Source organism: Benincasa hispida, chromosome 2 (genome assembly GCF_009727055.1).
Source record: "Benincasa hispida cultivar B227 chromosome 2, ASM972705v1, whole genome shotgun sequence".
Taxonomy (NCBI): domain Eukaryota; kingdom Viridiplantae; phylum Streptophyta; class Magnoliopsida; order Cucurbitales; family Cucurbitaceae; genus Benincasa; species Benincasa hispida.
In genome coordinates, this window is record NC_052350.1 from 13,048,686 (window position 1) to 13,120,774 (window position 72,089).

General features: G+C 36.7%; 4 protein-coding genes, 1 non-coding gene and 1 pseudogene across 6 annotated transcripts; 2 read left to right on the plus strand and 4 right to left on the minus strand.

Annotated features, from left to right (window-relative positions):
* Positions 1 to 11,106: 11,106 nt before the first annotated feature.
* Positions 11,107 to 11,682, minus strand: LOC120071480. Its single transcript, XM_039023791.1, has one exon. It carries the CDS (start codon positions 11,489 to 11,491, stop codon positions 11,279 to 11,281), a length of 213 nt encoding a protein of 70 aa, XP_038879719.1. The 5' UTR covers positions 11,492 to 11,682; the 3' UTR covers positions 11,107 to 11,278.
* Positions 11,683 to 15,433: 3,751 nt separating this feature from the next.
* On the minus strand, positions 15,434 to 16,284 carry LOC120071975 (annotated as a pseudogene).
* An 8,501-nt stretch (positions 16,285 to 24,785) lies between these two features.
* LOC120071366 (CBS domain-containing protein CBSCBSPB5) lies at positions 24,786 to 30,564 on the plus strand. Of its 2 annotated transcripts, XM_039023609.1 has the most exons (16): positions 24,786 to 25,285; positions 25,471 to 25,636; positions 26,244 to 26,412; positions 26,515 to 26,647; positions 26,749 to 26,919; positions 26,996 to 27,074; positions 27,159 to 27,272; positions 27,355 to 27,421; positions 27,683 to 27,788; positions 27,892 to 27,950; positions 28,872 to 28,981; positions 29,062 to 29,195; positions 29,520 to 29,605; positions 29,702 to 29,791; positions 29,882 to 30,053; positions 30,308 to 30,564. In XM_039023609.1, the coding sequence occupies exons 2-16, from the start codon at positions 25,506 to 25,508 to the stop codon at positions 30,322 to 30,324; spliced, it is 1,638 nt and encodes a 545-aa protein (XP_038879537.1). In that variant the 5' UTR covers positions 24,786 to 25,285; positions 25,471 to 25,505; the 3' UTR covers positions 30,325 to 30,564. The 2 variants fall into 2 exon arrangements, with proteins under 2 accessions (XP_038879537.1, XP_038879538.1); XM_039023610.1 differs by lacking the exon at positions 30,308 to 30,564 and having other exon boundaries at positions 24,787 to 25,285; positions 29,882 to 30,282.
* A 1,421-nt stretch (positions 30,565 to 31,985) lies between these two features.
* On the plus strand, positions 31,986 to 34,387 carry LOC120071368 (non-specific phospholipase C6). Its single transcript, XM_039023611.1, has 3 exons — positions 31,986 to 33,430; positions 33,595 to 33,771; positions 33,847 to 34,387. The coding sequence occupies exons 1-3, from the start codon at positions 32,347 to 32,349 to the stop codon at positions 34,143 to 34,145; spliced, it is 1,560 nt and encodes a 519-aa protein (XP_038879539.1). The 5' UTR covers positions 31,986 to 32,346; the 3' UTR covers positions 34,146 to 34,387.
* A 116-nt stretch (positions 34,388 to 34,503) lies between these two features.
* LOC120071369 (mediator of RNA polymerase II transcription subunit 30) lies at positions 34,504 to 40,867 on the minus strand. The gene is made up of 3 exons (XM_039023612.1): positions 40,299 to 40,867; positions 39,851 to 39,940; positions 34,504 to 34,740 (listed from the first exon to the last, which is right to left on the minus strand). Exons 1-3 carry the CDS (start codon positions 40,701 to 40,703, stop codon positions 34,642 to 34,644), a joined length of 594 nt encoding a protein of 197 aa, XP_038879540.1. The 5' UTR covers positions 40,704 to 40,867; the 3' UTR covers positions 34,504 to 34,641.
* Positions 40,868 to 40,900: 33 nt separating this feature from the next.
* TRNAS-UGA lies at positions 40,901 to 40,982 on the minus strand. The gene has a single exon. It is a non-coding gene; the product is annotated as a tRNA-Ser (tRNA).
* Between the last annotated feature and the right edge of the window lie 31,107 nt (positions 40,983 to 72,089).

Here is a 72,089-nt window from a genome sequence, read left to right on the forward strand (position 1 = left end):
AACCAAGAATTAAGTGGTTGACCATTTATCAAGATGGGAAAACCTGCAGACACAGAGGAAAGAAAAAGACATAGAAGACTGTTTTCCCGATGAAAAATTGATGATTATGAGTGGAAAAGAACCTTGGTATGCAGATACTGTAAACTTTTTAGTTTGCGGCCAAACACCGGAGGACTATTCCCTGCAGTAAAAGAATAAGCTACACCATGAAGCCAAGTTTTACTCTTGGGATGACCCTTTTTTGTGTAAGCTGGGGCCAGATCATATTTTACGTCAATGCATTCCTGAACATGAAACTCAACACATCTTGGAACAATATCATGAGTCCCCATACGGAGGGCAAAGAACTGCAACTAAAGTCCTTCAATGTGGCTACTTCTGGCCAAATTTATTCAAGGAAGCCTGAGCCCATGCGGTGAATTGCGATCATTGCCAGAGAATAAGTAATATGGCCAGAAAGAACAAAATGCCGCTAACTTCCATCCTGGAAGTGGAGTTGTTTGATATATGAGGCATAGATTTTATAAGTCCTTTCCCAGCATCAGAGGGGCATCAATACATTCTAGTTTCAATTGATATGTCTCAAATTGGGTGGAAGCAATCTCTTGCGCCAAGAACGATGCGAACACGGTGGTAAAATTTTTAAAGAAAATATCTTTACGTAGTTTGACACGCCCCATGCGATAATCGGCGATGAAGGTACGCATTTTATTAATCGCATCATTGCTAATCTTTTAATGAAATTCGATGTTAGTCACAAGGTTGCAACAACTTACCATCCACAAATAAATGGTCAAGCAGAGGTTTCCAACAAGGAGATAAAATCCATCTTGGAGAAAGTTGCCAACATCTCCAGGAAGGACTAGGCACAACGACTTGACAAGGCTCTATGGGCATATCGCACCGCCTACAAAACTCCCATTGGAATGTCTTCATATGCATTAGTCTTTCGGAAGGCCTGTCATTTACCGTTAGAGCTGGAGCATAAAGCACAATGGGCACTCAAAAAGCTAAATCTGGACTTAACAAGCACGGAAGAAACCAGGAAACTTCAATTGAATGAGCTGGCTAAATAGTGCATCGCTACTTACGAAAATGCTAAGCTCTATAAGGAACAGACGAAGAAATGGCATGAGGACAAGATTTGTAAGAAGAACTTTGCCATTAGGCAACAAGTTTTATTATTTAATGCATGTCTTCGTCTGTTCCCAGGAAAATTAAAATCGCAATGGTCCAGGCCCTTCATCATCAAGAACATATCCTGCATGGAGCTGTCGAACTAACTAGTAAGGATGGAAGCAATGTTTTTAAGGTCAACGGTCAATGTATAAAGCCTTACTATGGAGGCTTATTGGATCGCAGCAAGGAGGCCATTGATTTAGCTGGGCAAGCTTGATAGCCTGCATGGATGCATCTTGTGGTATCATGTTTTATTCTTTCAAGGGCATCCATCCCTACCCTTTTACTACTTTCCTAGATTAATCTATGATCTTGTCTTTCATCTTTTATTTGAACTTGCTATTTTGAGAATTTGTTGCTTACTCTACGATTGAGTTAAATTTATATTGAATTGATTGTGTTATTTCCCGCGATAATGGTCGCTTAATGTGCCTGTAGTTTTGTCCTTCCCTAGCTCACGCGATAATTCATTAGGCGTCAGCACAGGAATGAGGATGTTTTATAGGTTACATTTTCAAGGCATCAAAAATGCGTCGTCAGACAAAGTGTCCTTTCGTCTATCAAGCATTTAATGATTGGTAGGCTTTTAGAATTCCCGAGCTTGCCAATTATTCATCATTGCGATGCTTGAAATTCCCGTTTGCCCAACCTATTTCAACCCATCTCATTCCAGTTTTCTCGCTTCTACCTACACTTTGAGCATTCTACTCTCTCTCAAACTTTAAGTCCTCAGTTTTCCAATTGTTTGAGTCCTTTTCGAAATTAATGGCCGACCAAGCCTCCCACCCCCTGTCACATCATCTTCGCCAGCCGGAACCCCTTCCTCTACCCGAGAGACCGTCATCCTAGCATCCAGCCATCGCATTTCAATGTAACCAAAACCACTGCCCCGACCTTCTGTTAAACCCAAAAAGTGAACCATACCTTCATCCACCATCGCCTTACCGTTCGTCAACCGAGAGGGGTTGTGGAAAAAGAGTGCTCTAGCCACCAGCTCTGAGGTGGTAGCATCCCTACTCTCATCTGAAAGTGCGCTAAAGAGGAATGATGATAAGGAAGTGTTCGGGAGCATTCTGAGTAATATGGAATGCGATGGGGGGTTGCCAGAAGCTAGTGTGGTGAATCAGTCTATGCCCCATGAGGATGCAGTAATTATTGTGCCGCAAGTTGAGGTCGTTGTGACAATGGATCCTAAGGAGAATGCGCCAACAGACTTAAATGAGGGACCCATAAGGGTTGTGTTGGAAGATGTAGAATCAAAGCGAAGGGTTGACAAGGAAAAGGTCACCACGAGCAGGAAGACTTTGAGGAATTGGAGCGAGCCCAACGAAGAAAAGAGAAAAAAGAGAAAAAGAAGGTTAAGAAGGAACATTGCAAAAAGGAAGAGAAGTGCATCAAGTGCGAGGAAAAATATCGGCAGCAGGCTGAGAGCCCGGTTGTTGAGGGAGAATCAACCACCGCAAGGGTGAAAGAACCTTTGACAATGAAGCATGCCGAGCCAAAAATGGAAGAACATCCCACAATCCCTCATGATCGTTTGGCCACATCTGAGGCTCAGTCGCACAGCCCTCAGGAAAATGATGATGCGTCCATTGCTCCACTCGTCCGTCGATCAAGGAAGCGGACTATAGAAATTAAAGATGTTGAAGTATTGAACGCAACCCAAGCGGGTGAACTGGTAATTGGTGGCAGGGTCTTTTGTGGACCCAAAGAATGCGCAAGTACTTGAGCATATTAAAAAAGACAAAGAAGAAATGGAGCGAGTGTTGAAGGAAAAAAAAAAAGCAAAAAGGGAGAAAGCGCGCCAATTCATCGCATCTGCAGATTTGGCAAGACACTTACATGATGAAGAAATGTGTTGTGTAAATACGCTAGCAAAAAATGAAGCTAAGAAAAATCTCGAAGATGAACGGCGTATAAAAATTGTCACTGAGCAATAACAAGACTTAAAAGAGGAAGAAGAGGCAGAGAGGAAGCAGAAGGAAGAGAAGGAGACGCATAGACGGGCGAAAGTCCAGCGTAATATTGAGCTAAAAAGAAAAGAAAATGAAGAGTGGAAAAAGGAGAAGCTAGACCATGAAAGGGAAAAAGAATGTGCAAAGCGGCAGAGGGCTCTGCTTGCCACTGTGCAAGTGAAGGGCAAGGAAAATGTGGAAGGGAGTAGGTCATCTCCTGCTCGGGGGCATTCAAGATCTGGCAGAAAAGAAAATGATGATCTGTTTATGGAGATGGGATTCTTCCCTGCATCATCCCCACTGCTAGATTTCATCATGGGTATTGTGGTTGAGCTTGGATGGGAAATGTTCTGCTAGTGTCTGTTCATCGTAATCCCAAGAGTGGTGCGAGCATTCTACCAATGCCGCATACATGAATCAACAGACGTGGTGGTCATTGACGATCGGGCTGTGCCATTCAGTGCCCAAGATATCAACCAATTATATAAGTTAAAAGACTTCACAGATGCGCTCGGTAATCGGTTGATAAAGAGCTCCGATGACGAGCATTTGGAAGATGCGCTGAGAGTGTTGGCACAACCAGAAACTCAATGGACCATCTTTTTTACCGAGATTCACAACTGGCTTCCAATCACCTTTTCCTCGAAGCGCGCTTATGGGTCTATTTGGTGAAGAAACGATTCATCCCGACAACACATGATAAGACTATCTCACGGGATCGAGTCATGGTACAGCATTGCTCGTGGAATTCCAATCGATGTTGACACTTGATCGTAAGGCAAATACGTGGATCGGTTGGCAGGCCTCCTGGCTAACTCTTCTTTCTTTGGATCGTCACAAACCTCTACCTATCGGTTGGATATAGAATCAAAGAGGAGCCAATGGCTAAGATCCACGGATTGATTAACACCAAAATCCTGCGAATTCTACAAAAAGATTCATCGCATTGCCCAGAACTCCCTAAGCGCCCAGTCATTGACCTTAATGCCCCACAACCACCCAGACCCAAAAGGCTGCACAAATCTACTAAAGGGAAAGAAGCTACTCCTGGAAGCTGAGAGTGCATTCCAATTGATGAGTGCATAAATTACCTTCTCCCTTTGACAATTATCCTTCCAAGTCCTTTTGCTCCTTTGTCGCCTCTTCTTGAAGCCTTCACCAACCTCCTCCCCCTGCCTGATTCCAATCATCAGTCTCTAGCAACTTCACCCCACCAATCAATCACTGCAACTCCATCCATCTCTGCCTCGCTCGCCCCATGTTGATGACCCACACGATTCGGATGTTGTCCCTCTCATCAGCCCTGAATTGAAGCTGATGAGACATCCAGGGCATCACCGCATCATTAACCTCCACTCTACACAATTGCTGCCATTGATGATCTTCGAGCTCTCCTTAGCCATGAACTTTCCTTCTTCCATCAATCGCTCACGGAGCTGCACTCTCACAATGCCACGCTGCAACAAGCTCTTGTGAATGTGCAATGCAACATATTCACCATCGGCCAGAATCAACACCAACAGGCTGAGCACATCCACGAGTACTTTTTTCTCAACTGCATACTTACATGACCCCATGGTTCCTCCTCATTTTTGCCAGCCTCTATTCTTCCACAAGCCGCCAGCCACTGCACCATAAGCTCCTCCCCACGATGCATCGCTAGTCCCTCCCAACAATGATCCTCCACCACCAATGTAATTTGAGGGTGTGTTTTAAAAGTTGTTCTCTAAATCTCACTATTTTCTTTTACTTGTAATTTATTTTGTGTTTGTTTTAAGTGTACCTTACGCTCTATCATTTTTACTTCTTAAATTCCAGTGGATATGCATTTTTTTTCCTTTCCTATATTTCTTTGCCTTATGTACTACTCGTTTATCCTTTTGAAATTCATTCCTTTCAATCATCTTTTTGCGTTGTTAGCTTAACAGCTATGATGATATATATGCAATTACTTAACACATCTCAGTACATCACATGCTTCTTTTTACCCAAGAACCTTCTTCAACTCTTATCCATCTTACCTTGTATTTGCGCAAGCATCTGCTCAAGCCTTTTTTTCAAAATTTTTGAACAAGTTTGTTTCCCTTTTTTTTTAACAAGTGCAATGAGGACCTTGCACCTATAAAATTTGGGGGTTGGGAAAGGTTTGAGCAGATGCGTTCACCCTTGAATTTTCTATCTTATATATATATATATATATATATAATAAACTCCACTATCAGTATAAAGGAAAATCCTAACCTGATAAGAGTTAAGTTGAGAAAGGAACTTTCCCTTAGTTGGATACTTCACATGACACCCGTGCAGGTAAGCCAAAACAAAAGTAGATTAATAGGATCAATGTAATTCAAATATAATGAAATAAAGACAACTCTACAATCTGGCACGAGTAAAAACTTAGCCAAGATAAGAGTTGAATTGAGCTTGGAACACAATCGTAGTTGGATGTTCGCATGACACCCGTGGGGGCAAGCCAAAATGAAGAGTGTGACCAAGTTCAACCTCTTGAGCGCAAAAAAATAATCGAGATGCAAATTGTACCCTGCAAGAAACACATGTTGTTTATTAAATATATATATTATATATATATATAATATATTATATATATATATAATATATATATATTATTATATATGCAAAAGTTGGTTTAAATCTAGAAGAAAAATACTTTTGAGCAGAAATTTGTTGAATCTAAGACTAAAAAAGATTTCCTAAAGAAGCGACCAAGAGTTAAAAGAAACAAATTATTTTGAAGAGATTGTGTAAAGTTGAAGCATTTTGAGCACCTAGTCTCCTCTTCTTCAGGTCATCCTCAAAATTTCACCAAGTGTTTAAAACACTTAATTGACGGTTGATGCCCTAAAGTCTCGTGTCCTGTAGTTTGTAAACAGTTTGTATGAACGCTTGTGTTGTATAATATATAATATTTACTTCACATCTTGTATTTTGCTCAGTTGCTTGTTTTATTTATTTTACCACAAACCAATAAACATAAAATCCCTGGTTATCTGTATGTGACTCAAGCATGTATGTGGTGACATACAAGTGGATCATGTCTTGAGTGATAACCAAAATGGTCTGTAGTATATGGATATAAGAGAGAAACTTTATCCTAGTATTGCTACGGACACGGCCCGCTTTGTGGAATGGTCACAAGTGTTGTGACTTGTCACAGATGGTCTGATCCTGATCATTCGTGTTGGGGACATGCGAGTGGGGGTGTCCTGTACAAAGAGTTTGTATAAGATCTAACCACAAAGTATTAACGTCTCGTTATATAACATCGTTCATGACAAAGACTTCACTTCACTAGGATGACCATAGGTAACATGACCTCAATCCTGAGTGAGTTGGGAACTCCTGCCATTGAGGGCGGTCATTTGATTTGTATAGGTGCGAGTGGCCAGGTCGCCGATTCAAACCTACCATTTTGGGGATTCATCTGATTTGGGAGCTGGGAACTCAGCTACACAAGATGGAATTCATTCTTTCCCCGAGGCAGGGGTAAGTAGATAGATAGCTCCCTTAAGGGCTGATTCCAGGGCTTGAACGATGTGGTGCCACACACCTTCTCTTGGCCCGAGAAGTGTTCACACATAGTTTGACTATGTTGTATTGTTCATTAGAGAAATCAGTGGTACTTAAGGAGTGAGATGTAACTACAAGGGCAAAACGGTAATTTGACCCAGCTGTACTTACGAGCATCTATGAAGGGTCATCGCACTCATGATTGGTTATATCCGATGGACACAGAAATATATCTGTGGTAAGAAGAGTTCAGCTGTTGGTCTTTAGTGAAATGCCTGACAGTTAACGGATGGTGGATCTCGTGTCTAAAGAGCTTAGTCAGCTATTTACGGACCGTTGGAGCTTCAAGCCACAAGTCCATTAGGTCCCCTAGGTAGCTTGGATAAAGTCGAGAACCAGTGTTTGGGTTAATTTGAAATGTTCAAATTGACAAGAGGAAGTTCGATTATATATGATATAATTGGACTGGATAATTATATATGATATAATTGGTTAAATGTATGAGATACATTATTTTGGAGGAAATTAGATATAAATATGATTTATATTAAGTAGAGGAGAAAATACTATAGTAGATATGTGATATCAAACTATAGGTTAAAAGTATAATATGATTATATTTATTATTATTTTAGTTGGTTAATTATATGATAATTAACCCAAAAAACACGTTTGAACGTGGGTTAGTGGGGCAACGTCGATTATTGTAACTGATGAAATAAAAATGAAATTGTTTCATTTTGAATGGTGCGCGAAGTCGTCGTCCAAAAAGATCAAGAGACCGCGCTGGTAGAATAGTAAACGATTGCTTAAGCATTTCAAGAGCCTATACGATAGTCACTCTCCGCCTAAACGATCGTCTACCTCCGCCTAAACGATTGCACATTATTTCCTATACGATCAGATAGCTTCTCTAAACGATCGTATAGCATGCCGATTTTGTTAAACGATCGTATACCGTTTCCTAAACGATCGTTCAGTAAATCCTACACGATCATGTAGTGCCTCCTAAACGATAAGCATCGTGCTATGCAATAGTGCCTTTTTCCCTTCCACTTGCTTATCGCCTATACGATCCGTGTTTCCTCCTTCCTCTACCAAATTCACCAAAGACCACACTTTGGGTTCTCACTCTGAGAATATCCGGGGCTCTTTTCTGGTGTTGTCGTCCCCGCGGCATTCATGTTCATGCGGTTGTTCGTGCTGTTGTAGTCGACGTTGCTGCTGGGCATTGGTTGATCAGGTGGAGGGTTCCGTTGCGTTGAGTTCCGAAGATTGAAGATTGTCTTCAACTAGTATGGAACTCTCTCCTTTGTTATATCTTGTTCATAGCACGCCATTAATTAAGATTTGTTTGCATAATTGTATGTTTAAATGTATATTGTTGTATTTTGGTCACAGTGAGATCGGAGCGATCCGAATGCGCTCATGGAACTCTTCAGTAAGAGTTCCTTCAACTTAACTACCCGAGAACTTCACTTCATGATTTAACTTAGAATTTCTCAAGCTTAACACTTAGAGAAAATCCCATTATTATTTCATTCCTTTACCAAGTTCCACACCTATATCATAAGGATTAAAATTTACTAAGTATCTTAAAGCATACAACACCAAAATTAACTTCAAAGTATAGATGCTTAGGAACTCAAGTTCTAGGGTTTAAAATTTACCTTGCCCTTAGAAGAACTTCGTCTTCAAAATTCAGTTGAACGTCCTCATAGGAAAAGATGTGGGTATATGCTTCTCATCTGAGCTTCTGTTTGCCAAATGGCCTCTTCCACTTCATGATTGTTCCACAAGATATTTACTAAAGTAATAGTCTTGTTTCTAACATTTGTTCTTTCTTGTCCATGATCTGAACTAGTTCCTCTTCATATGTCAAGTTCTTCTTCAGCTGAACTGACTGTGGTTAAAGAATATGAGATGGATCTGGAAAATATTTTCTCAACATTGATACATGGAATACATCATGTATTCTGGACAGCTCTATTGGCACTTCTAATCTGTAAGCTGATGGTTCAACATGTTCTATAATCTTATATGGTCCAATATACCTCGGACTTAGCTTCCCTTTTCTACCGAAGCGTAATACACCTTTCAATGGAGATAACTTAAGAAAGACCTAATCTTTGACATCGAACTCTAATTTTCTTCATCACTTGTCTGCATAGCTCTTCTGATGATCTCGAGCTACCTTTAGGCTTTCCCTGATCAACTTAATATTCTTTGAGATAGCTTGGACTAACTCTGGCCCTATCATCTTTCTTTTTCCTACTTCAGTCTAGCACATTGAAGTCCTACACTATCTCCCATACAATGCCTCATAAGTTGTCATTCCAATATTGGAGTGGTAGCTACAGTTTTAGGAAAATTTCATCAAAGGAAAGTGTGTACCCTAACTACCTTTGAATTGTAGCACACATGCTCGTAACATGTCCTCTAATGTCTGTATGGTCCTTTCTGGTTGACCATCTGTTTGAGGATGAAAAGCTATATTGAAATGAAGTTTAGTTTCAAGAGCTTCCTTCCAATCAAAGTAACATTTACTCTTGACAAGTTAGCTAAGCTTTATATGGGCAAGATTGTAAGTTATGGGCTTCCCAGCTCACTTTTTCAAAATGTTTTCCTTCCCTAGGTAGCGATTGGGTTCTCGATACCTAGCTTACAACTATCAGTCTACCATAAAACTATGAGAAGATTTAGATAGACCAAGAAGTCCTTAGGTCTATACTAAGTTTGAAGTATTTTGTATTCATGTACATAAGAGCAGAAAAAAGGTAGAGACCTAAGTCTATAAATATGTCAGTGAGTTTGCTGAGTATGAGCTTTGGTCTATCAATAATTATACGAAGTTTATCATGGACAACCTAGCTATGTTATTATCTGAAGTTCATGTTGCCTCTATGGCTTATGCTTGGGACATCTGGATATACATACATATATACATACATACTTACTTATTTGTTTATTAGATTATGCAAAAACGAGGAGACAGATTACAGGTACTAAATGAGCAGTAAATGTCATAAGAGGGTTGACATCTGTTGTCTTCACATCTCTTTCCAGATTAATAGGGTGTCTTGGGAGAGGGTGTGACAGGAAATCCTAAAAATTAGATAAATGGTAATAATCATTTAAACCACTCATTGTTACTGATAAACCCAAGTGATGCAACAATAATTGATGATGTATGAGGACAAATTTATCGATATGATTTTTTATTCCATTTAGTAGTAGACCAGAAACCCTAAAAATTGGGTAAATGGTAACAATCATTTATACCACTCACCATCACCGATAAACCCAAGCAGTGCGACGATAATTGATGACTTGTGAATTGCAAATTTTGGAAAATCAAACAAAATTATCAACAAAAAAAAATGTGCATCCCACTCAATATTCAAACACAATTCGATTGATCATCCTACACCTTTCATTCATATTACATTACTTCATTACGGATTTTCAATGGGAGACCACGTATTAGGAAAATTGTGGGACACCAGTAAACACAATCAAACGTAAAAGATGAAATAGATCCCACTTTTCAAATTACCGACCTTTACGATTGAGAAGTGATATTAGATATGAAAATGAGAGCAATTCATGATAAGCTTCTCCAATGAAGATAATTAACCATCAAATTCCCATACATGATAAAACTCCCCAAACGGCTCTCTCGTAGAATTCCCATACATCATAGAACTTTGCTACAACATCAAATTTCACTAAACTTTTTTTTCTCACTTTGTTTGGTTAATTAACCTCAAATTAAATAATCTTCTCACTACGCGCCATGGAGAAAATATAATATATAAATATGTTTTTAGAATTTTTAGCATGTAAATATGTTTCTTGAATTTATAGTAAAAATACTCCATAGATAAGATTAAATTTAAAATTATTAAAATGATCTGAACATAAAGTTGGACAATTGACTTAGTTGGAATAATTTTTAACCTAAATAAAACCACCACCTTGTTCAATATATATGGAACGAAAATAAAAATATTTTTAAATATAAGAAAAAAAAAAAATGGCTTCATCATCCATGATAGGTATTGATATGATTTATTTTCTTATAGATGAAAAGAGTATTATTTTTATTTATTTATTTATTTAGGCAGAAGATAAAGATATATATATAAATAAGAAAAAAAGAAAAATCGAGGCGCAAATGTGGGCCCGGCGTCTATTGGGTGCAAGCCACCGACCAGACGCGGTGGCCTACAGGGCATCTTCAACGTCGAGACCGAACGGACGAAAAAGGAAGAGGAAGAGGATGAAACAGTAAAAGCACGTGTTAATGGTTGTAAAACCCATGGGAATCGTATCTCGGAATCCTTTTGTTTCAAAATCATACTTCGACTTCGCATTTGAGTCGAATCGGAATCTTTTCCCCTTCTTCTCCTCTACCTTCGTACCAAATACCCAACAACAACCATTCAATTTAAGGATCTCGTTTCAAATTAAACCAATTTTACATTGAAACCCCAATGATACAGTATCAATCACAAGTCTCGTAACAACAACCGATAAATTAGGAAAAGAAAAAAAAAAAGCCAATAAAGAAACGTACAGATAACAGGGGCATAAATTAAAGAGAAGAACAGAGTTTAGCCAGTGTAGATATGAACGCCGATGGCGATGAGGAAGATAGTGATGAGGCCGAAGAAGATGACGGCGTGGACTAAAATGGAAGCCCCACTTGTTTGCATGTTCCCAAATTCAACGACTCGTCCTGATCTGGCTGGGATCTGAAAGAGGAGGCCAGGACTGAGCAGCACGAACAGCACCACCGCTATAACCACCGGCCCCCAATCTGCCATTTAGTCTCTAAAATTAAAACCACAAAGAAAGTGAGATTTGGCTTTGGCGATAGGGATGGGGTTTGGCTGGATAGAAGGTTTAAGAAGGGAAGCTGTGGAGTGGAGTGGTTTTGGAAACTTGAAAGCGGGACAGCGATTCGACAACTGCGTTGATCTTGATGCTTCACGTGGACGGATGAGCCTCCCCCATTTTTCCGTTTCCCCTTTATTTATTTTTTCTGTCATCCTCTCACAAACTTTATGACCTAAATATAATATTTTGCTCTCTGTTTTTTAATTTTGGTAAACAATTGTATCAATTCTATAAGTTTTTCGCATCACTTTTAAGAATCCAATTTATATTGTAAATTTGGGAACCGATTTTAATATTTATGGGCTCAATTTTATGTTATTACATATCACTATTTTATGGAGATTTTTACCATTTATCATTTTTTATTAAAAAAAACACCAATAAATTAAGGATATAAAGTAAAGACAAAAATCTAATCAATTTTAAAATATTAGTTAAAAAACACATGCATATACACGTGAAATCTTGTAGTCTTTATTAAAAAAATTAAAATAATGTAAATCATTTTTTGTTTGTAATTACCCAAAACTTTTAAGAATTAGAAAATGTAACAATTTTTATTTTCATATTTTCATATGATTATTTTTTTTCATAAATAAATTGTTCTACATTGTAGAGTACTAAACAAATTTTATTGTAAGTATTCCTGGAAAAGGGTGATAAAAGATAATTTTACGAAAAACTAAGAATTAAATAGTAAGATATTAGGTTCTATAGTTCCATAAAATTTTGTAGTTTTAATTTAAAGTAACTAAAAAATGTTTAGTTTTTATTTAAAGATCATTTTATCATAACTAAATAGTATTTGAAGTTTGTTTTAATCTTCATGAAATATATGGAAAAGTTTAAAGTAACTAAAAAATGTTTAGTTTTTATTTAAAGATCATTTTATCCTAACTAAATAGTATTTGAAGTTTGTTTTAATCTTCATGAAATATATGGAAAAGTTGATTACAATATAGTTTAAAAAATCAAGATAAAATTTTAATTTTAAAATAATTAGTACAATACATGTGAAATTTTAATTTGAAGTTTAATAATTTCTTTTGGAATTCAACGATCTCAATTTTCTTAACTATTTTAGGATTTATATTCTAATTTTTAAGTAAAAATTCAATATTCTTAAAAAAATTGTGCATGTGTATATAGTTTAAGTCTCCCAACTTTTATGTATCAATTTATTTTATTTACTTTCATACTTGTCTCTTTAAAAGATCCTGTATTTTTTTCCCCTCAATTTCAACTATATAAACATGATTTTGTCCTAACTAAATAGTATTTGAAATTTGTTTTAATCTCCATAAAATTATGAAAGAATTTAATGCAATATAATTTAAAAAATCAAGATTCTATTTTAATTTTAAAAGACCAATATAATACATGTAAAATTTAATTTGAAAATTAATAATTTCTTTTGGAATGAAGTAATCTCAATTTTCTTAACTATTTTGGAATCTTTATTCTAATGTTTACATAAAAGTTCAAGATTATTAACTAATTTATGCATGTGTATAAAAATGGAGGGAAATTCTTATAAATAAAAAATCTAAAAAATATTTACACTTTATAGCAAAAAGTTACAAAAGTGTTTTGTTGCTATAAAGTATAAATATTTTTAAATATTTTTTAATATTTAAAAAGATCTCTATAATTTAAATCTCCGAACTTTTTATATATTTAATTTACTTTATTTACTTTTATACTTGCCTCTTTAAAAGATATTGTATTTTTGTTTTTTTTTTTTTTTTTTTTTTTGTTCTAAATTTTAGCTATGCAAAATATTCTTTTAATTAAGAACATAATCAAACAATTTATTTTTTTTCTGTTATATCTACATTTCACACCTATACGAGAAGAAGCATATGTTCGATGTATAACCACCACCTTCTAAATAGTCACATTCCATTTGCATTATTTGGTGCTCATCAAACACATACTCTCAAAGATTTGTATCCACCAACAACAATTGCACCTATTCTATGTAAAACTTTAATTTTGAAATATATAAATATAATTTGTGAATTTAAAATTAGAAGGTCAAATCTATTTTATTATTAATGGACACCTACACTCGAAAATGCTCATTTTATTGACAAAGAGTAATATAAGAATTCAATAAAAATAAAAATGCAAAATAGGTATATAAAAATTATCCCCTTTTATAAATAGAATATTGGGCAAAAAAAATGTAAATATGAATATTAACATATCATTGCAAATATCTAGTTATGTGTAATGGCTTGGAATGCAAGAAAATCCTATCCATATACATTGGTTCTTTGCCTTTGCGAAAAGGTGCAACTAAAGAAACATACAAAACAACAACAACCAATTCATTACTCCAATACCTTTTAAAACATTCACAATGTCGTATATTATTTCCTCTCAACACCTACACAACATAAGTTATAAAAATTCGTCCAATTAGCCAAAGTAAAAATTCCACAACCATTAACATTTTCTCCAAAATGTAATTTGAACAAAAGTAAAATAGAGGGAAAAAGAATATGGAATTATCGTTTTGAAATTCAACTTTAATTTTTCATTTTGGAATTGTCATTTAGTCGTATCAATGCATAAATTGTAGAGTCATGTGTGTTTCGATCCCATTTCAATCTCTGGTAAAATAGTTACTTATGAACAAGTTACAAAATAAAATGCTACAAAGATTTAAATTTAAAAATAAAAAAAAAGAAAAAAAAAAGAAAAAAAGAAAAAAGGTTAGGGTGGTTATCGTAGAAAGGAAGAAGTCTCTTTGCATAAGTGTGTTCGATAAAAGAGTTTGATTGGTGAGGTATCTACCAGTAAGATTTTAACCGAAGAGATATAATAACAACATTTTAAAAATTGTAAGGGTAAAAAAGAAAGAGAAAAATTCTCTCCTTATTGCTTTTTTCAATATAGTATATATTTAGATAGAATGATAATTTAAGTTTTATCTAATTTTCATTAATCCACCTCGCTTATAACTTACCACTTTCTCATTTTGAAAAATATTAGTTATCTTTGAAATTAAAAGTGCATTATATTGCGACATTCATTCAGATTCATATTTTAGTTTATTATTAGTATTTAATATTGACATTTGGTAGAGTAGTTAGCTCAAAATAAAAAGAGGAAATAAGAGGAAACTGAACAAAGAAAACAAATAAACATTGCAAAAGAAAAATTACTAATAATAATATTGAAACTAAAGCAATACAACGCAGCTAGATATCACAAAAACATGGAATATCTTAACAAAGTAATAGCAATTAGTTAATTGATAAGGTAGAGAGCAGCAGGCCTTTTTTCGTTCAGAAAATAATTTAGCATATCTAATCATAGTTTGTTGATTAGTTTCTAAAAATCCAAAATCTCCACGAATCCCCGTCTCCAAATTCACTTTTGAAATCTTTTTCTTCAACAGGTTTTTCCTAATTCTCGCAAGATGATTCAGATTCCTCTCTGTTGTCCCATCCACCGAAGAAACATCATTACTCTTTAAACTATCGTCTTGAATTTGAAGGTAGTTATTCTTAGAGTGATAAACTTCAAGAATCTCATCAAGAAATAAATCTACCAAATCAAAACTTGCGTAAGAAAATCCATCAATAGTTAGATTCAACCACTCTAACAAATCTCACTCTGCTTTCTTTGTCGTGTATTTATACATCTCCTCTCTTGACGACTCTATCCCTATAGATATCACTAAAAATTGCAACGAAGACGACTACTATCTCCTTTATTACTTCGGAAATCGTCAACAATGTTTGTCAAGTAATTGTGAAAAAACGAGCACATTTTTTAGAAATTACGAAGGAAAAAGATAATTTTTTAAATAAATAATATTTGAAACTTATGAATTAAGTAAAACTAAAACATACAACTTATGGGTGATTGAAGTGGTGCGTCGGAAGATATGTAGGTGCTGCTGAAGTTGAGATACATATATCTGATACCAAGGCGTCTAATAAAGGATTTTTCTTTAGTTGTGTGTCACTAAAAATTACATTAATCTAACAATTAATTACGAAAAATTAAAATTTGGACTAAAATTAAAGATTTTAACTAATTTAATTAATTACACTAACCTTATAAGTGAAGATGATGGTTGACTAGAGGAGTTTAATGTCGAATGTTGGGATAACCACATTCGTAAGAATTTGGTGCAATATTATTCTTCCGAGTTTCTCCCTAATGATCTTATGGAGATACTGTCTGCTGTATTTTGATCCTATCAATTTCTTGAGTGTCAATGGTATCCATCTAGCATTTAAATATGATATAATTAAATTTATCTTAATTCATCAATTTTATTTATTTTTTTTTAAAAAAAATAAAACCGTCTTGGGGGAAAGTTTTATGACAATAGTTAAGGTAAAAATCCTTAATATCTTTAGTAGGAAACAAAGGTCTGTTGTTTTCATTTGGTATAGTTAACATTGTTGGGACTAGTCCGTCGGTGCTTATTCTGGCAGTCACGTTGAAGTAATTTGCATAATTCTTGCTTCCCCTCCATCAAGTTTCTGCATATTTAAAATTTAAAAAAAAATAATATAATATATAATAGATAATTAGATTGTTATAAAAAATTAAAATTTTAGAATTAACGAAGCACCTGAAGTTGGGACTCAAAAAAGGAGAGGATAGTGGCGGCAATGAGGCCTCAGATTCCATCGCCGTCGATGCTCAAAGTAGTAATGAGCTTTACAGAAGAAGATGAAGCTGTCGTGTTCATAAACTGTAATAAATTTGGATAATAATGTGTGTGGTTTAAATTTGAGAATGGGATTTTGTGTAATCCACAAGCAAATATATATAAAACACACTTCCAGCAATAGATTTTCCTTAATTGGCAGCACAAAATTTTCCTTTTTTATGTTAAGAATTTTGTTTCCAGTAAAATATTCTAATCTATAAAACTATACATGTACTAAATTTTTAAACGTTTTTTTTCTTCATACAATTTCGAAGATGGAATGTCTTTTTTCTTACCAATTTCAAATATGGATAAATTGTTCAGCTATGATAATTTTCATTACCAATTTCAAATACCAACAGCTACGACACAATTTTTATTACCAATTTTTTTAGAAAAAGGTTTAATATAAGGACTAAGTGTTATAAAGAAATAATACTAAATTTTAGCTGATAATTTGGTGAATCTTTAGTTTACATTTCACATTGGAACGTACATGGATTGGGTTGGATTGAGGGTGTTTTTTTGGACCAATCCAAAGAACCTAAATAAAATCTCTAGGTTGGGTTGAGTTGTTGGGTTATAATTTGTTTTTTTCTTTTTAATTAAAAATATATAAATTTATATACAACACATGACTAATAACTAAAATCTTATAAAATTCAAATATCTAAGAAATTTATTGCAAACTTCAAATAGACACAAATATCATAACAATTTTAAAAGAAAAATATTTAAAATTCACAAGTTAATCAATATAAAGTAACCAAATTTTAAACAAAGAAAAATATATATAGTATATTTTATTTATATATATATAATTCGAATTGGGTTGGGTCAACCCAACTTTTTTAGCGAGACCCAATCCAACAAAAATTGAAGAAGTTTAATCCAACCCAACCCAAAAATAAAATTAACCCAACCTAACCTTTATATTTTGGATTACGTAGTCCGAATTGTTCGGATTGTCGGGTTATTTGAACCCTAATTTCACGAATATTGTATTAAGAAGAAAAAACTAAAGTGAAGTTGAAATAATTTTCTAGTTGATTTTGATAAGTTAAAAAATGAATCTTTATTTGATAATTCAATGAATTATTTATTTTTTATCCTTTATAATATTCAATCTTGCATAATACTTTGTTTTTCGATTTATTCCATGATGTGTGAGTCGGTGAAAAATGTTAAATTGAAAATTAATATTTATTTGACAGTTAAGCAAGTTAATGAAAAATGTCAAATTGAAAATGAATGATGATAAAGAAATCTTTTTTTGACAATTTAGTACCCATAACTTTGATCTCATTCAAAAGTAATATTTTCTTGACGAATTTAAAACTTTTAAAAATTAATTGATTTATAAGAGAGAGATTTGAATTTTTTATCTAATGAAATTCTAGATCTTTAGTTTTTTTTAAAAAAAAAAATTATTGCATGAATTTTAATAAATATATCAAAGCTCAACTATTTCTTTATAATTTTAAAACTTCAACAACTAAATAATTACAAACTTCAAATTCCAAACTAAAATAAAATATATGAAAATTTTACTTTTTTTTTAGTCTCAACGCTTTGAAAAATAGGTTTTTTTTATCGACAAATTTTCAAAATATTAAAATTAGACCATCAAACTTACAAAATTTATCATAATTGCAATTACACTCTCAAATTTTTAAATGTAGCAATTGAACCAACAATTTTTTATAAAGGTTAAAATTTGATATTCAAACATACAATAATTGTAAAAATTGAACCATCAATCTCAAACTTACAATATTTATCAGACTTGGTTGATCGATCCATTACTTGAGGCTTCTACATCTTCCTTTTAATATGTGTATTTCTTTATTTGACTTCCCGATTTCGTTTGAATTTGGGCTCACTCATCAACTGTAAGTCTCATCCAACATAAAAACGAAATCAGAGCATCAAGATAGGAATCAATACCAAATCAACTTTAACTTGATCCAATAAGCTACAACACACATCTTCCTCTGTCCTTTCAATTCCCCTGTTGAAACTTTCTTTATTCCAATTTCCATGTTCAGAGTTGGGGAAAAGGAATATTTTTAAAAAGGACTATTTTTCATTATTAAATCAAGTCCGACAATAAATTTCAAAAGTAAACTAAACCTCTCCACATTTGATATATATATATATATTCCTTTTGGAAAAACATTACTTTTAACTATAAACTTCAAAAGTATTAGAATTTTAAAAATATATTCAATTCTAGCTCACCTACTCATTTTAATAATAATAATAATAATTAAAAGGAACACACGCACACACAATCCAAGAATTCTTCATAAATTCATTGATTTCAATAAAATATATTTTTACAAAAAAATAAACTTTTTTTTAATGAATACTTTGGATGAGAACTTATAAAAGGATTAAAATTGCAGCCGTGGTTTAAGTTTCGACTATTTTTAAATATAGAAAAATAAATCAAAATATTTATAAATATATCAAAATTTTAGATGATAGACTATAATAGATTATTATTTGTGTCTATCGGATAGATTATGATATTTTGCTATTATTTGTAAATAATTTCAACAGTTTTGTCATTTAAAATAATTTTTCTTTAAGTTTAGAATTACAATTCATGAATTTGAAAATTTATGGTCCATATTGATGCAACCCAACAAATTTAAGCTCAAAATTGATATTTTCTCTATTTATTGCTGTTAAATGTATATATGTATATATAAACTCATGGACCATGAAGATAATCTAAATTATTTGCCGAACTTTGAAAAATTTTGTTTTAATGTAACAATCCAACTTTCTAACCACCTAATATGGTTGTTACTTCATGCATGCATAAACTTGTAAAAAATATATACATTTAAAATAAGAAAATTGAAATATTGTATTAAATAAATAATTCAAACAAAATTTCAGTTAAAGAATTCATATAATTTAAATCATGTTCCCTAAAATATAAATTTTAAATTTGGAAAAGATTAGTTGAAATTGAAAATCTTTTAACATCTAGATTCGGTCAAAAATCAAGTCCATGAAAAGAAAAACGTAAAACATGAAAGAGGCGTATAGTTTTCTAGTCCTGTTAACACTATGAGGGATGGATTCCTCTTGTTAGTATTCTTGCCCTTACTTGAATGACGTATAAACATAGGATGAGTATAAAATACCTAGCAAGTGACTTCATTAAATTAAGGGGATAACCTGTATCGCCTTAACTTGCATGTCTAGTGGCCTGATGGCACACCGTCAAATATGGAAAAGAAACATAGAACGTAAACATGTCGATTCATGCATGTCTAATGGCTTGATGGCGCACCGTCAAACATGAAGAAAAAAACATGGAAGTAAACTTGTTGGTTCAAGTATTTCTAGTGGCTCAAAGATACACCGTTAAAACATGATACTGGACCCATCGGTCTCCTGAAATAAAAACATGCATTAGATTGTCTCTGCTAGTCTATCATGCATCACATACATGAAATTCATAATTAATCCCACAACATAATTCATAACATGTCATATAGATCCAAATATGCTAAAATTTTCCGTAACATTCATAAACATAAAGAGTATCACAAATTTCAAATCATGCTTTTAAAATCCATTAAACAACTTGATAAATCTAAATTAGGATGCCTAATACCAAACTGTCACTTACCTTGAATTAAATCCGGAGAAAAGTTATCACGATAACCAACTTTAACAATTTACTATAATTAAATTCCACGAATGGATCGAAACAAGTTTAATTCCGCTAGAAAGCATCTCGAATTCCTCCAAAACGTACTCCAAACAAGCCCCAAATATTATGGGTAAACTACAAAATCTAGGATTCCGGCGAAGATGGCAGCAGGCCTAATCGGCGACCGACGGCGGCATCATCGGTGCGTGGCTGGGCACAGGCGGCGGCTGGCGGCGCAGCTGAGACTCGTGGAAGAAAGCAGCCGCGAAACAGCCGATAAGGGAAATACGCCAACGATCCACGGTGTTGGGCGGCGGTCGACGGCCGCGAAACAGCCGATAAGGGAAATACGCCAACGATCCACGGTGTTGGGCGGCGGTCGACGGCCGCGAAACAGCCGATAAGGGAAATCCGCAGCGGTGTTGACGTCGTGCGACTGGTCCACGCGAAGAAGGGATGCGCGACAGTGCTTTCACGAAGAAGATGAAGAATTTTCCCCTTTTTTTTTTTTTAACTTTCACGCTAACGGAGAACTTATTTAATTAGTTCTTTCTTGTTTCCATCATCCCTAGACACACCAAAAATATATTGGGTTATTTTTTACGTTGAGATGATATAGGATGTGGGATTTGAAGAGTTTCTAATATCTATGTGTTTTGGTGTGGAAAGTTGTTATGTTTGAGTTCATATGTCTGTGTTGGATCGACAGTTAGTGGAAGAGTTTAGGATCCATAAACACTTTAATTCATTTTGGAAACAATTTAATGAGTTTTAAGAATATAGCCTCCAAATAATCGGTTATGGGATGCAGCTCATTGGTTGAAGGAAGAGGTTGGTTTCTTTGTGAGTTATTTTGAAGATGAACATGAAAAATCTCATTTCTCATTTTTGTGTTTTTATTAATTTCCAAAATCTATTTTGATTTTAAAATTATATTTTATTTCTAAAATAAAAATTTATTGATTTTACAAATTAATTTCAAAATTAATTTTCTAATAAAATTAACAAATAATTATTTAAACAATTTAAATAATTCTAATTAATTTAATATCTAAAATTAAATTAATTTTTACACAAATTCATTTTTATATATTTAAATTATATTTAAATATATTTTTCCAATTCCGTTTGATTCTAATTTGAATTAATCGACTAAACTCATTAGATTAGGTTTTTCGTAATATTGATTAGGTCAAATCTCTGTTTTACCCCCAAAATTACATTTTGTTCCTAAGTTCTCACTGATCCCTAATGAACAATGATTTTGTGATTCAATCAACAAAACGAGTCCCTATCGGGCCAATGAGAGGGTGGGCCCACTTAAAGCAACAATCAATCTCTACTATCTCTAAAACGGATGGGAGTGAATTCCCTCTTGTATGTCCCCAACTATTTATCCAGTCTTACCCCTGAAATGGTAGTTTTATTGCGCCGATGTTGTCGAGCCAACCCTCACCTATACAAATTTATCCTGAATAAATAGGAGTTCATAGTCAGCTTAGGATTAATGTCAAGTTACCTAGGTCATCGCTTTGAAATAGTCAATCTTAAACAGTAAACAGGGTTATAAAGTAATAGTGACTCATTTTGTCGTCCAATCTTATAGAGTAATAGTGACTCATTTCGTGGTCCAATCTTATAAAGTAATAGTGACTCATTTCGTGGTCCAATCTTGTACAAACCCTTTTGCACAAGGACACCCCTACTCCTCATGTCCAACGTGAACGAATTAGGATCCCATCGTTTGTAGCACTTTACAACTCCTTGTAACAACTACAGACGGGCCATATCCAATAGTGTTACCAGAATAAGGTACCCAACCTTATTCATATACTATAGATCATTTTGACTATTTACTTGAACCTGATCCACCTTTATGTTTCCATATAAAGTTCAAGTAATTATCCAATAGTCCAAGGACTTTCAATTTTATTGGATTTCTATTTAAGCAATAGATCTATTCAATAACACCTTTACAACATGTGTTTGAGTGTGCATAGTTGTTATGTCTGAATTCATATATATGTGTTTGAGTGTGTAGAGCTTTTATGCCAGTGCTATCTGGTTTAGTTTTTGTACTCTATAATAATTTACTCGTATGAACACTATTTTTTAAAAAAAAAAATCTTATAATCCAATTATTGTATCCATCATATTTGCAAGAAGACATTGATTGCATTTTTTTTATTCTTTCCAACATCAATATATGGTATACAATCCAATTTTATATTAAAATAATTAAAAATGATTGCATTGATAATTTATATTAAAATAATTAACGATGATTATATTAATTACTGAAATTTATTAAATCTAAGTAATATATTTATATTTATCGATTAATTAAGCTATATTTTTATTGTTCAATATTCCAAAAATATAAATCCCACACTTTTGCAAGGTAACTTAGGTAACTTTAATATTAAGAAGCATGTAAACATTAAAATTAAATGAAGACATTGCAAATACTCATAAAAAAAATTAAAAAAAATATCAATACCAAAAATGTCAAACAGTCCGTGCAATAGATCCATTGTATAAGTAACACACCAAAAATAATAACACAAAAAAATACAACTGAAATAGAATATAGAGGAATACAAAAAAAAAAATAATGCACCAACTTCGAACTAATTGAATATTTCGTATTAGTTTGGGTTGCATAACAAAACAATAAAAAAAAAGTTAGAAAAAATCTATAAATACTTATAATGTAGAAGGATAACTAGTTCGGGAGAAGTACCTATGTTACTTTTATAAAGTATGATATAGATGGAGTCCACAGGTTGTTGGATCAAAACACAACGAGACACCTTACCACCCACCAAACAACCAAAAGTTAGAAAATCAATAATATGAAAATATCATAACCAAACATTAGAAAGTAGAAAATGACAAATCAAAGTTAAACAACTCACCGGATTGACAAAATAAATATTGGACAGTGGAAGCTTTAAGCAAATAGAGAATGACCAATGTTGTTATATAGAAAAAGTGAAAGGAGAATGGTGGTTGTTGAACATTAATAATAACCCAAAAAATATTTAAAAAAAGTGTGACTAGCCTAGAATATTAAGTTTACATCGTGAATGAACTTAAATCCAATTAATAAACTGGTTGAGTCATTAATAAAGTGGTTGAATGGGTAGTGGAAATACACAAGTGGAATAAAACCAGCAAACAATTAGAACAGTTATTACTAAAGTTGGTGGGTAGTTGAATAAATGAGGTAACTAATAATGCATAATATTGAAAACATGCAAAATACGCGAGTATGATCAAGTATGAACAAGTATGAACAAGTATGTTCGATCATGATCGAGTTTGAACAACCATGATTGAGTATGTTCAAGCATGATCGAATATGATTGAGTATGTTAAGTATGATCGAGTAGAACGATTGAGTATGGTCGAGTATGTTCAAGCATGATCGAGTATATTCAAGAATGATCGAGTAGTTCAAGTATGATCAAGTATGAACGATCAAGTATGATCGAGTATGATCAAGCATGATCGAATATGTTCAAGCACTGAGATGATATATGATACACGAAAGGAAAATGGCGGTGAGATACGAAACACGTTTCAAAAATGGGCCCACAAACAATTAAAATCGATGAGATGGGATAATGGGCCTCCAAACACTAAAATGATATATTAACCCATGATATACCATCTCATGTTGGGCCCTCAAACAATATTTATATGTGTATATATATCAAAACTCCTTTTCGTTTTCATAATTAAATTTCAATTTCCAATTATTCTCCTCTTCCCCTCTTAAACACCAAATCTAAATTCAAAATCAAAATATCAAATAAATCTAAATAATTCAATTAAATTCAAATTAATCAACGCGGTTTTACAATCATCTCAATTTGATTCCAAATTCATAAAATTAAAGGAAAATCAAAACTCAATAATATAAGATAATTAATTAGTTTTTTTTAAAACTCGAGACGTTACATTTAATTCTTGAAGTTTTTTATTACTAAAATTTTTAGATGGAAGAGATTGTATCGGCTCATACTTGTATTCTTCATTTCAATTCCACGATCCCGGATTTTCTCTCATTTCATTGAAGGGTTACTTATCGTATATATTTTTATTTTTGTTAATTGAGCAACAAATAAAATACACAATATAATGGCAAAAATATTTTAAGGATGTTTTAGTAAAAAAAGAAAAAAAGAAAAAAAGAAAAAAAGAAAAAAAGAAAAAAAGAAAAAAGAGTTTAAACTTGGTTAAATTAAATTTTTTCAAATTGGAGGTATAAATTATAATTGAAACCAATACATAGTATAAGAGTACTTTTTTCTACTGTTTAGCCTTTTTATTTTCATATATTGAGATTAATATAATTTGTCCTCTCACACACACATACAAACCCATTATCATATAACATGTTTTTAGATTAAACTATAAAATTTCTTCCTATAATTTGAGCTCTTGATTTTAATTTGATTGTTATAATGTTAAAAAAAACTTCTAATTATTTATATATTTTTTGGTGCAACTTATTATTTATATACGTTGTTTTTTCAGTTCAAGAAGGGAGAGATAAAATTATCGACATGATAATTAATGACTTTATGGTCACATAAACATAAATAATAGTAAATACATGGTATGTCTTTATATTGGCATGACTATGTCAGCAAGCTAGATAGTTTACATATTGCTAAGAAATTAATTAAAAAAAAAATGAAAATAGTATTATTATTTTTTCTGGCTACAATTTAAAAATATCGAATTGTAGATAGGAAATTGAAACTAACCTCAAAAATTAGAATAAAGCTTTTATAAATAAATTGATTAAATAAACGAAGGAAAATGGGAAAATCGTAACTTGAAGAGAAATCAATTTCTTTATTTAGCGCCAACCGGAAGCATTCCTCAGAAATATTATCTGTTATTTTTCAAGTTCAACTATTTCAGTTAGTTTTGTGGACGTGGAGGACTATGATTGGTCCACTCTCCCCATCCTCTTAAAAAATTCGATTTCTCCCATTTCTTTAGGTTTTCTCCTCTCCCTTCCCTCTCGTTTCGCTATCCCTTTCTTGTTCGCTCGACGGTCGGTAGTTTCTCCCGGATAATTTTTATCTTTCCGATAAGATTACCGACCGTTGCTACTCTATCTTTCTTTGAATTTTTGAAGTTTTCCGATCGATTATCGCCGTTGACCTCATTTCTCTGTTCACTTTTGGTGATTAATTTGCTCGCGCTCGCACGATTTGGGTTTAACTCTCAATATTTTGAATAATCTCTCTCTGAGGGCGTAGAATCTATGTTCAAGATTTTTCAATAGGGAAAAAAAAAAAAATTAAGGAGAGATTCAACGCTGAAGAAGAAGCGATATTTCAGGTTTTTAGATTTTCTTTTTATTTCGTTATTTCGATTCTATGCTTCAAAAACTGATAGATTGCTCATTAGAATTGAATCTTAATTGTTTACTATATTTTTTCCCGTCTGAATTGGGTTATGTTTCTTTTCTCATATTCAATTTTTTCACGTGAGATTGAACGAGCTTCGGTTGTAATGTTTTCAAGGTGTTATCTGAGATTGTGAAAACCATCGGGAAGAAATGACTAGTCAAGGCGGTTCTTCGAGAAGAAGTCTGTCCTTAACGAACATATCGTCTCAGGGCAAGAAGAAAACCCATGAGAACGGAAGCTCGGATGCACCGCGGAAGTCTCTTTCATCCTCTCGTTCATTGTAAATCGCTACTTCTAAATCCCTTCTCATCGATGCTCTCACTTATCCTTATTTTGTTATGCCTACACATACATCTTAAGTGACATGTTATTTATTTGAGTCCGTTTAGATTTTTTTTTTCGGTAAGTTTCAAAGCTGAAAGTTGAAACTTGTTTGAAGTTGCGTTTCTTCAATCAGATGATCTTCTAAAACTCTTCAAAGGTTTGCAGGAACCTTCAGAACAGCCCGGTTCCCAAATTTTTGGTGTGAAACTGCAAAATATAGTAGTTCATGTCATCAAGAATCTGTCTAGGCAAAATGGAATTGAAAATACATGAAACTCAAGTACTAATATTTCACTGCTTAACCTTTTAGAGGATTAACAGATGTACTTGAACGTTAGTATTCTGCTATATCATATGATTGCATCATGTATGCATTGTGTATATTTTCTTATTTTATCGTGGAACTTTTTGAGGGATTTCTTAATTTACTAGAATGGGAGTACTTAGCGATACCTTTCCTGGTTCAGTAACAATTTATAGGATATTTGTTGGATACAATTATTTAACTGGTAAAGTCAAGAGATATTAACCTGATTTCCATTCTCCATTTACGTTTGAAAAAGACAACTCACTGGTGAGCGTACGGTAAAACGATTGCGGCTGTCAAGAGCACTGACAGTTCCTGAAAGTACTACTGTCTCTGAGGCTTGTCGTCGGATGGCTGCTCGTAGAGTTGATGCTTTGTTACTGACTGATTCAAATGCTTTACTTTGCGGTATCCTCACAGACAAGGTTTAACATTGGCTTTCCTTTAGCCTTAAGGGTAAAAGTCCCCTTGCAACCAAAAAAAAAAAAAAAAGTTTTCTAATATATTTATGTTCCTTTTGATGGAAGGATATAGCAACAAGGGTTGTTGCTTGTGGCATTAATCTTGATGAAACACCTGTATCCAAAGTTATGACGAGGAATCCAGTTTTTGTTCTTTCTGATACCCTAGCCGTGGAAGCCCTCCAGAAGATGGTTCAAGGTTCGTATGATTCTGACAAGCACATTCACATTTTAATGTGCCGTGCTGTTTGGTACATGGTAGTGATTCTTGCTATGTGGGTCTGATATGTGTGTCTACAGGAAAATTTAGACATTTGCCTGTAGTTGAGAACGGGGAGGTCATTGCATTACTTGATATTGCAAAATGTTTATATGATGCTATTGCACGAATGGAAAGAGCAGCTGAAAAAGGAAAGGCTATTGCTGCAGCAGTTGAAGGTGTTGAAAAAAGTTGGGGAACCTCTGTTTCTGGTTAGTGGACTGTCATTTCCAATGGTATTAATACCTTCCAAAAACAACTCTAATTTGTGCTAACATTGATGACCAGGTCCTAATACATTTATCGAGACACTTCGAGAGCGTATGTTCAGACCATCTCTGTCTACTATAATCCCAGAGAATTTAAAGTAGGTAATACTTTTCTTGCGTGAAAGATATTTGGTCTTTAATGTTATCTGCATCGCATCTTTTATTGATGTTCCATTTTCCAGGATTGTTACAGTTCCACCAACAGAAACAGTTTTGATGGCCACGAAAAAGATGCTAGAACTTCGAGTGAGTTCTGCAGTTGTGACAGTTGATAACAAGCCACAAGGAATTCTCACGTGAGTACCATCATAAGTCTTCTGGACTTAGGATTTTATACTTGGATAAAATTTCACGTATCCTGTATTTAATATTTTTCAGGTCAAAGGATATTTTGATGCGATTAATAGCGCAAAATCTTCCACCAGAATCCACACTTGTGGAGAAGGTAATTTCTTTCAGCTAGCATGAAGTATAAAGGATAGTGCATTGCCTCCCCTCCTGTCTGTGCAGTTCTATTGGTTAAATTGAAAGGGGGCGCTGGTTTAGATTGGGGTTTGGGGCAGAGATAAATATGACAGAAATTGCAAGAAGATTAGATATTGGAGAAACACTACTCTGTATCATGTAAATTTTGTTTTAATCTCTTTGACGATGCAAGATATGTGTTCTTCAGAACTGAATATCACCTCTCTGTTTCATGTTTTAGGTCATGACTCCAAATCCTGAATGTGCATCAATTGATACACCAATAGTTGACGCTCTGCACACTATGCATGATGGAAAATTTTTGCATCTTCCAGTGGTAGATAGAGGTAACGTTTGTGTAATTGTAAATCCTAGGAACAAGAAAAGGTTTCATCTGTGAACATAAGCCTGTCATCTTTATTTCTGATGCTGATAGTTAATTGGCTGCAGATGGAAATGTTGTTGCTGTAGTTGATGTAATACATATCACCCATGCTGCTGTTGCTACGGTGAGTCCATTAATTTTTGGAACCTTATATTTGTTAGAACTGTTTGACTTTGCTTCTTGTTATTGCAAAAATAAAAGATATACTATGTTCGTGCTATATCACTTTCAAAGGGCTATTAACATATTACTGGAAGTGTAATGTCCAGATTATTAATCATGTTTTCCATGATAAGATTTGGAATTTGAGATCAGTGGTGTTGCTAGTTTCCGAATGGAACAGTTCTGATATACCAGTGAGCAGTGTAGTTTGAATAGTTAAGTTGGTATGGGTAAATATTAGACCTTCTGAATGTTCTTTGAGAAATTTTCTATATTATGTTGCTATAAGAATTGCTCTCATATATGTAGCAACTCAATGCCTTTCCATATATTATTTTTGTATTTAAATAGTCTTATTTTTTTTTTTACTCCTATAGTGTTTGCTGTGCTCTTTAATTTTAAGCTTAGTCAACTAAAATCGTCAAGATTCCCCCTCTAATTTCTTATGTTCTGCGCAAGCTCTAGCTATCACAATCTCCTCTTCCAGTTCGAAATCTTTGTAGTATGAAGGCTATGTTTTTCGCTTCTCTGAATTTTTTGATTTACAGCCTCAAGGGTTCGTTATATTGGTAAATATGTTATAGGCTCAAGGATTTAACCTAGTAGTCTAGTGTTAAGACCCTGTCAGCCATCTACTTTGAGTTTAACCTTGTGAACATTGATGGGTGAGGATTTTTAGGACTGACATACAAAACATTTGTGGACTCATTTAAAGTCATAAACCAATGAGCGTCTGGCAGGGAGAAGAAATATTTAAATTTTTAGAAATTAATATAGAATATTAGTTGTGCTTTGAACAACGTACTTAAATTTATTGGAGCTCTTTAATCTGTGATTGTGATTTGTGAAGATTCACGTGACTTGTGCATTCCTTCGTGATTAGGTTGGAAATGCATCTGGAGTTAGCAACGAGGCTGCAAGTTCCATGATGCAGAAATTTTGGGATTCTGCCATGGCCTTATCACCAAATGATGATGACGATGAATTGCATAGGTTGTGACTGTCAAATAGTTATGCGCTTACATTTTTGCTGCAGTTATTTAGTTATCTCACACGTTTGTGTGATATCTCAGTGAAGGTTCAATGAAATTGGCTTCCGAGGAAACGGATACTGGAAGAACTCTTCCCTTTCCATCATCTGGAATGTCAAATACTTTTTCTTTTAAACTTGAAGATAGGAAGGGCCGGATGCATCGATTTTCTTGTGGTACGTTTCTCATTCTATTTTCATTATCATCAATCCAAATGTGCAAGTTATGGATGTATTTTCATGGCTCTTTGTGGCACTTGATTATTCCCAAATGCCAAATAAGGTTACATTATCTGTATTTTAGTAATCAACTTTGATTGGCAAGACCGTGATGGATGGCTAAACATGTTTTCCCAGAGCGATAATGGCTAGAAACAAACATTATTCCTTTTGTTCCTTCGTGTCTTTGTAGCTAGCTTTCCACATTCATTGTTAATATCAACATTAACATCCATTTAAGTGGGGCTGACTGGATTTCTTTGTCGTTTTATCTGAGATAAGATACTCGGAGTTTAACAGATGTTATAACAGCAATCCTTCAGAGAATTGGCGAAGATATTGACCGCAACAAACTGCCTCAGATTTTGGTATGCACTCGGACCCATATTACCGGTCTCTTTATTTGGCTTCACAATTTTGAGTTTCCTAAATAACAGAACTTATTGATGGCCCACATTTTGTAGTATGAAGATGAAGACCACGATAAAGTTGTTCTAGGATCAGACAGTGATCTTGCAGCAGCTGTAGAGCACGCAAGGTTGGCTGGGTGGAAGGTACTGTATTGGATCATTATTTGTGAATGACAATTTATCGAAGAAAAGAAATGGTTCAACTGAAGAAAAAGACATGTTGGTTTTGCACAGGGTCTGAGATTGCATTTGGAATATCCAGGAAGTCATGGTCGTAGAAGGGGTTCTGGTGCAGCAAATATGGATTATGCTCAAAGAGACGCATGGGCGTCGGCGTACAGTGCAGTTGCAGCTGGAGCCGCACTTGTTGCCGGGTTAGGCGTGTTAGCATACCTGAGAAGATCTGGTAATTAATCAATAAAATTCATACACATTTTATTCAATGATTATGGTCCGAGTAACCTCCGAAAGGAGGACCCCTTTGTTGGGACCGGTTGGAATAGCATCGGTGCTTGTGCTTATAATCTGTTTTTCATTGGAAAAGTCATAATTTTATGAAGGAAAAGTTAAAATTTTGGGATTGTTGATTTGATGCATGAAAGAAATGCATTCCATTCCATTTGCTGCTGCCAGAATTGATATGTGTTAATGTTTCTGAAGGTTTTGCAGCTCCATGAATTCGTGATCTTGTGTATGTGAATCAACTTTCTACACTCCATTCATAATTATATAGTCTCAGCAGTACACTGCTTGCTTGATTTTCTATATGATTGTTGATGTAATACACAAAACAAATGAGAAAAAAAAAAGAAGCAAAAAAAGAAGGGAAAAAAAAAGTTGATGATCGATGTCATTACGCACTTAGGGCCACAATGGCTGAAGAAATATGATTACTTCTGTCGGTGCTTTGGTGTGAAGGGCCCTCTGTTTTTACTGCTTTTTAACTTTTTATTGTCTTGGATAAGACAAATTTTGTGAATGGCATCGTCACTAACTTTAACCAAGTTCGGTATATATATATATATATATATATTTATGAATTTTATGAAAATTACTGTTAATTGTACTTCCCAAAACNTATATATATATATATATATATTTATGAATTTTATGAAAATTACTGTTAATTGTACTTCCCAAAACGTAAAAAAAAAAAAGAACTCCCATGAACCCATTGTCGGTCCTGATAATAAATAATTATTAGCATTTAAGGAAATATTTGCAATAAGCAAATTATTATACAATATATTTTATACTTCAAGAGGGTTTTTTTTTTCTCTTAAATAGAAAAAATTTAGGCGATAGCAAAAACCAACAAAGTTGTGTCATGTAGGGAAAGGTGTCACGGAGTGTTCACACGTTGCTATTTTGTACATTTGTGGTTTGGCAAATCCAAAAGCAAAGCCTAAGCACAGCCTGCGGCATGATTTGATTCACATGCGTATTGAATTGATTTTTTTTTTTAATAAAATCTTTTAATAGTAAAATACGACAAAATTTGCGACCAAGTTCAGCCAATTACTCTGGTTTCTGATTTCTGTAATGTAAAATTAAGACAAAAAGTCTCACCAACGTTTGTTTGGAACTTGAATATTTGACTCTAGCGAAGAGTAAAAAGAGAGTAAAAACAAATGAAGCTCAACAAAGAAAACTCATAACTGGGTGTTTTGGTGTTGGTAGATTGAGATTCTATAAATGAAGGAATTCTAAGATGCCATGTGATAGTGATAGTGGGAGGGAGGGGCGGTTTTGGTTTGAGAGTGATGGGAACAATTTTAAAGAAGTGAGAAAGTGGCATTGGCTGCACTGATTTGCTGAAATAAAAAAGAAGAAAAAAAAGTTAACCATTATCTCCAACTTAAAGCTTGAAAAGTGACTCAAGCTGGGAGTGGTGCAGTAATGATGCAAAATAAAAAAAGAACAAAGTTATTCTCCACTCTTTTAGCTTTTGATTCCTCGTTGCTCCATGATTTGCGTTGGTTAGGTCAAGAGATAAGAGTGATTTATTTCAAGAGACTTTAGTTTTTAGGAAACGCAATTGAATTTATACAATTTGTACAAATTCAAAAAAGTTATAGTATATCTTATAGGGTTGATTGGGACCTCTAAGTTTTCTCTATACTCCAGTGGTATCCCAACTCCAAAATAATTAAAATACTGACTTTTTTCTTTTTTGAAAATAAATAAATAAATAATATGACGTTTTCTTTACAATATGTGGAGTAATCCCAACTTCCGTTTGTAAGTCTAATTTGAGTGGTTATTTGAATTAAATTATCATTCAGTACCTTTTGAAAAATGTATGAAGAAATTAAATTATAGAAATTCATTAGGAAACTGTAACCGCAAATGCGATCGAGAAGGATTAGATTATTAACAAAAACAATGGCAGAGACCCAATTTTCAAATTTTGCGCTTCACCTTTTATTGATTCCTTACTTTAACTGCACTGTTTCTGAAACGCGCAAGACCAGAAACTTCTTCTTCCTCTCTCTCTGCTACACTCCACTCTTAGCTTCTCTCTCTCTCTCTTAAGTCACAGCCAGAGGATTTTGCCTTTTTTTAAAGTGGGGTTTCTCTGTAACATTCTCATCCACAATCCAATTTCCCCATTTTTAAATGCTCTTTTGGAATCTCAAGAGTAAATTTGGCAGAGTTATCTTCTTCTATTTTGCTTCCCACTGCTCGCAGTGATAACAATGAGAGGACGACGAGGCAATTTCCCATTTCATTTGCCTTCCATTTTCTTCCTTCTTCTCACTCTCTCATGGGTTCCTCGACCCAGTTTCCAGCAGCAACCCATCAAAACCGTGGTGGTTTTGGTTATGGAGAATCGTTCCTTCGATCACATGATTGGATGGATGAAGAAATACATCAACCCAAAAATCAATGGCGTCACTGGAGACGAATGCAACCCTGTTTCAACAAAGAATCCCAACCCTGAAACGATTTGCTTCTCTGATGATGCCGAGTTTGTAGATCCGGATCCGGGCCATTCATTTGAAGACGTGTTGCAGCAGGTATTTGGCTCTAATTCCATTCCTTCCATGTCTGGCTTTGTGGAACAGGCTCTTTCAATGTCACCAAATCTCTCTGAAACTGTCATGAAAGGCTTCAAGCCTGAAGCTGTGCCCATTTATGGAGCTTTAGTTCGTGAATTTGCAGTGTTTGATAGGTGGTTCTCTTCAATTCCTGGCCCAACTCAACCAAATAGACTCTTTGTTTATTCTGCAACTTCTCATGGTTCAACAAGCCATGTGAAGAAGCAATTAGCTATGGGTTATCCCCAGAAAACCATTTTTGATTCACTACATGAGAATGGTATCAACTTTGGAATTTACTTCCAGAACATACCCACTACTCTGTTCTATAGAAACTTGAGGAAATTGAAGTACATTTTCAAGTTTCATCAGTATGATTTGAAGTTCAAAAAGGATGCTAGAAATGGAAAACTCCCCAGCTTAACTGTGATTGAGCCACGGTATTTTGATCTTGTGGGAATGCCTGCAAATGATGATCATCCATCTCATGATGTTGCAAATGGGCAAAAGCTAGTGAAAGAGGTTTACGAGACTCTGAGGGCTAGCCCACAGTGGAATGAAACCCTTTTGATAATAACTTACGATGAGCATGGTGGATTTTTTGACCATGTCAAGACTCCTTTTGTCAATGTCCCTAATCCTGATGGAAACACTGGCCCTGCTCCTTATTTCTTCAAGTTCGATAGGCTTGGAGTTCGTGTGCCAACAATCATGGTCTCGCCTTGGATTAAGAAAGGAACTGGTAAGATAAGTTTTTCTTGAAAATGGAACCTTCTAGTCATCTCTTAACATAAGCAAAGTATACTCACAAATGGCCTATGTATTAAACTCAGAGTTGATGAGTTGATTGTTTGGCTATTTCTTCTTCTGGGGTGTGTTTATAGCTCTAAATCTCTGTTTTTGCAGTAATAAGCAGTCCAAAGGGTCCAACTTCAAACTCTGAGTTTGAGCATTCCTCAATCCCTGCTACCATAAAGAAAATATTCAATCTCCCCTCTAACTTCCTGACTCACAGAGATGCTTGGGCCGGGACATTCGAGGACATTGTTGATCAGCTAAACTCGCCACGAACCGACTGCCCAGGTATCATCAATCTCTATCGACATTTTCCCAATTTAAATTATATTTTGTTGTTAATTTCCCGTACACTTGTTGCAGTAACCTTGCCTGAAGTGACACCTTTGAGGAAGACAGAAGCAAATGAAAACAGTGGATTATCTGAGTTTCAGAGCGAGGTTGTACAGTTAGCTGCTGTTCTGAACGGCGACCATTTCCTGAGTAGTTTCCCTAATGAAATAAGCGAGAAGATGACGGTGAAGGAAGCACACGATTACACTAGAGGAGCTGTTTCAAGGTTCATCAGAGCAAGCAAAGAGGCCATCAAGTTGGGTGCTGATGAATCTGCCATTGTGGATATGAGATCTTCCCTTACTACAAGATCATCAATCCACAACTGAAAGCATTCATCGAGGGTATAAAACCTACACGGCTACATGAATTCTTATCCCTTACAAGCTAGATTTTAGGAGTTGAGAGCAAGTGTAACTATGTTTCATACGCTGAAGCTATATTGTTGTTTTTGTGTGCATTCACGTGTATTAAAGAGTGTCTAAAGGGTTTTTGTAGATGACTTGTAAGAAAAACTCAAGTAATCACTACTCACTAGTGCGTTCATTATAAGAGTTAACAGATTTTCTAAGTTGTATTGTCAACTCCCATACTGTAGCTCCTAAATGGGAAAATCGAACATTTTATTCGTGGCACTTGATTTATCAGAGCCTTCCTCTATATTAACAATCTAGTGACAATGGCAAATGTATAATCACTACTTTCATTGAAGATATGTAAAGATACGTTCTAATAACAGCTCATTTTTTTTCAAGAAACAGAGCATCACAATTTTAAATTTCAACAGCTCAATTAGTGAGGGGACTCGAGGCTAGTCACGTTTTTTCAGACAGAACAAGGACTTTGCCATGTAGATACATCTGCAACAAGATCTCGTAGTTGATCTATCAGAAGCTTGATATGCAAATTCTTAACTACAAGTTCCTGCAAAGACACCGCAGATAGGACCCATATAAGAACTAGTAGTTGAAGGGAAAATAAAATGTCACTTCAAGGACCTTAACAAAGGATAAAAATAAGACGAAGGAAGAAGCATATTATCTATAATATCTATATGATGTATCCTCCATAATGTTGTTAGTTACAATATTTGATTTTCTCAATCGTCTTCTTAGTTTCAAAATCTTTCCTTAGATTAATACTGGGATAAAACAAATAAGAAGATAAATAGAATTGTTGTCTTGATGGTGTAAACCAAAACTCTAATTTTTTAATCAATATCCATTCCCTTTAAATGAGGGAGAGAGATGTTTTATTTATAGAAAAATTGATTACAAGTAGGCTGAATAACAAATAACTAACTATTTACTAACTTTTATTCTAACTCCCTTACATTGATTCTCGGTACACTATATTCCACCCCCTTAAAATTCAGACTCGACCTTGAGGCTATCAAGAAGTTAATTGGAATTCATCAGGGACAAAGTCCTTTCAAATCTGCTACACTGAATACTGGATTGATGTGAATGTCAACCGGTAGCTCAATGCGATAAGCATTCGAACCATATTTTTGTATGATTTTAAAAGGCCCAAATTGTCTATCTTTCAGCTTGTTGTAAGTTCCCGTTGGGAATCTTATCTTACGTAGGTGGATCATTACAAGGTCCTCTTCTTTGAAATTGACTTCTCTCCTTGATTTGTCTTTAGTTTCCTTGTAAGACTCCGTGGTCTTCTCTAAATGGTCATGAATTTCTCAATGCAATTCTTCTATTCTTTCAATCATACTTTCAGCTTCAAGAATAATATCTACAGAAGAAGGTAAATTGGCAAGATCAAATGTGAGTCTAGGAGGTTGAGTGTATACTACTTCGAAGGGGCATTTTCCTGTTGATCTATTCTTCATATTATTGAAAGCAAACTCCACTTGAGCAAGAGACAAATCCCATTGCTTTGGTCATGAACCACTTAAACATCATATAAGATTTCCTAATGTTCTATTGATTACTTTAGTTTGGCCGTCGATTGGATACTAATTCAAACGTTTTGTCTTGGTCAAAATGCCCTGCTAAACCTCTGGAGTGAGCTTCTTTTAAGAGGGCTCTCGAAGAGATGTATAAGGAATACACAACTGCTCTCCTTTGAATAAGAAATCGTCCATAATAAGAAAGTCTTCAGCATTCAAGAAATTAGTACACTAGTACCAAGTATCAGCAAAGCCTTGATCATTTTCATATAATTCTGTTAGGTGAGAAAATGTAGTTACTTCTGTAGCTAAAGTAGTTAGAATCAACCATTTTCTACTAAGAGCATTAGCAACCTTATTCTCTTAGCCTGATTGATGTTTGATCACGAATTCAAATCTTTGTATAAACAAAATCTATCGTGCACGTATACGGACAATATTCTCTTGATATTATAAGTATTTGAGTGAAAAGTGGTCTATGATTAGGAGAAACTCCTTGGGTAGAAGATAATGCTCCCCATTGTTTGAGAGCACGAACAAGAGCATATAATTCCTGCTCATATGTACTCCATTTTTGCCTTGAAGGATTGAGTTTTTAACTAAAATACTCAAGTGGGTGGCCTTGTTGAGATAGGACAGCTCCAATACCGGAAGTACAAGCATCCATTGCCACTTCGAAAGGTAAGGAGAAGTCTGGTAGTTTCAAAACATGGCTGCTGCTCAGTTTGTTCTTGGTGTTTTCAAAGCTGTTTTGTTGTTTTGGGCCGCAAGTGAAGCTCCCATTCTTTAGACAATCAGTCAAGGGTACTGTCGTAGAGTTAAAGTTCTTGATAAATTTCCTATAAAAGGCGGTCAAGCCAAGGAATGCTTGGACATCTTTCACAAAATTGGGGTGGGCCATTGAGTGACAGCTTAATTCTTTGGATCGATTCTGATTTGACTGTGGCCTATTAGGAAGACTTTCTTTCCTAAGAAAGCGACGCTTCTTGTGATTGATATATAATTTTTCTGTTGTCAAAACTTGAAACAATTTGTGAAGATGTTGTAAGTTCTACTTAATGCTCTTGCTATAAACCAAGATATCGTCAAAGTATACTACAATGAATTTATTAAGAAAATAGTGTAATACTTGGTTCATGAATCACATAAATGTGCTAGGAGCATCCGAAAGACTGAATGACATAACAAGCCATTCAAAAAGTCCCTCATTGGTCTTGAAGGCAGTCTTCCACTCATCACCCGGTCTTATTCTTATTTGATGGTAATCACTCTTCAAATCAACTTTTGAAAAAATCACTGCCCCTCCAAGTTGATCAAGTAGGTCACTGTTTCTTGGAATTGGAAAACGATATTTCACTATGATTTGGTTGATTGCTCGGCTATATACACACATTCTCCAACTTCCATCTTACTTTAGACTAAATAGAGCGGGCACTGAACATGGACTCAAGCTTGGTTTGATGTGGCCTTTCTTTAGGAGCTCTTCAATATGTTGATGCAAAATTTTGTACTCCTTTGGGCTCATTCGATAATGAGGAAGGTGTGGTAACGTTGCTCCCACAATTAGATCAATATGGTGTTGGATATTCCTCAAGGGTGGTAGTTCCTCGGTTCATCTTTTAGATGAGGAAATTCATCAAAAAGTTTCTATATTTCGAGAGGGAGGCACCTCACCATTTTGAGTGTCTTTGGACTTTTCAGCAACTACAAGTCCTAAGACAACGGCCTCTCTTTCCTTCATCAAGCTTCTGCACTGATTGTGGTAAAATGGTAGTTGCTGTCCTCTTTTTTCTGTTTAACTCCCTCATTATTCTTCTTACTCGATGGAAGTAGAACTACTTTCTTGCCCATCCAAAGGAATTCGTAAGTATTTTCTCTCCCCTTGTGCAAGACTCGAGTATCATATTTCCATGGTCTTCCTAAGAGTATGTGACAAACATCCATTTCGAGGATGTCACATTCTATTTGGTCTTTATAACTACTGTCAATTCAAAGAGGGATGGTACAGATTTCACTTGGGCTTTGTCGCTTTTTTTCACCCAACCAATCTTATAGGGGTTTGGATGAGCTTCCACCTTAAGATTCAAGGTTGCCCACTAACTTCTTGGAGACAAAATTTTCGCTACTTCCACTGTCAATAATGACATTGCATACTGTCATTAATTGTACACCGTGTTTTGAAGAGGCAATGTCTTTTAGGGTTTGAGTCTCCTTTGGGAGTGATTAGCATCCTTTAGAGAACACAAGATACCCCATCTCCATCACCGGTTCAATGAGTTCTGTTTCTTCTTCTTCTTCACTTTGTTCAGTCAGGACTTCTCCATCTCCTTCTTCCATGTAAGCTACTGTCTTTCTGTGTGGCCATTCATTAGATAAGTGACCAACTTGGACACATTGGAAGCACTTACCCAAAAAGGGTCGATTATATGAGTTTTGAATTTTCTTCTTGGTTGTTTCTGTGGACTTTTCTGTCATTCCCTCCGAGCCATCTTTCTCTTTTTCTTTGGCCGAGGACATGGAAGATGGTTGATTAATGATTTTGGATGAGGAAGTTACTTTCTTGCTTGAAGATGTCTCCCACAGGTTCTTTCTCGAAAATTTCTTAGATCGCATTTCATTAAGTTCCTCCAAGTCTTGGCAAATGCAATCACATCAGTCAACACATTAAATTGTTGAAGTTTCACCTTCTCTTTGATGTCCATACGCAAACCTCCAACGAATCTTGCAATCAAGAGTTGTTCATTTTCAGCCAAATTGGTTCTTACCCCAAACAATGGAACTCTTCCTCGAAATCAACCACTGATCGAGAGCCTTGTCTACAATTTTGATATTGTTTGTATAAGGTATGCTCATAATTTGGAGGAAGAAACCTCTCCTTCATCAACTTCTTCATCTTCTCCCACGTTTGAATAGGTCTCTTGCCTTGTCGTTGACGCTTTCCCTCCAATTGATCCCACCATGCGGATGCACCCCCCTTCAATTTAAAAACTACTAATCGTACCTTCTTGTGCTACGGAGTATTCATATAATCGAAGAAGTTTTCCGTGTTCTTGATCCAATCAAGAAATGCATCTATATCACGCTTACCATTGTAAAATGGTAAGTCTATCTTCATCTTAAAATCATAAAAATCTCCCTGAGCGCCTTCTCGACCTCTTCTTGCATCAAAATACTCTTATTCTAAGTGATCCTCGCTCGAAGAACTCCAATCTTGAAATTCTTGATGCCTTTCTTGCACCATCGAGCATCTTCTTGGTTCTTCTTGGAGCGGTCTATGGATTCTTGGACCTTGTTCTTGAAAGTTCTCTTGATGGAACTGGAAATTTCTTCGACCTCCAACGCCACTTCTTCCTCTTCTCCTTCCCCAAATTTGATTGAAAACTGGAGCTTCTTCCCCAACTTTGGCTGGTGCCAACATTGCATTCATTCTTCTCATGATCATTGCCATAGATTCTTGAAGATTATTCAGCGTTCCTTGGATTCCTTCCAAGGTGCTTTTCACGAACAACAAGCATCGCGTGGTGGATCTTGGAGAGAGGGTGGGGGTGTCTTCCACCTCTTGAACTAGCGCTAGAGCATCATCTCTGCCTCTTGGATGCACGTGTCTTCCTCCCACCGTTCATCCGAGGATGTTGCTGCTCTGATACCACTTTGGTGTAAACCAAAACTCTAATTTTTGAATCAATGTCAATTCTCTCCAAATGAGAGAGAGAAGTGTTTTATTAATAGGAAAATTGATTACAAGTAGGTTGAATAATAGTTAACTAACAAGTAACTAACTGTTTACTAACTTTTATTTTAACTCCCTTACATTGATTCTCGGTACACCCCTTGAATTCTTTTAAAAGCTTAGCTTCTTAGTTTCAGCAATATTTGTATATATTATAATAAATCTTACTAGAGATATATCTAGAAGTAACAATACATCGTTCGTCGTTGAAGCTAAGTAGACTTCAAAGTCTTAATAAGTAAATTATTTCCAGAAGTATTTGGTTCCTTCACGAAATCTAAGCCTGAAAATTCTAACAGGTGGTAATTCAATGAAAGGAAGTGTTCAGGTGCATCCAAAATGTCTTGAAGAAAAAATAAATTACCGACATGAATTCACAAGATGAAGATACAATAAAATACCTTTCTGAGACTAGAGAGGTGTTGTTCCAACTTATCAATTTCAGATTGGTCTGCAGGCGAACCACTCGTACCCGATTCATATGCTGTTGCCTATCAATGAACACGAGTCTCTGGTTAGAATCACTTAATCCGCATAAGTGGATAACAAGTCGATGCAGTTAGCAATGTATCAAATTCATAGTACATGAAGTAAGTCCGCGCATCAATCAGCAGTAGTGAAAATGAAAACCAGATCAAATGTAGCATCTGCAATCTACAAATTCAGGAAGAATTTTATGCTTTCGTTTGAAATTGAGTACGAAAATTCCATGTTCCAGACATTTCATGCTTTCAACAAAGCATTTTGTACCGTGGGGGAATCCAAAAAAAAAATAAAATAAAATTCGAAATGAGAGACACTGGCTAATGAACTTAGATGAAGAATTGGAAGATCAATCAGTAATTTTACCTTCTGAGAATTGGGAATTGCAGCAAGAATAGCACGAAGTGCAAGGACTGAATTCTTGTAGCGAACACGGGCCTCCTCAAGGGCTCCCCCACTACCGCTGCCTCCGCCACTGCTGGAGTCGGTATGATGGCTAGTGCTTTCGGAACTTGCGTCGCCGTTTACAACTCCATTAACAGAATGCGAAGATGGACCATTTGGGCTGGCGATTGCTAAACCAGAAGTAGCCGTTGTTACCGTTGAAGAAGTGGTGGACCATAATGTGGGATTGCAGAGCTCATCATTCATGGAGTAGAGGATCTGGAAAGCGGATTCTATGGTTTCTTCAAGATGCTTGATGCCCTCCATTGCAAGCTCTTGAGTTGTCTGGGGAAGAGCTAAAACATTAGTGGGCTTCTCTTCCATCATATTATTCCAGAAGAAAAAACAGATGCTCCTGTGTTGCGAATGCAATCGGCAATAAACCGAATTTGTAAAAAGAGAGTTCGAGATCTTTTAAATCCCCAATTCCAACTTCCAGTCACACATCTGATGTTCATTAAACCCTAGACCTCATTTGTAATCGAGAAACCCAGAAGGGGGAAAAAAATGAAATTATAAAGAATCGTCGATAGCAGGGTTCGAACCTGCGCGGGCGAAGCCCAACAGATTTCAAGTCTGTCTCCTTAACCACTCGGACATATCGACTTGTTGAGCATTTTGTCAATTAATAGATAAAAAACCTAAATGAACCATATGCACAGCGTTAAATTAAAAGCAAACACAGGCCGTTAAGGTAGATATACATAATTGTCTAAAGTTTGAATTCTATCCTTGGTGTAATAAAAAATAATAATAATAATAATCTATCCTTGGCATGTTGTCGGATTTGAAAAAAAGACTATATGAATACATGTTTAGTCAATATTAACCATTAAGACTTTGTTTGCTAACAATTTCACCTTTTTAAAAAGCTTATGTTTGTTTCATCCTGTTAGATGCAGATGTCGAAAAGTTGTATCGTCGTGGAATAACCATTTCCCTCAAGAAATTTTGGTACAACCTCGGTGCCAATCGCTACTGTCGGTTGCTCCCAAAGTTTAAACACAACTTTTATACTTCAGGCAAGCACTCGTAGGAAAATGGATTGGAATCAAGACAATGCTTTGAACAGATAAAGTGAAGATCGAAAATCAGAATACAAATAGATGGATTATAGATCTCTTACCATGGGTTTATGAGGAAGAAGAAAAATACAATACAACTAGCGTTGAATGGGAAGAAAACAGTCAAAATAATGAATCTCATTTAATATTCAAATATTTATTTATTTTTTTATAATAAAATCAGTTTAAAAAAAAGTTATACGCAGGCGCAATTACCTAAACCCGCCCATTCGATCAGACGAACGATGATGGCGGTGGCACACGTGAGTGGTGAAAGGGTTATATTTCCACCGTGACCACACTTTGGAATCACCTCTAACATGTCTTGGTATCTATACCTTTTAGGCATTGTTTAATTCTCCAATGTGGGACAACATTCTCCCATTTCCTTTTAACTTTTGCTATGGGCCTAAGCCCAAAAGTCATTTCCAATAATCTCCCACAAATGACTGCTACAGCAAGATTAAAAAAAAACAAATTATTTGAAGATACTGTTCTGAGCAAAGATAGAAGATCAAACTTAAACACCAATTTCTAATGATTTGAATTGCTGTATAGTGAAGTAGGGCAACAACTTCACTAGAATTATGAGGGCTATTAAGTAAAATATGCGACAAATATGTTAGGAATTCATGAGAAAACGAGTTGGCGTCGATCGACATTAAGAATCTCAGCTAACCTACTATTATGCGTTATTATGCGTTCAATTGTTTATTTTTGTAGCAACCGCAGAAATCGATCGCATACGCAGGATCCAGGTTATCGCGGAGACGATCGCATGCGCGATCGCATATGCTCGACGCATAGATGTGCACCCATCTACCACATGCGTCCATCACATGGATGTTGCGGCCATCAACCGCATGCGTCCATCACATAGAAGTTGCGGCCGTCAAGCGAATGCGGTCATCGCAAAGAGATTACAGCTACAGATAATAACCATAATAGAGGGGCAACCGCAAGGTTGGTGAAATGCAAACATGGACGCATACCTTGAGAGTATCAAAAGGTGATGTTGACATTTCACCTACCACGCCGTTAGCAGCAGAGATTTAGAAAAGAACCATCATGCCGCGAGTGTCAAATTCAGAGCAGGTCCATTATTGTTGTCGGCGATCAAGCTCTATAAATAGAGGCCGTTGAGCAGAATTTTAAATTATCCAAGGTTTTTCGCCTGAGACTCCCCGCCTTAGAGCGGATCCTTATGATCTAGATCAAAGTGTGAGAAGATAGCTTGAGAGTTCTTCATCTCCTTCATCCATTCCGAGTGATGACCAGAGCCTTCGTTGGAGTTAGAGCTCGAGAGAGTCGACTCCATCGCTCATCCATGGCACCACCGGCAGCCTTGACTCACATCTGTTGGAAGCAAGACATTGTTTCCAGTTGGTCCTTCCATTTATCTTCTTGCGTTGTCTTGTATTACAGTTTGGCTTAAGGAATTAATACATTTTGTGATCAATACATTTCTACATTTCCTTCAATTCCATCTTCATCTCCATTGCTAGAGTATCACATACTTAATCATGCGGATTAGGGATATGAAGCATGTAGCAAACCACCGGGAGGTGTGCGTTGCGCGAGTGTTGTGAGAAAACCTTATTTGCTTAGTGTGAACCTGTAGCAACGGTTGTCTATAAGTGGACACAATGCTTGTCCATGAGTAGAATCAGCAACAACTAACTGCCCGGGAGGGTAAGTGGTTGTTGCATTAAGCATTGTAAGCAAGTGTTCACTAGGAATAGGAATAATCTTACGTCAGCCAGGCTTATGTGATTACCTTGTCTTATGTATGTGTCCATTCACCCCTATAGAGCTACTCGAGAGAGAGTCTAAAGAAAGAACCTAAGACTCGAGAGAGCTAGGTTAGAATCGAGGCTCGAGAGAACTAGATTAAGATCGCATAAGCAATAATGGAGACTTAGGAATAAGTTCCGTTTGCTATTACACATCACGTGCATCTGCGTCGGGTGTGTATATCATGATCGCATAGGTTTACGCTGGCTGGGGTTACCCTTGCGGTCAGGCTTAAGGTTGTGATGAAGACATCCTCACCTTTTTATCTATTTTTCCATGCATTTTACTACGTGTCAACCGTTGTCGTGTCTCTACCTCTCAGTCATATTCCCACCGTTTAATCTGTTAGTTAGAAGTAGGAGTAGTTTATAGCTTATAACCCCCTTCATTCTTTTATTTATCAACCACAAACACATTACCGCATACCCTTTAGCTACAAGTCCCTGAGTTCGACCTCGAATCACTCGAGAAACTTGCGTTCGCGTTATACTTGACAAGAGCACAAGAAAACTTGTGACAAGAGTGCATGGTCATTGCATATGAGGTCAACGCATATATTTCATTCCATCGCATGACCACAGATGCATGAGAACCAACGCATAACTTAAGACATGCATCGCATATTGCGTTTGCCTAATTTAAGTCATCACCCTACAACACGTTTCACTCCTAGAGTTTTTCTTGATTTTGCGGTGTAGAGTGTGCTAATTAAGGCCATGCACATAAACCTCGAGGTCACCATGAAAGCTCTAGAAAGAGACCCTTAAACTCTATCATAGAAGGCGAACACACCTTCACTATCACGTCAAAGGCTTCATTAAGCCTGTTAGAGACAAACTACTAAAAAACTAAGCTATGAAGACTTCATCATCTAATCTGTACTAGGACCAACTTCATCGAGTCTGTCAAAGACAAACTACTCAAATACTGAGCTATGAAGATTTCATAATTATCTATCAAGTCCATATCAAGACCACTCAAAGAAAGGGCCATGGATCATTTAAGGGTTTTAGTCTTATCCATCAAGTTTGTACTGGGACCACCTAAACAAAGGGCTATGGACCATTAAGTCTATCGCAATAGACCACCCAAATAAATGGCTATGTATCATCAAGTCTATCGCAATAGACCACTCAGATAAAGAGCTATGGACCACTATAAGGGTTTAAGCCCCATGTTCACTGAGGATTCTAAAATCATTTTTCTTGTTAGGTCTTTGGTTAGAGGATCAACTAAATTCCTCTCAGACCTCACATACTCCAAGGAAATAACTCTTCATTTTAACAACTGTTTCATAGCTTTATGTTTGAGACGTACATGCCTTCTTTTGCTATACACTATTCTTAACAATTCCTATGGCAACTTGTTAATCACAATGTAAAGAGATTGGTACTCATACCCCCCCTCCTCCACAATGGTACATCTTATAGTAGGCTTCTAAGCCATTAAGCCTGTTGTCCTGCTAATTATAGATCAATAAATTCAAATTTCATTGTGGATCTAGTTATGCATGTCTGTTTTGCAGACTTCCATGATATGGCTCCTCCTCCGAGTAAGAATATATATTCACTAGTAAAACTAACCTCGTCATTATCAGTTACCCAATTTGCATCATAATAACCTTCTAATACAACAGAAAATTTAGTGAAACGCAAAAAATAGTCTATTGTGTCCTTAAGATATCTCAATAGACGACGAAGAGCACCCTAATGATATTTATCAGATTATGTGTATATCTACTAAATCTACATACAATGTATGCAATATCCGGTCTAGTATAGATCATTAGAAACATAACACTACCTATGATTTTTGCATATTCAAACAGAGAGATACAATCTCCTTTATTTTTCTTAAAACTTAAATTGGCATTGTAAGGTGTTCTTACAAGATGATCATCATAATAATCAAATCTCTTTATAATTTTTCAATGTAGTGTGATTGGCACAGAGAAAATCCATTTTCAGTTTTTCTTATTTTAACACCAAATATTATGTCAGATTCCCCTAAATCTTTCATTTCATAATGCGATGATTATAACAACTTGGTATTATCAACTACCTCTATGTCTGTTCCAAAGATGAGCATATCATCAACATACAAGCATATAATCACACATTTGGCTTAAAACAATTTTGAATAGACATATGTATAAGAAGAATTCACCTTAAACCCATTGTTTATTAAAGTATTATTGAAAATTTTCATACCATCGTTTGGAGGCTTGCTTAAGACCATAAAGAGATTTTATAAGTTTACATACTTCATTTCTTGAATGGCAATTGCAAAGCCTTCAAGTTGTATCACATAAATTCTTCTTCTAGATCACCATTAAGAAATGTTGTTTTTACATCCATTTGGTGAATTAGAAGTCCATGGATGGTAGTTAGTGCAATCAAGACTTTTTAGCTATTTTAGTTATAGAGGAATACGTGTCAAAGTAGTCAATACACAATACATTGTTTTTCTATATACTCTACTACTACTAATCTAGCATTGTATATTTCAATTGAACCATCAGATCTTGTTTTCTTCTTGAAAATCCATTTTCACTTAATGGGCTTACTTCCTTTTGGGAGATCTACCAAGTCCCAAGTTTGATTCATGGTTAGAGAATCCAGTTCACTCATAAGAACATTAAGAAAGCTCCTGGCGTTGGAGGATTTTGGGAACAAAGCTCATTTTGAGCACAAAATCCTCATCCCAAAATCGTCACCCAGAAACCATAACCCTAAACCCACGAAATTTGTGCCACTTTTTCTTTGCCACCTAAATGGTCTTAGATGATCGAAGACATATAGTTGAGTGGTTTTGTAGAGGAATTTCCTGCCCCAGGTACTTCTCGTGCCTTAAGAATTCTGGTCCCGACCAGAGCACCCAGGTCGTCAATTTTTGTGTGCGAACTTTCTATCCTGATTCTTAACTCTACCATATTTGTATAATTCTTATGCATAAAATGTTCATTTTATAGGTAATTTCATCTAAAGAGGCTAATGGAGTCACTTAGGAGAAAAATGAGCCAAATGGGTGTCAAAATGGAGCTTAGGATCAACAAAATTGAAGAAGTCGAAAAAATTACCAGAATGCCCCTCAATAGAGAACATTTGGCAATGCAGGCAGCGTCACGACCCTTGCTTGTTGGGGTTGATGCCCTAAAATCTCGTGTCCTATAGTTTGTAAAGAGTTTGTATGAACACTTGTGTTGTATAATATATGATATTACTTCACATCTTGTTTTTTGCTCAGTTGAATGTTTTTTTTGCTTTACCACAAACCAATAAACTTAAAATCTCTGGTTATCTGTATGTAACTCAAGCATGTATGTGGTGATATACAAGTGGATCATGTCTTGAGTGATAACCAAAATGGTCTGTAGTATATGGATATAGGAGGAAAACCTCATCCTGGTAACGCTATGGATGCGGCCTGCTTTGTGGAATGGTCACAAGTGTTGTGACTTGTCATAGATGGTCTGATCCTGATCATTCGTGTTGGGACATGTGATGACATGTAAAAATGCATGTCATCTTAGGCCTTTTACTTAGAATTATAAAGGTTGTTAGGCAAAATATGTGTTAATCATGTTAGGAATTCATGAGAAAATGAGCTTGCGTCGATCAACATGATTAACTCTCAGCTAAACCGTTATTTTGCGTTATTATGCGTTCAATGTTCTATTTTTGTAGCTAACGCAAGAAATGAATGCAAATGTGGAAATCGAACCACCGCATAGATGACCGCATGCGGAGAAACACTCCATTGCAAAGGCAAACGCATCGATCAACGTATGGATGTTGTGGTAATCTGCTGTATGCGTCTATCGCATGGAAGTTGCGCTCGTCAAGCGATGCGGCCATCATGTAGAGTTGGGATATTAAAATGAATGCGGTTATTGAATGATTGCGGCTATGGCGACAACGCATTCTAATGGGATTAACGCAAGATTGGTGGAATGAATGCATCAACGCATCTACCTCGAGAAAAACCAAAAGATGATGTTGACATTTCACCTACCACGCCGTTAGTGGCAGAGGTTCAAAAAGGACTAACGCGCCGAACGTCAGACTCAGAGCAGTCCAATTAATGTTGTTGGCGACTCAAACTGTATAAATAGAAGTCGATGAGTTGAAATTCAAGTCATCCATTGTTTTCGCCTGAGGTTCGCCTAGGGCAGATCCTTGTGATCCAGACAAAATGCGTGAGAAGACGCTGAGAGTTCTTCACCTCCTTCATCCATTCCAAGTGACGACCAGAGCCTTCGACCGGAGCTAGATCTCGAGAGAGTCAGCTCCTTCGCCCATCCATGGCACCACCGGTAGCCTTAACGCACCTCCGCTGGAAGCAATTCTTTGCTTCTAGCCGGTCATTTCATTTTTCCTTTCTCTTCTTATATTGTATTGTTTAACATTTTATGATTAAGGAATTAATACAATTTTTTTCAATGCATTTCTGTGTTTCCTTCGACTCCATTTCCATCTTCTCTGCTTAGCATCTTTACTTTCATTGCAAAACTTAGTAAGACTGCTAGAGTATCGCATACTTAGTCGTGTGGATTAGAGATATGAAGCATGTAGCAAACCATCGACAGGTGTGCGTTGTGTGAGTGTGTGAGAAAACCTTATTTGCTTAGTGTGCAGCTGCGACAATGCCTGTCTATAGGCTAACGCAATGCTTGTCTATGAGTAAATTCAGCAACAACCAACTGCCTGGGAGGGTAAGTGGATGGTCGCATTAAGCAATGTATGCATTGTTCACTTGAGATAGGAATAATCTTACGTCAACCAAGTTCATGCGGTTACCTTGTCTTATGTATGTGCCCATCACACCTTTAGAGCTGCTCGAGAGAGAGTCTAAAGAAAGAACCTAATGACTCGAGAGAGTTAGGTTAGAATCGATGCTCGAGAGGGCTAGATTAGGTTTGCATAAGCAAGAATGGAGACTTAGGAATAAGCTCTGTTTGTTATTACACAGTGTATGCACCCTACGAAGAGGATAATGGCTGCGTTCAGGAAGTAGGATATGGTGGCAGTATGTGGTCATCTCGACATTTATGCATGCACACCGCATACGTCCTAGATTTAGGCTTTTAGTGTGTGTAGCATGATCGCATAGCTTGCATTGACTAAGGTTGCCCTTGAGGTCTCTCTTAAGGGTTGCAATGAAATCATCCCCGTATTTTATCTATTTTCCCATACATTTATTTCAGGTCAAGTGTTGTCGTATCACTACCTCTCATGCATATTCTCATTGCGTTGTCTGTTAGATAGGAGTAGGAGTAGGATTAACTTAACAACCCCTCTAACATTCTTTTATTTAACTGCCGCATGCACATCACCGCATACATATAGCTACAAGTCCCTGTGTTCGACCTCAGATTACCCGAGAAACTTGCGTTCGCGTTATACTTCGTGTGAGTGCAAGAAAATTTGTGGCAGGACGCATGGTCATCACATACATTCATTAACGCATTATCGGTCCAACGCATGACCATCGACGCATGACTATCAACGCATATCTTAAGAACATGCACCGCATACCGCGTCCACGAGATTTTTGTTGTCGAGTAAAATTTACTTCTAATTTCCTGCCATCAACATGTGAGCGGGGGCGTCCTATACAAAGAGTTTGTATAAGACCTGACTATGAAGTATTAACGTCTCGTTATATAACACCGTTCATGATAGAGACTTCACTTCACTAGGATGACCATAGGTAACATAATCTTAATCCTGAGTGAGTTAGAAACTCTTACCATTGAGGGTGGTCATTTGATTTGTATGGGTGCGAGTGGCCAGGTCGCAGATTCAAACCTACCATTTTGGGGATTCATTTGATTTGGGAACTGGGAACTCAGCTACACAAGATGGAATTCACTCCTTCCCCGAGGCAGGGGTAAGTAGATAGATAGCTCCCTTAAAGGCTGATTCCGAGGCTTGAACAATGTGGCGCCACACACCTCTCTTGGCTCGAGAGGTGTTCACACATAGTTAGACTATGTTGTATTGTTCATTAAAGAATCAGTGGTACTTAAGGAGTGAGATGTAACTACAGGGGCAAAACGATAATTTGGCCCAACTATACTTATGAACATCTGTGAAGGGTCATCGTACTCATGATTGGTTATATCCGATGGACACAGAAATATATCTGTGGTAAGAAGAGTTCAGCTGTTGGTCTTTAGTGGAATGTCTGATAATTAACGGATGGTGGATCTTGTGGCTAAAGAGTTAGTCAGCTATTCGTGGACCGTTGGAGCTTCGAGCCACAGGTCTATTAGGTCCCTTTGGTAACTTGAATAAAGTCGAGAATCAGTGTTTGGGTTAATTTCAAAGGTTCAAATTGACAAGAGGGAATTCGATTATATATGATATAATTGGACTGGTTAATTATATATGATATAATTGACTAAATGTATAAGATACATTATTTTGGAGGAAATTAGATATAATAATGATTTATATCAAGTAGAAGAGAAATTACTATAATAAATATGTGATATCAAACTATAGGGTAAAAATATAATATGATTATATTTATTAATAATTTAATTGGTTAATTATATGATAATTAACCTAAAATCTCTCTCGACGTGCGTTAGTGGGGGAACAACATTGTTATTGTAACCGATGAATAAAAATGAAATTTGTTTCATTTTGAAAGGTTCGAAAAAAAAAAAGGATCGGAAGGTTGCGTGGTTGTGAAAACATAATCGATCGCTTAAGCTCGAGAGCCTATACGATAGTCGCTCAGCCCCTAAACGATTTAATTCTTTTACATTTGCGGTTGTTTGTAAAGGCCTCTACATTTTTGGGCATTAATAATCGTAATCGTGTTATCATTCAAAGTCTGTTTGAAGTCTTGAGTCGTTCGTGATGAAGATCGGAGCAAGCGTTGCGGTTCTTCGAGGAAGGAGACGATCAAGGGTTGATCGCATCGTGCAGATGATGGGGTACGCTATCGTTGTTGATCGCATCGGTTAAACGATGGGGTATGCGATCAACAGTTGATCGCATCATGTTGACGATCGGGTACGCGATTGCTGAGTATCAGGTCGTGTAGACGATGGGATACTCGTGTATCGTTGAACGCGCATGCGCACTGACGATCGTTTAGGTCAGCAAGCTTCATCGATTAGTAACTGACTAAACAATCGCTTAGTAGCACAAGATAAATCATTTACCTATTGCCGCATTGAGCGATCGCATAGACGATCAGGCTTCGCAGCCTCGTTGTTGTCTACGCGATCGTTTAATTTTGCTTCTATCGTCTAGTGCGCGCTGGACGATCGTCTACCTACGACGTTTACTACACGATGGAGTCCTCCTGGCAGTTCAAGACCCGGTTCACCTGTGAATCGATTTGCTCAATGAAAAATGTAATAGATAGGGTTATTTCATTTCGATTTTTTGTAAAGGCTCATCCCGGTCCATTACTCCTTTATTTAATACATGCGATGTATATATTTTTTTATATGTCATATGGTATGCACATATAGTAAATCCCACCTTAGGTTATGCAGTGGTCATGCATCATCTCTTTATTGTAATTGTTATAATTTAAAGAAGCATGATTTAATTATGTAGAAACATGCTCATGCATCATATAATATAAGAGTTATATTTATGCATGCATAGAAAGCATTGACATGCATCATCTTGATATTATAATCGTTATAATATAAGGGTGAATGATAGCATGTTTGCTTGGTTAGTACGTGTTATGTAAAAGTTATATATAGTAATGACCGGACATTGCATGAAGCATGACACATAGGTTACTTTATAAATGTTATAAACACCTCGTTGTGAGCAATGGTTTTAGTTGTTTATTTTTAAAAGTTAAAGAGAAATTAGAACTAAAAGAAATAAGAAAGACATGCATGCCTACTTAGGTTAATATCAAGGTGGATGGAGAGAGTGTTCATAGTAAGTAGGAGCGGGAAATGCGACAGCATATCCCTCGGTCTCCCTCGTTAGGTTGAATAAAGTTACTGCGCATAGCCTCGAGGCACCCTAGGAGTGTCCCCCTAAAGGATGGCAGTTTTGCACATTTCTTTATTTGATCTCCTGTAAGATGATAAGGTAACTTAGTCTCTTTTCCTAATTCGCTTCTTCCCTACAGTGGGCTCATTAGGGCGAGACTCTGGTACCGAAAGCGAGGGGTCACACTTACGTGGAATAGTTAAAGGTTAACAATTATGAACCGAAAAATGGTGGCTGTTAGGTTTAGTTCCAAGAGTTGGTTTTGCCTAATGGTTGAGAATGTCTCATCCCAGTGAAGGGGCAACTAATCACCCTACCGGTGACGTTTGTCCTGCCTCACTAGGGCATCTTTGCAAAATAGAAGTCTATAACTTAGGGTACTTGAACCTATTTTGCAGAACTGATTGGTTTAAAAATAGTTTAGCAAAATTTAATAAAGTTTTGTTCGTATTTTCAGCAATTTTTTCAAAATAGCAACAACCACGTTGGCTTTGTTAAGCGCCAAAAAATTGATTTGCGATAATTTTGCAACATGAAAATACATGATCACGATGATCCTAATCATCGAGGATCTCATGTTTGCTCTCACGGAGGTCTGTCCTTCTATACCAGCTCCTAATGCTACTCGAAATGTTCGGAGGCATACGAGCGATGGACAAGGGAGAATGAGAAGACTCAAGCCTACATCTTGGCAAGCCTTTCTGAAGTCTTGACCAAGAAACATGAGCCTATGATCTCACCACATGAGATCATGGAGTCCCTGCAGGGGATGTTTGGACAACCGTCTGAACAGCTTATGTTTGAGGCTCTTAAATACATATTCAACTCCAAAATGAAAGAAGGCACCTCTATTCGTGAACATGTGCTTAACATGATGGTTCACTTTAATGTGGCAGAGTTGAATGGGTCTACCATCGATGAGGGTAGCCAGGTTAGCATAATCCTGTATTCTTTACCGAAGAGCTTCTTGCACTTTGTTAGCAATGTGATTCTTAACAAAGTGAAATATAACTTTACAATTCTCCTCAATGAGTTGCAGACCTACCAATCTTTACTGAAAAGTAAGGAGAGGAAGAAGGGTGAGGCAAATGTTATTTCATCCTCTAGGACTTTCCATAGAGGTTCGACCTCAGGAACGAAGTCTGCATTTTCTATTTCTAACTCTGGAAAGGGGAAGAAGAAGAAGGGTGGTAAGGGAAAAGGGAAGGCATCTACTAACCCACCGCCTGTCGCCCCAAGGAGGCGTCCACCGGTTGCTAAGGAAAAATGTTTCCATTGCAACCAAGATGGACACTGAAAGAGGAACTGACCTTGGTATCTGAAAGAGAAGAAAGCAGCCAAGGCCGATAAAGGTAAATGTGATTTACTTATACTTGAAACTTGTTTAGTGGAGAATGATGATTCTTCCTGGATAATTGATTCGGGCGCCACTAACCATGTTTGTTCTTCTTTTCAGGGAATTAGATCTTGGCAACAGTTAGAGACTGGTGAGATGACGATGCGAGTAGGCACCGGGCACGTCGTCTTAGCTGTGGCAGTGGGAGGGCTCTAGTTAGCTTTACATAATAGGTTTCTTGTTTTGAATGATGTATATATTGTTCCCAAACTAAAAAGAAACCTCATTTCTGTAAAGTGTTTATTGCAATGTAAATATACTGTCTCTTTTAATGTGGATAAAGAGTTTATTCATAAAAATGGTGTTTTTATTTGCACAACAAATATGGAATCAAATTTATATGTGCTAAGCCTGTTAGCCATTAATTCCCTCCATAATACTGAATTGTTTAGAACTACCGTAACTCAATCAAAACGTCGATGTATTTCTCCAAAAGAAAATGTCCATCTTTGGCATCTATGTTTAGGGCACATCAATCTCAATAGGATTGAGAGATTGGTAAAGAAAGGACTTCTAAGTGAATCAAAAGAAAATTCTTTACCAGTGTGCGAGTCATGCCTTGAAGGTAAGATGACTCAACAACCTTTTATTGGAGAAGGTTATAGAGTTAAGGAGCCTCTTGAGTTAGTACATTCTGACCTTTGTGGTCCTATGAATGTGCGAGCCCGAGGTGGCTATGAGTATTTTATCAGTTCTACTGATGATTACTCTAGGTACGGGTATGTTTATCTTATGCAACGGAAGTCTAAATCCTTTTAAAAGATCAAAGAGTTCAAGGCTGAAGTTGAAAACGCATTGGATAGATGGATTAAAACACTTTGATCGAATCGAGATGGAGAGTTTTTGGACTCGGCATTCCAGGACTATTTGATAGAACATGGAATTGTTTCCGAACTCTTAGCACTGGGTATACCTCAACAAAATGGTGTAGCAGAGAGGAGAAATAAGACCTTGTTAGACATGGTTCGCTCGACGATGAGTTATGCTTCCTTACCAGACTCGTTTTGGGGTTTTGTAGTTGAGACTACGGTATACATACTCAACTGTGTTCCCTTCAAGAGTGTCGTGAGAACACCTCTAGAGTTGTGGAACGGATGTAAAACTAGTTTCATCACTTCCGTATTTCGGGTTGCCTTGCACACATGCTTGAGGTTAATCCCAAGAAGTTGGAACCACGGTCAAGGTTATGCCTCTTTGTAGGCTACCCCAAAGGTATACGAGGGTATTATTTTTTATGATCCGACAGAAAATCGGGTGTTTGTTTCAACAAACGCTACTTTCCTGGAGGAGGATCATATAAGGGAGCACAGTCCATGAAGCAAAGTCATGTTGTGAGAGCTTTCCAATGAAACTATTGAAACTTCAACAAAAGTTGTTGAAGAGCCTGCTACATCAACAAGAGTTGTTGATAGGAGTTCATCTAGTAGGTCGGTTCCACCTTAAGAATTGAGGGAACCTCGACGTAGTGGGAGTGTTGCGAACCTGCCCGTTCGCTATCTGGGTTTCATGGAAATCCTTGCTATGTTAGTAGATGGCGACGTTGAGGATCTGTTGTCTTATAAGAAGGCAATGAAGGATGTTGACTGAGATGAATGGGTCAAGGCCATAGATTTTGAGATGGAGTCGATGTACTTAAATTCAGTATGGGATCTTGTAGATCAGCCTGATGGGGTAAGAACTATAGGTTGTAAATGGATCTACAAGCACAAACGGGATGCTGATGGGAAGGTACAGACCTTCAAGGCTCAACTTGTGGCAAAGGGTTATACCTTGGTAGAGGGAGTCGACTATGAGGAGACTTTCTTGCCTGTTGCCATGTTAAACTTGATCCACATCCTCCTGTCCATAACAACTTATTATAATTATGAGATATGGCAAATGGACATCAAGACGGTCTTCCTGAATGGAAATATCGAGGAGACCATTTACATGGTGCAACCCGAGGGATTCGTAGCCCAAGGTCAAGAGCAAAAGGTTTGCAAACTGAATTAGTCCATTTATGGACTGAAACAAGCATCTCGATCTTGGAGCATACATTTTGATATTGTGATCAAGTCATATGGCTTTGACTAAAATGTTGATAAACCTTGTGTCTACTAGAAGATCATCAACGCTTCAGTAGTCTTCTTAGTATTGTACGTAGACGATATCCTACTCATTGAGAATGATGTAGGTCTACTGACTGCAGTTAAGAACTAGTTAGCGACCCAATTCCAAATGAAAGATTTGAGAGAGGCTCAGTTTGTTCTAGGTATACAGATCTTTTGGGATCGTAAGAAAAAAGTGCTAGCACTGTCTCAGGCATCGTACATTGACAAGATGTTGCTCAAGTACTCGATGTAGCACTTCAAGAGGGGCCTACTGCCGTTCATGTTTGGTTGTCTAAGGACATGTGTCCTAAGACGCCTCAAGAGGTTGAGGAGATGAGATGGGTCCCATATGCATCTGCTATTGGCAGTTTGATGTATGCAGTGCTGTGTACTCATCCAGACATCTGCTACGTTGTAAGAATAGTCAGTAGGTATCAGTCTAACCCAGGCTAGGGTCACTGGACCGTAGTGAAGAACATCCTCAAGTATCTTCAGAGAATGAGGGACTACATGCTTGTGTATGGTTCTATAGATTTGATCCTTACCAGATACACGGATTCTAACTTTCAGACTGATAAGGACTTTTGCACGTCTACATTAGGGCCAGTCTTTACTTTTAACAGAGAAGCTGTAGTGTGTCGAAGCACTAAGCAAGGGTGCATCACTGACTCTATTGGGATTGATGTCCTAATTCTCCCGGAGTCTCATTGTTTTGTAAAGATACACATTGTTCAATGAATAAAATAAGTGTTATTTAATTCTGACATTTACTCATATCCAATAAACAAAGCTCCTTGGTTATCTTATGTGAACTTAAGCATATATATGTGATATACAAGTGGATCATGCCTTAAGTGATAACCTAAATCGGTCTGTAGTATAAGGATTAAGGTGGGATACTCGATCCTGGTGTCATTACGGATACAGCCCGCTTTGTAGAGGTTTGCAAGTGTTGTAAACTACGACAGATGATAGATCCTAACCATTTATGTGGAGACGTGGAGCTGGGGTGTCCTATACAAAGAGTTTGTATAAGACCTAGACCACGAGATGACTAGACTCTGTATATAACGCCGTTGATACTAGATACTTGCATCTCACCTAAACGACCATAGGTGACACGACCTCAATCCTGAGTGTTTTAGGAACTCCTGCCTTTGAGGGCCGTCCTTTGATTAGTATGGGTGAGAGTGGCTAGATTACCAACTCAACATGCCTACCTTTTTGGGGACTTATCTGATCTGGGAGCTGGGAACTCAATCCACAAAATAGAATTCACTTCTTTCCCAAAGCAGGGATAAGTAGAGAGATTGCTCCCTTAAGGGCTGATTCTGGGGCTTGAACATATTAGCCACAACTTCTCTTTGGAAGAGAAGACTCAGTCATAGTAGGACTATGACTTATATTCATTAGAGGGATTAGTGGTACATAAGGAGACAAATGTAACTACAGGGGCATATGACTTATGTTCATTAGAGGGATTAGTGGTACATAAGGAGANTTCATTAGAGGGATTAGTGGTACATAAGGAGACAAATGTAACTACAGGGGCATATGACTTATGTTCATTAGAGGGATTAGTGGTACATAAGGAGACAAATGTAACTACAGGGGCATAACGGTTATTGACCCACCTGTACTTATGAGTGATCTGTGAAGTGTTGTCGCACTGCTCATTGGTTAAGATGAACACATAATATATCTGTGGTAAGGAGCGTTCAACTGTCGGTCTTTGGTGGAGTGCCTGGTAGTTAATGGATGGTGGATACGGTGACTAAAGAGTTTAGTCAGTTATTCACGTACCATTGGAGCTTCGAACTACAGGTCCATGAGGTCCTCTTGGTAGCTCAATGGATTCAGTTGAGGATCAGTTCTTGGTGTTGATTTGAAATGTTCAAATTGACAATAGGTATTTTAATTATATATGATATAATCGGTTTGATGTATGAGATACATCTAGTGAAGGATTGATGTAAATGAGATTTACATTAAGTACCATGGAATAGAAAAAGAACTATGGTTTATATGTTTCATGAGATGAAATATTAAAACTATAGGTTATAAATATATTGTGATAAGTTGGTTATCATTTATGTTTATAGTAATATTAATTATTAGATAATTAATTCTTTTTCTTTTAAATAACCAAAGTAGTGGGTGGTTATTGGATCATGGTAACCGTGAGTTTAAAAGGAAAATGGTTTTCCTATTTCAAAAGAAGTTTTTAAAAAAGTTTGAAAATGTTTTGAGTTTTCTCTCCGCGCAAAAGAAACTTATGTAGTCGTCAAGTAAATACGGATTTAATAAACGACGGCTGGGCGAGCTAAACGATTGTGCAGAGTAGAGCTAAACGATCATGCAATATTTACTAAACGATCGCATAGCTTTGTTAGACGATCGCTGGGCCAAGGTAAACGATTGTGTAGAGTCTCTAGGCGACAGACAGAGCTAAACGATGAGCTAAAAGATCGCATAGCTTTTGCTAGACGATCGCTTAGCTTTATCTAAACGATTAGGCATTGACCTATATGATAGGTATCTGTCATCTCCCACTTGCCCAGTCGTGTACGCGATCGTTGTTTCCTCCTTCGTCTGCCTCATACCAAGTCTAAACAGAGCCCACCCTCTGGATTCTCACACCAAGAATACCAAGGTCGCCTTGTTGGTGGTGTCAGACTCAACTCGACATTGTCGAGGTTTTCTAGAGGCCGTTTGTGGTGCTATAGAGGAGTTCAGTCATGTTGCGGAGGAGTTCGTGACCGAGGAGATTGTTTAAGACGAGCGCAAAGTGTTCGTACAGTGTTGCGGTCGTGTAGATTTGGCGTTTGAGGTTGCTGTTTTTCGAGCGACCATGCACATTGGAGCGTGGAGACATTTCTTCCATTGTTCGTAGAGTTTGTCTCTGTTGTACATTTGTATTGTTCATGCTGTAATTTGATGAATTGTATAACTGCTTGTTTGAAGTCGACTGTAAATATATGTTCATTCATGATAGTAATTTGGAATAGTCTTGTTTCGCTGCTCATGGAAATCTCGCTTCCGATTTTCTTCAATTGGTATCAGAGCTAGGTTCTCTGATATTCCAAATTACAGATCTGAATTGAACGCATTTTCAGTTGCAGTGGGTTTCTGCATTTGTGGTTAACTGTTTTCTGCATTTGTGGATGAATTGATGAATGTTTCGAGTTTAAATTACCTTTTTGTTAAAGCTTTTGGTATTACAAAGTGTTAATTGTAAAGGCCCCTTTTTTGGGCGAAATTAACTTTGCATTCGAGTCTGTAATTCAAAAAGTTCGAGTTCTTCGAGTCATTCGTGATGAAGCTCTAGCACATGGCGATGCAGTTCTCAACGAAGAAGAAGACCAAGCATTGGTCGGATCGTGTAGCCTCAGGTAAATGATCGTTGGGATTTAACTAATTAGATATTTTTTCTAAACGATCGTGTAGTATTTTCTAATCGATTGTTTAGCTAATGCTAAGCCCTAGGGTAAATCGTTTACCCTATCGCGTAGCGTTGGTTGCGCGATTGCGTAGGCGCTGGAGGTAGGCGATCGTAGTGGGAGCATGTGATGCTCGTCGTTTAGGAGAAGGCACGTGCTAGACGATCGTGTAGTTAGCAAGCTTCATCGCTTAGTTACTACCTATGCGATCACACTTATGCGATACGAAGACACTAACTAAGCAATCGCTTAGGCGATGGTGCTTCGTGGAATCGTAGTTACTTAGACGATGACGGAAGGCGAGCACTGTGTGGAGCGTGCTAAGCGATCGTGTACTTCAGGCTTCATTGCTTAGTAAAGGTACACGATCGTGTAGTAATAATTAAACGATCTTTTGGATTTTCTAGACAATCGTATAGTAAATGCTAAATGATCGTTTAACTCTGGAGCGCTGGTATGCAATAGAACAAAGTGTTTGTCATATCGTGTAGACGATCGTAGGGTGCTTATTACACGATGCATGGAGAAGCGATGCTTTGCCAAGCAGTTCAAGACCCGATTCTCCTGTTTGAATTGGAGACTCCTTGTCTTTGTAATAGTTAGCTTTCATTTTTTGTGTTTAAGGCAATTTTACCCGGTTCATCAACTTTTATTGTTTATACATGTGATGTATGGTGCTTATATGTCAAAGTGTTTGTCATATAGTTAAAACCCACCTTAGGTTGTGCAATTATTCATGCATAATGTATTATAATTGTTATAATCGAGCATGAAGAAATTACTTGAAAGCATGCACATGCATCATGAAATATAAGAGTTATATTTTGCATGCAGTGAGCATTATCATACATCATCCTTTTATTATAAATGTTATAGTCTAAGGGTGAATGGAAGTATGTTTTGCTTGTTTCATTACTGTTTTGTATAAGTGTTATATAAAAGAAGTAGCAATGAATGGACAATGCAATGCATTGAGCATGACACTTAGGTCGTTTATATTCGTTATGAATGCCTTGCGTGTGTTATCTTCGCATTATGGTGGTTGTTTTCCGTTTATAAGTTTTATAAAGGAAACTAGACCTAAAATCAATAATTCAGAGTTGCATGCAGACTTAGGGTGAACTCAAGTTTTTAAAAGGATTTTAAAATTGGATTGAGATAGACCTACGTTCAAGTGGTTTTAAAGAGTTTAGTAACCTAGATTAACTTTTAAAATCGGTTTAATAGGATTAAATTGGTTGAATAAAAGATTAAATTTGTTGTAAATCTATTTATAAGGGACCTTTTATCTAAGGCGGGTTCTGGCTAGGCTGGGGTTCTTAAGTTGATGGAAACGTAACACCCCTACCTGGGAACTTACCTGGAAAGGTGAATTAGATAGATTTTCAACAAGATGCGACGATTTGGTCAAAGATTCTGTTAAAGAGTTTAATGGACGATGATCAAAAGTTGTTCAACTATCTAAGGTAAAAGTTACTCTTGGGAAAACCTAAAAGTCACATAGTTAAAATCCTTAGCCGTGTTTTTCTAAGTAAGCTAAACCCTAGGTTATAAAATACTCAGTGGGAGGAGGAGGTGTATCAGATATGTCTATGATTCCACTCACGTTTCTCCCTGTATGTTCACACCGTGAGATTCACGCTTGGCCTCGAGATGCCCAGGATGCATCCCCCTTCGGATGGTGTTTGCATGAGTCAATATCAAGGTGGACGGAGAGAGTGTTTATAGTAAGTGGGTAAAGGGTGTGTGTCAATATGTCCTATGGTCTCTGTCATTGGTTCGCATCGTGAGATCATTCTGTACGCCCTCGTGTTGCCTTCGGAGCGTCCCCTTTCGGATGGATATTGTGCAGTTGGTCAATATCAAGGTGAACTCTAGAAATTGATAGGGTCGCTTTAGGTTTTGCTCCAATCGGATTTTTTCCCTTTGGATTGGCCTTTTGGGACAGACCTTTAAAGCTTAAAATGGTGGGTCAAACTTATAGGAGATTGTTAAGTAAGTTAATGATCTCTTGGCCAAATCAATGATGGCTAGTCGTTATAGGAGCAAGAGTTATTCTGGTATTAATGACTGGTTGAGAACTTCTCAATTCAAAGGAGGGATAACTGACCTCCCTTCAGCGGCTTTTGTCCTAAACCTTTGAAGCATCATTGCGAAACTAGATGTCACACGGGGTTCATGTTAGTTTTGCTAAAACCTTATTGAATGTTGTTTTGTTTTACAACGGGTATTTGCTTAAAACCTAACGTAGGTCAATGTGTTTTTCTTTTCAGCAACTCGTTAGTATTTCTGTTTAAATCTTCTAAAAATGACCGATTGTTTACAATGAAAAGAATCATGTAAAACGAATTTTGTGGCAAACGACCTCCATCCCACTACTCTCCAAAAGAGAAGACAAGACAGTAAATATGATTTATTGGTCTTGGATACATGTCTGGTAGAGAATGATGATTCTGCCTGGATCCTTGATTCAGGTCCTACCAATCATGTCAGTATCTCTTACCAAGGATTCAGTTCCTGGCAAACGTTGCCACAGGGAGAGATGACTCTTCCAGTCGGTACTGGTGAGGTTGTTTCAGCTGTTACTGTAGGCAGACTGAAGTTATTTGTTGACAAGAAACATTATCTGTTACTGGATAATGTTTTTGTAGTTCCTCATATTAAGAGGAACTTAATCTCGGTTTCTTGTCTCATTGAACAAGGCTACACCGTCTCTTTTTCTAAGAATAATGTGTTTATTTTCAAGAATGGAATGGAGATTGGTTATGGTTCAATGGAAAATAACTTATATGTACTAAAGCCATTAGTCATGAAAGCCTTGTTTAAAACTGAAATATTTAGTACGGCAACAACAGCTAAAAGACCAAAGGTTTCTCCAAAGGAAAACGCCCATCTTTGGCATCTAAGGTTAGGTCACATCAACCTCAATAGGATCGAGAAGTTGGTGAAAAGTGGAATTTTAAAGAGTTTAGAAGAAAACTCCTTGCCAGTATGTGAATCATTCCTCGAAGGCAAGATGACCAAACGCCCTTTTACTGGAAAAGGTTACAGAGCCAAGGAAGCCTCAGAGCCATTACATTCAGACCTCTGTGGTCCGGTGAATGTTAGAGCTCGAGGTGGGTATGAATATTTCATCTCTTTTTATAGATGATTATTCAAGGTTTGGGTATCTCTTCCTAATGCAACGTAAGTCTGAAGCCCTTGATAAGTTCAATGAGTATAAGGCTAAATTGAAAACTTGGTAGGTAAGAAGATAAAAACACTACAATCTGATCATGGTGGAGAGTATATGGACCTCTAATTCCAGAATTATATGATAGAACATGGGATTGCGTCCCAACTCTCGGCCCCTGGTACACCTCAGCAAAATGGTGTATCAGAAAGGAGAAAAAGAACTATGATTCGGTACATCTAGTGGAAGATTGATGTAAATAAGATTTACATTAAGTACCATGGAATAGAAAAAGAACTATGATTTATATGTTTCATGAGATGAAATATTATAACTATAGGTTACAAATAAAGTATGATAAGTTGGTTATCATTTATGTTTAGAATAATATTAATTATTAGATAATTAATTATTTTCTTTTAAATAACCAAAGTAGTGGGTGGTTATTGGATCATGGTAACCGTGAGTTGAAAAGAAAAATTATTTTCCTATTTCAAAAGAAGTTTTTACAAAAGTTTGAAAATGTTTTGAGTTTTCTCTCTGCTCAAAAGAAACTCACGTTAATCATCAAGTAAATACGGATTTACTAAACGACGGCTGGTGATGATGTAAATTAAGGGGAACGCAATTATGAGATGCATGTTTTAGGTTATGCGTTGATTCTCATGCGTCAGTGATCATACGTTGGACTATGCAATATGCGATTACGAATGTATGCGATGACCATGCGTTCCCGTCACAAGTTTTCTTACGCTCTCGCCAAGTATAACGAGAAAACAAGTTTCTCGGGTGATCCGAGGTCGAACTCAAGGACTTGTAGCTAAATATATGCGGTGATGTGTTTGTGGCGGATAAATAAAAGAATGATGGGGGTTGTAACTATAAACTACTCCTACTTTAACTAACAGATAAAGCAGTAGAAGTATAAATGAAAGGTAGAGACACGACAACTTTTGACGCATAGTAAATGCATGAAAAAATAGATGAAAAGGTGAGGATGTCTTCATTGCAACACTAAGCTTGACCACAAGGGCAACCCCAGCCAGCACAAAGCTATGTGATCATGCTACACACACTTGTACCCAATTCTAGGACATATGCGATGTATATGCAATAGTGTCGAGAAGCCTATTTTTAAGCCTCCATAACCCGCTCACGTGCTCTCACATATAAGCATGATGACCACATACCATCGTATCCTACTTCTGGACGTATGCAATATCCTATTCGTAGGGTGCATACGCTGTGTAATAGCAAACGGAGCTTATCTCTAAGTTCCCCATTCTTGCTTATGCGTTCCAATCTGCTCTCTCGATTCTTAGATTTGGTTTTTAGACTACTCTCCCAAGTATGCCTAAATGATGAATGATGCGCCCATAAGACAAGGTAATCGCATAAACCTGGCTGACGTAAGATTATTCCTATCTTTAGTGAATACTTGCTTACATTGCTTAATGCGACCAACCACTTACCCTCTCAGGTAGTTAGTTGTTGCTGATTTTACTCATAGACAAGCATTATGTCTGCTTATAGACAAGCGTTGTTACAGCTTTACACTAAGAAAATAAGGTTTTCTCACAACATTCGCGCAACGCACACCTTCCAGTGGTTTGCTACATACTTCATATTCCTATGTCACATGATTAAGTATGCGATACTCTAATAGTCTCACTAAGTGATGCAATGAAAGTTAAGAATGCTAAGTAAATGAAGATAGAGATGGAGCTTAAGGAAAATATAGAAATGCATTGATCACAAAATGTATTAATTCCTTAAGCCTAAATGTTATACAGTACAATATAAGGAGAGAAAATAATTGGAAAGGCTAGCTGGAAGCAATGTCTTGCTTCCAGCAGATGTGTGTCAAGGCTACCGATGGTGCCATGGAAGGGCGGTGGAGCAGACTCTCTCGAGCTCTGACTCCAGCAAAGGCTCCGGTTGTCACTCGAAATGGATAAAGGAGATGAAGAACTCTCAAGCTTTCTTCTCATGCTTTTGTCTGGATCACAAAGATCCACCCAAAGGTAGAAACTTGGATAAAATGAAATTTTCCTCAGCAGCTTATATTTATAGAGCTGGATCGCTGACGGAATTAATGGACCTACTCTGATTCTGACATTCGAGGCACGATGGTCCTTTTCTGAATCCTTGCTGCTAACGGCATGGTAGGCAAAATGTTAACATCATCTTTTGATACTCCCGAGGTATGCGTTCATGTTGCATTCCACCACCAATCTTACGTTCATCCCTTTATTATGGTTATCATTATGTAGCCGAAATCTCCTTGCGATGACTACATTCGCTCGATGGCCGCAACTTCTCTGCGATGACCGCATTTGCTTGACGACCGCAACTTCTATACGATGGAGCATGCGGTGGCCGCAACATCCATACGTTGAACGTATGCGTTCGCCTTTGTGATGGAGAGATTCCCCGTATGCGGTCGTCTTTGTGATAGCCCGGCTTCCACGTATGCACCCGCTTCTTGCGTTAGTTACAAAGATAGATAATTGAACGCATAATAACAAATAATAGTGGGTTAGCTGAGATTCTTGATGCTGATCGACGCAAACTCATTTTCTCATGAATTCCTAACATATTCGCAGTATATTTCTCTTTGCAGCCCTCATAATTCTAAATAAAAGGCCTAAGATGACGTGCATTTCTACCCGTCATCAGCTGGGTAAGCTAAATGATCGTGCAGAGTAGAGCTAAACGATCCTGTAGTATTTACTAAATGATCGCATAGCTTTGCTAGATGATCGCTGGCCCAAGGTAAACGATTGTGTAGAGTCTTTAGGTGACAGACCAAACTAAACGATGAGCTAAACGATCATATAGCTTTTGCTAGACGATCGCTTAGCTTTATCTAAACGATTGGACATTGACCTATATGATAAGTCTCCGCCATCTCCCACTTGCCCAGTCGTGTATGCGATCATTGTTTCCTTCTTCATCTGCCTCATACCAAGTCCGAATAGAGCCCACCCTCTAGATTCTCACACCGAGAATACCAAGGTCGCCTTATTGGTGGTGTCAGACTCAATTCGACACCGTTGAGGTTTTCTAGAGGCCGTTCGTGGTGCTGTAGAGGAGTTCGTTCGTGTTGCAGAGGACTTCGTGACCAAGGAGATCGTTGAAGACGAGCGCGAAGTGTTCGTGCAGTGTTGCGGTCATGTAGTTCAGGCGTTCGAGGTTTCTGTTGTTTGAGTGGCCATGCGCATCGGAGCATGAAGACGCTTCTGCCATTGTTCGTAGAGTTTGTCTCTGTTGTTCATTTGTATTGTTCATGTTGTAATTTCTCTGTATGAATTGTATAACCACTTGTTTGAAGTCGATTGTAAATATATGTTCATTCATGATTGTAATTGGAATAGTCTTGTTCCGCTGCTCATGGAAATCTGCTTCCGATTTCCTTCAGACTCCACTATGGAGGCGAAGTACGTAGTGGCTTGCGAAGCTGCTAAGGAGGCCATCTGGCTCAGAAAGTTCTTGACAGAACTGGACGTTGTTCCAGATATGTCTAGGCCCATTATCCTCTATTGTGATAATGGTGGGGGCAGTGGTGAACTCCAAGGAGCTGAGGAGACATAGGCACGACAAACACATAGAGTGAAAGTATCATCTGATCCACGAGATAATGCATCGAGGGGACGTGATCGTCACGAAGATCGTTTCGGAGCTCAATGTTGCTAACCCATTTACAAAGGCTCTCACGGCTATAGTGTTTGAGCGTCACCTACGGAGCATGGGTCTACAGGATCGTCCGTGGCAGGACTAGGGCAAATGGGAGATTTTCTTGTATTGGGCTTTTATGCCCTAGTTTATTGTTTTTGGTACTATTTTTATTGTACACCCCATTCGCTTTAGGATAAGTGGGAGACTGTTGGGGTTGATGCCCTAAAGTCTCATGTCCTGTAGTTTGTAAAGAGTTTTTATGAATGCTTGTGTTGTATAATATATGATATTTACTTCACATCTTGTTTTTGCTCAGTTGCATGTTTTTATTTGCTTTACCACAACCAATAAACTTAAACTCCTTGGTTATCTGTATGTAACTCAGCATGTATATGGTGACATACAAGTGGATCATGTCTTGAGTGATAACCAAAGTGGTCTGTAGTATATGAATATAGAAGGGACACATTATCCTGGTAAACACTATGGATGTGGCCGCTTTGTGGAATGGTCAACAAGTGTTGTGACTTGTCACAGATGGCTCTGATCCTGATTATTCGTGTTGGGGACATGCGACGGGGGCGTTCTATACAAAGAGTTTGTATAAGACCTGACACAGAAGTGTTAACGTCTCATTATATAACCCGTTCATGACAGAGACTTCACTTCACTAGGATGACCATAGTAAATGACCTCAATCCTGAGTGAGTTGGGAATCCTGCCATTGAAGTGATCCTTTGATTTGTATGGGTGCGAGTGGCCAAGTCGTAGATTCAAACCTCCCATTTTGGGGATTCGTCTGATTTGGGAGATGGGAACTTAGCCACACAAGATGAAATTCACTCTGTCCCGAGGCAAGGGTAAGTAGATAGATAACTTCTTTAAGGGCTGATTTCGGAGCTTGAACAATGTGGCGGCACATACATTCTCTTGGCCCGAGAGGTATTCAACATAGTTAGACTATGTTGTATGTTCATTAGAGGAATCAGTGGTACTTAAAGAGTGAGATGGAATTATAGGGGCAAAACGATAATTTGGCCAACTGTACTTACGAGCATCTGTGAAGGGTCATTATTGATTGTCGATTTGCGGCGGAGGTAATGCCACCGCAACGACAATGATGTGTATGATATGCGTTGCTTAATCATGCTTCTCGATAATATATGCAATACTACGCTTTAAAATAATGTATGCGATGCTGCTGAGATGCGCTCGTAGTATGCGTTCATGTAGTTTGCGCGTGTCACAAGTTTTCTTGCATTGGAACCAAGTATAATTCCACTGCAAGTTTCTTAGAGTGATCTGAGGTCGAACACGGGGATGGCGATGCTAGATGCGATATTGATGTGATACATGCGACCAAAATCAAAATAATAATGAGTTGTATGTGAAATGTAAATTACGGCAACAAACAAATAAATAAACAAATAAATGAATAAATGTGAAGTTGTGCTAGTGTATGGGGGAATGCGATGGCAAGTCTTGTGAAAGATATCAGAAAAAGAACGGGTTGGGGGAAAGGACATCGTAAGTTTGTCAATCCAGTTGAGGACGCAACTAAGGTTTCGCCTTCCCTTGGCTTACACCTCTCAGTGATCGACCATGTTCCCTTATCTCTATGGTGAACAGGGATGAACGTTGCGTACGCAAGGTTGTTTTGGAAATACTTCTTGCTTTAGTTAACGTATTCTATCAACCTTCTTTCGAGAGGTGGATTAGCATATTCACTTCTGCTCTCACAAGTGAAGATGCCGTTGAGTATGCGTTAGTTAAACTTAGCTAACTTCTTCAACATGGATTAACTTACTCGCTTATCCTTCCCCCTAACCCTGGAGGATTAGTTACACATGGTGAGAGAAATGGAAGATGAATGTATGGTGATGAACAAAGAGATGAAGGTGAATATGATAATGATATTAAAAGATAAAGCGTTTGTTACAAATAGATGAATGAAAGATCAGAAATGAATAACAATTGATGAACAGAAAGTGAGAACAAATGAGGAAAGTGTGTCAATATCTTGACACGGATCCCGATTGAAGTTGTTTTGCTTGCCGGCGTGTAGAAGGAATGAGGTGGAAACTTCCTTCTCAGGATAGTTTCCCAGGCAGAAATGATCCTTGCATAGAGCTTCTCTTCGAGATTGTGAATGAATTTCTGGCTCCTGAGACTTCCTTTCGGACTTGTCTCGTCTATCTCTCGGATTCTCTATGAATGTCTCTTCAGACCAACCTTCTTTCTTTGGTGTTGATGTAACTATTTATAAACCTTGGCACCTCTTTCGTCAGTGGTGTCGCTCTAAAAGTTACTTTTTCTGCCATGGCTTGGTGGAAACGTCCGCTCTGCTCCACATTCAATTTGTCAGATCGTACAACAGAAAAGCTATACAATTTCAGAAATCCTCGCGAATGCGTCGCTCTTTTTATCCACGGTGGATCGTCGCATGTGGTGCGAATACGTTGATCTTTTTGTTCTCGATCGACCATTGCATGCAGTGCGAATGCGTTGCTCTTTTTGTCCATGATCGATCGTTGCATGCGGTGCGAATACGTTGCACTTTTTGTCCTCGAGCGATCGTCGCATGCGGTGATACCTGTTTCCTATAAAACAAAGACTTGGATATCCCTTTTTGCCATTGCAATGGGGTAAGCGGGTGTGCTTTCGACATTTTACAACTTTTACGTTTCTAAGTCAATTTCTATATGTTCGACGAACCTTTTTCCTTCTTTTTGCCACATATTCTAAATAAGATGGTATAAATAACTTATATTTCTACAAGTTATTAGTCATCGTACTCATGATTGGTTATATACTCATGTGGTAAGAAGAGTTCAACTGTTGGTCTTTAGTGGAATGCCTGACAGTTAACGAATGGTGGATCTCATGGCTAAAAAGTTTAGTCAGCTATTCACGGACCGTTGGAGCTTTGAGGCACATGTCCATTAGGTCCCCTAGGTAGCTTGGATAAAGTTGAGAATTAGTGTTTAGGTTAATTTGAAATGTTCAAATTGACAAGAGAAAATTCAATTATATATGATATAACTGGGCTGGTTAATTATATATGATATAATTGGCTAAATGTATGAGATACTTTATTTTGGAGGAAATTAGATATAAATATGATTTATGTCAAGTAGAGGAGAAATTACTATAGTAGATATGTGATATCAAACTATAGGGTAAAAATATAATATGATTATATTTATTAATAATTTAATTGGTTAATTATATGATTGTTCATTGCTATCGTGATTTGCTCTAGGTGTGTATTGTATAAAATAAATTGGAGGAATAAGTTCTAAGTATAAGTGATGCGTTTATGCTTTGATGCGTTTAAATAATTGTAATGCGTTGGGGCGTTAGATATATGCATAGAACGCACACAACTCCTAATAATGACATTCAAGTTTTCCTAAACTAGACCCATGTATAAATCTAATTTAGGTTCCTGATAAGTCCAGGGTCGAACTCAGGGATTCAGTTAACCAAACGCAGACCTTGCGTTGTATCTACTGTAGGGGTTTTCCTAAATGACTGTGAGAAATGTATTATTTACACTAAATTGTTGTGCCTGTGCAAGAAGATACAAAAGAGTTGAGTGGTGAATGATGGATCATGCGAAAATGGAGTTTAAGGTAAGTGGACGCGTCGGTCTAAGATGAGTGTACATAACTAGGATGTGATGTGAATAAGATGGGATGATTTGCTTATCTTTTGTTTATGCGTCAGACTTCATTCAACATTTCTCAATGCAAATAACATACAAAGCTTATCTCTAGGATGCATGCATCTAACACAAAATGCAATAGACACCAGTAAGTCTATCTCTAGCTTTATTAGGCGTCCTACTTAATGTAGCTTAGTTATTCTTTCGAACAATCTAAGTTAAAGATGCTTTTACCAATTTGTCAAGTTGGCTTGAGCTTTAGAATGAAGTTGTGCATAAAGTATTAATGAATTCAACATAAACAAGAAATAAACAATGGCAAGTATGATGGATCAAACATATGAATTTTATAAAGAAACAGAGAGTCTTTACAAAAGCAATATTTAATCAAATGGAATGAAAGTGATAAATGAGAAGAAGAAAATTGAGTCAACCTAAAGAATACAATCTCTTGTATTTCTTTGGCTCAATCTCGTTGTGTACAATCACTTGTTTAGGAATTGGATGAAGTGTCTTTCTCAAGATTAGCTTCCTCCACTCCCTGACCGGCGGTGGTGGTAATTCTCAACCCTTCTGATCGTCTAGCACCACAGCACAACCTCTATAGAACTAGAATTATGACTATAATATACAGAGAGTGTGGATCTTGATAATTTCCGAACTTCTTAACTCTGGAGGGACTTCATCTATTTAGGCGTTGGTCAAGTCCACTTGGTGAATTGGCAGCATTAAAGTCCATGTCCTAGTCAGCATTAAAGTCCATGCCCTAGTTAGCCGCCTGACTCTCGGAAGCTTTTCAGACGCCGCCTGCTGCAGGTGCCCATACTTGCAAGTGGTGATGTGACACAATCAGCCTGGATCAATGTATCTTCTATGCGTTAAACTCCCTCTGATGCATGGCCCATGCGTTAGGACTTTTCCTGTGGCACTTTTTTAATGTGTTAGCGTTAATTCTCGCGTTGAAATCCTGCAATACAATGCATTAGTGCCGCGGTATTTAGTAATAAAACTTCTTTTGTATGAGTTTGCTAATGTTTGAATAAATCCATTCGTTTCTTCTAAAAATGAGGAGAATTTATCATTAAAATCCTTAGTTATTCCAACTTAAGAGCAAAAATAACTTGTATTTCTACAAGTTATCAATGATAATTAACCTAAAATCTCTTTCAGACGTGCATTAGTGGTGGAACAACGTCGGTTATTGTAACCGATGAATAAAAATGAAATTTGTTTCATTTTGAAAGTTCGAAAAGAAAAAGGATCAGAAGGTTACGTGGGTGTAAAAACGTAATCGATCGCTTAAACTCGAGAGCCTATATGATAGTCACTCAGCGCCTAAATGATCGCATACCTCGCACCTAAACGATCGCCTACCTAGTGCCTATACGATCACACACTAAGTCCTAAATGATCGGTTAGTTTTCCTAAACGATCGTATAGTGTGTCGTGTTTGCTAAACGATTGCCTACCCGATTGCCTACCTTTTCCTAAACGATCGTTTAGTAAAATCTACACGATTATGTAGTTTCTTCTAAGCGATAAGCATCTTGCTATGCGATAGCTTCTTTTTCTCTCCCACTTGCTTATCGTCTACACGATCAGTTCTTTCTCCTACCTCTACCAAACTCACCAAAGACCACGCTTTGGGTTCTCACTCCGAGAATACCTATGGCTCTTTTCTGGTGGTGTCGTCCCCGCTGCGTTCGTGTGTTTGCAATTATTCGTTCTGCTATAGTCGCCGCATCTGTTGGGCATTTGTTGATTGGGTAGAGGTCTTCTGCAGCATTGAGTTCCATAGTTTGAAGAGCATCTTCAACTGGTATGAGAACTCTCTCCCTTGTTATTTCTTGTTCAAAGCATGTCATTAATTACTGTTTGATTGCATAACTGTGCATTTGAATGTATATGGTGTATTTCGATCACGGTGAAATTGGAGCGATCTGAACACGCTCATGGAACTCTTCATTAAGAGATCCTTCAGCTCAATGTTGGTGCGCGACGCTTGAAGGCAATAGCATTGCGTGTCATGACACTACGGATTTTGATGAAAGTATAAAAAATCCATGCACACCTCATCGCAACCAAGTGTTACACCAACGTCGCACCTCTATCCCAATGCTTGAGGTTTGGATTGTGTACGATCATTGTAGTGTTATCATTAGAGTTGCAATGCTGTGACCTTTGTATAAAAGCAAGTTTCTGTATTTTCACGCAAGAGATCAGAACACCACTGGATTTCTCTCAATTTTCTTAGTTTTCTACACTTTGTCTTTCATTCTTTCCTTACCTTTGATGCATCCATGCAATTCCTTGATCAAATCTTAAAGGATATGCTATATTAAGGTAAGTAAATCTAGTTTAGTTTAGGGTAGATTCTTAATTTTCTTGGTATGATGCTGATCTTTTATAATTTCTCATGTAATTTCTTAATTTCTACCATAAACTCTTGCTGAAATTGATTCTTGAATATGAAATAACTTCTATGCATTAGATTTAAGAATTTTTGGCCAACTTTCTTTTATTCAATGAATGCTAAACATAATAGCATGTTTATGTGCTTAATTTCTTAGGTCAACCACAACTAAAAAGTGCAAATGTGTGAATTTAGGTTATTAGGATTAATCTTGTTCACAATTATGCATGCTTAGTAATTCAATAACAATTGGAATAGTAACCTAGGCTTTTCGAACTATTAATCTAATCTTAGTCAAGAATCACTCTTTCTTAATGCAAATGAACAATTAATTAGGTCGTTATCGATTCTTATTAATTGCGTTATTTAGGTTTGATTAATTGTTTAATCAAGAAATTAGGCTTATACATTCCTATGCTTTTAGGGTGTATAGACTAAGTGAATAACTATCAAGAATCTTGATTTTGATAAATGCCTATGATTACCAAGAAAAATTAAGAGGAAACCTAACTAAACTAGATCAATAAAAAAAAAAAAATCGAGTTTTCATTTTTCAATCACACATTTACATTCTTGTCATTACATTCTTGCACGATTTTTTCAATTTCACAAAAAACCCCCCCTTCGATTACCACTCGAATTCCAAACTAAGTTAAACAATCATTAGATTCTTTGTAGACGATCCCTATCTTGCTATCTATACTACGTGGTAGAGTAGGTTGTTAGATTGAAGTTACAAATTTATTTGGTCCTTGGAAGTGTGATAACGACACATATTTCAGTTCGATCACCGACCTTGAGATGAAGGATTATTGATGCACAATAGGATGAATCTTACCTTGTTGAGAAATTTCGTCAAATAAAGCTAAGTCGAGATATTGAGTTCTCAGTATCCTTAGATCATGGTCTCATTTACCAGGGACGCTTGTGGGTACCTGCAGACATTGACCTTAAAATGAATTATTAACAAAAGCCTATAGTTCCCCATTTTCGATACATCCTGGCAGAATCCATATG

Bases quoted from the DNA above. Each gene is read 5' to 3' on its own strand.
- LOC120071368 (XM_039023611.1), top strand. From the start codon at position 32,347: ATGAGAGGACGACGAGGCAATTTCCCATTTCATTTGCCTTCCATTTTC. The intron at 33,431-33,594 runs GTAAGATAAGTT...CTGTTTTTGCAG, and splicing joins TTGGATTAAGAAAGGAACTG to TAATAAGCAGTCCAAAGGGT. The intron at 33,772-33,846 runs GTATCATCAATC...CACTTGTTGCAG, and splicing joins GCCACGAACCGACTGCCCAG to TAACCTTGCCTGAAGTGACA.
- LOC120071369 (XM_039023612.1), bottom strand. From the start codon at position 40,703: ATGATGGAAGAGAAGCCCACTAATGTTTTAGCTCTTCCCCAGACAACT. The intron at 39,941-40,298 runs GTAAAATTACTG...GTTCATTGATAG, and splicing joins CAATTCCCAATTCTCAGAAG to GCAACAGCATATGAATCGGG. The intron at 34,741-39,850 runs GTATTTTATTGT...GTGTCTTTGCAG, and splicing joins ACCTCTCTAGTCTCAGAAAG to GAACTTGTAGTTAAGAATTT.
- LOC120071480 (XM_039023791.1), bottom strand. From the start codon at position 11,491: ATGGCAGATTGGGGGCCGGTGGTTATAGCGGTGGTGCTGTTCGTGCTG.
- LOC120071366 (XM_039023609.1), top strand. From the start codon at position 25,506: ATGACTAGTCAAGGCGGTTCTTCGAGAAGAAGTCTGTCCTTAACGAAC. The intron at 27,422-27,682 runs GTAATTTCTTTC...TTCATGTTTTAG, and splicing joins AATCCACACTTGTGGAGAAG to GTCATGACTCCAAATCCTGA. The intron at 27,789-27,891 runs GTAACGTTTGTG...AATTGGCTGCAG, and splicing joins TCTTCCAGTGGTAGATAGAG to ATGGAAATGTTGTTGCTGTA.